Source organism: Oncorhynchus nerka, linkage group LG21 (assembly GCF_034236695.1).
Source record: "Oncorhynchus nerka isolate Pitt River linkage group LG21, Oner_Uvic_2.0, whole genome shotgun sequence".
NCBI classification, from domain to species: domain Eukaryota; kingdom Metazoa; phylum Chordata; class Actinopteri; order Salmoniformes; family Salmonidae; genus Oncorhynchus; species Oncorhynchus nerka.
The window spans coordinates 19,558,306-19,618,701 of NC_088416.1; the positions used below are offsets into that span (position 1 = coordinate 19,558,306).

Here is a 60,396-nt window from a genome sequence, read left to right on the forward strand (position 1 = left end):
CGTTTGACAAACATTTTAGAAATGTTGTACTCTCCGAACAAATCTTTTGAAATATGAGTGTTTACTTTCAAAACAAATTGTCCACAGCCTTATAAGTGGGACAAACTTTAGTATCAAAGCAGGAGATAGTGGATCAGATCGTGGTGCTTTGGTTTCAGTTTGAGAGAAGGAAACAGCTCTTTTCTTGTCCGTAGATACTTGAGCAAAGTAACTTGAGCCACAGAAATGGAGGGGGCACAGATTAATTCCACAAGTTCTTTAAGTAGAATTGTTCGTTGTCATACACAATCTTCTGTATCAGTAATCTTTTTGCCTATTATCACAGGGAGGAGCCTCAATAAAGACTCATGTTACTCTAACCTGGCCACCTAGTTTATTTCCCTTTTCACCAACTTCTGAGGGTGTGGAATTCGCATCAGATCCTTGGTAGCTAAACTGCCTGATCCTGCGGTTAAGCTCTAAGTATGTAAAGAATTGATTTATTTGAACAAAGTACATGATTTAAATGGCTAGGTCATATGCCACTATCCCCTCAAACAAAACATGGCCAATGCATGGTGGGAGGCCTGACTGTAAGACATGAAACTGCTTGAGGGAATGAAATGCAGAGTCAAATTTTAATTCTCTGGATTCTGTCTCATTTCCATCTTGTATTGCTTTCACTGCATCGTTGTAATTTTGAACTATTCTGGCATCAGCAGGGTCATCAAAATCAAACAGTTTACCTCTAGTTGCAAGGCAGTACTGACAGCAGTAGTTGGAAGTACTAACATTTCCTGTGAATCCTCCTATGTTGTGAGACCCCAAATGATCCCCAGTAATGCAAAAGACTGCTGCCTTTAGTGCATGTCCAGATATTTCCAACCCAATTTGTTTCTAAATCTCTGAGATCTGACAGCATTGTTGAAAAAAGGCTTGTCATGGCCAAAGTATTTAAAGTCTCTGTCATTACACAATAACATGAGCTGTGAAGTATCAATGCTGGAGCAATAAAATGGATCAAAGTTTGCAAGCATAAAGTAGACCCCCAGAATCTTATGTTTCTTCTTTGATGATCCAAGATTGTTAACAACAGCAAAAGCATCTTGATACAATACAAGCTTTAGAGTTACACCCGAGTCAATAAATACTACATTAAACAAGAACACAGATCCATCACAAACATCATGTATCACATGGGCAGAAGTACATGTAGTGTCCGTTACTGGCTTTGTACATTCCTGCCAAACAACTGGATCCTTGAGCATAGCTTTCAATGTAGGGATATACTGAGCATATCGTTCCTTTCGGTTTTCATCTGTACCTACATTAAACTTATAGCTTGAGGATGCACATAGGAAAAGTTCCTCTGGAAATACTGCCTTCTCATGTACAGTGGGGCAAAAAAGTATTTAGTCAGCCACCAATTGTGCAAGTTCTACCACTTAAAAAGATGAGAGAGGCCTGTAATTTTCATCATAGGTACACTTCAACTATGACAGACAAAATGAGAGAAAGAAATCCAGAAAATCACATTGTAGGATTTTTAATGAATTTATTTGCAAATTATGGTGGAAAATAAGTATTTGGTCACCTACAAACAAGCAAGTTTTCTGGCTCTCATAGACCTGTATCTTCTTCTTTAAGAGGCTCCTCTGTCCTCCACTCGTTACCTGTATTAATGGCACCTGTTTGAACTTGTTATCAGTATAAAAGACACCTGTCCACAACCTCAAACAGTCACACTACAAACTCCACTATGGCCAAGACCAAAGAGCTGTCAAAGGACACCAGAAACAAAATTGTAGACCTGCACCAGGCTGGGAAGACTGAATCTGCAATAGGTAAGCAGCTTGGTTTGAATAAATCAACTGTGGGAGCAATTATTAGGAAATGGAAGACATACAAGACCACTGATAATCTCCCTCGATCTGGGGCTCCACGCAAGATCTCACCCCGTGGGGTCAAAATGATCACAAGAACGGTGAGCAAAAATCCCAGAACCACACGGGGGGACCTAGTGAATGACCTGCAGAGAGCTGGGACCAAAGTAACAAAGCCTACCATCAGTAACACACTACACCGCCAGGGACTCAAATCCTGCAGTGCCAGACATGTCCCTCTGCTTAAGCCAGTACATGTCCAGGCCCGTCTGAAGTTTGCTAGAGAGCATTTGGATAATCCAGAAGAAGATTGGGAGAATGTCATATGGTCAGATGAAACCAAAATATAACTTTTTGGTAAAAACTCAACTCGTCGTGTTTGGAGGACAAAGAATGCTGAGTTGCATCCAAAGAACACCAAACCTACTGTGAAGCATGGGGGTGGAAACATCATGCTTTGGGGCTGTTTTTCTGCAAAGGGACCAGGACGACTGATCCATGTAAAGGAAATAATGAATGGGGCCATGTATCGTGAGATTTTGAGTGAAAACCTCCTTCCATCAGCAAGGGCATTGAAGATGAAACGTGGCTGGGTCTTTCAGCATGACAATGATACCAAACACACCGCCCAGGCAACGAAGGAGTGGCTTCGTAAGAAGCATTTCAAGGTCCTGGAGTGGCCTAGCCAGTCTCCAGATCTCAACCACATAGAAAATCTTTGGAGGAAGTTGAAAGTCCGTGTTGCACAGCAACAGCCCCAAAACATCCCTGTTCTAGAGGAGATCTGCATGGAGGAATGGGCCAAAATACCAGCAACAGCGTGTGAAAACCTTGTGAAGACCTCTTATTGCCAACAAAGGGTATATAACAAAGTATTGAGAAACTTTTGTTATTGACCAAATACTTATTTTCCACCATAATTTGCAAATAAATTCATTAACAATCCTACAATGTGATTTTCTGGATTTTTTTTCTCATTTTGTCTGTCATAGTTGAAGTGTACCTATGATGAACATTACAGGCCTCTCTCATCTTTTTAAGTGGGAGAACTTGCACAATTGGTGGCTGACTAAATACTTTTTTGCCCCACTGTATTCTGTTGATAAAGGATGCATGCAAATTGGTGTCCTCTAAGGTCTTAAAACACCTTCAATTTCTGACTCTGTCAAGTTAGTATTAGACTGAAGGGCAACCTTGAGTTGACTGATGACTAAGTCCATTAAGACTTTAAATCTCATCAACCAACATTTGTAGCGTTGAGGAGCGAAATACATACTTGGCCTGTAACTTCATGTAAAGCATACAAATAGTTTTTATACATAGACTTTTCATAACAGCTGGGTTCAGTATATCCTCTGACCCTTCATCAATAAGATCTACACCGAACAGACTTTCAGTATCATCATGAGAACTCACTGAATGAGCCAAATAATTGGACACATGCGCAGCTGTAGCATACCAATGCTTCCTTGAAATGTGGGAGGTAAAAGAGGATCTTAATGTAAAGGCCACATTCTCTGAATGGTAGTTCGGCCTTTTCGAAAGAAGATCCTTCAGATCAAGGCATTGTTTCTGACAATGACGATTTTCACATGTAAACGGCCCTTGCAACGTGTCACATTGTGATAGAGCACATAGAACAGACTCTCTATGATACCGCATATTACTTTTAAAAGCATTATATTTTGTAAGCTGAGATTTGCAGCCAACCATGCAGCATATATTGGCCATTTGCTTCATGTCAGTGTAATGACAGATGATCCACATAACCTCGTAATGTTTGAACAGTGAGGCCACAGGAACAACATACTAATTCTTTGGAAAGACCTGACATGTTTCCAATTTCTCTACATTTAACCTACTTCTAACAACAAAGAAAAAAAATAGCTTGTAGATTTTAATCTAGTTTCCAATTAACTACTGAAGTGTATCTTTCTGATTTGTTTGATTACAATGACAATGGATTTCAAAAGGGGACAACAGCAAGTATTTCTTTGTACTTCCATGCTAAGCTACTCAGTTTGATAAACTAAGCTAACAATGAATATTACTTCAGTTTGAGGATTGCAGGGAATTTCCTCAATTTCAATTCAAGTAACTGTTGAAGGAGAAAGAGAGAGAAAAACATACATTATCAGGTGGGATTGGCTTACAGCAAACTACCTGGCTAGCAAGCTTGCAAGATTAGCTTGCGCTAGTTAGCAAGTTAGCACACCAGCTAGGTTATGAAATGCAGCTAGCAATCTAGCTAAATAGCTGAATGTCAATACTTCAAAATTCAGAATTAATAAAACTTTAAATGTCAACATGTGTTATGTTAGGTTTGCGTCAATTCGAATCTGGTATCAGGATAAATATGACATTGAGTCACCGATTGTATACTATGTATTTTTTATTAGCTAAGCAATAAGTGGTAAATGCAATTTTTGTATATACGGGCTCTCTGTCCCACCTCGCAGGGCAAAACAGAGAACTGACTTGTTCTTGACAAAGATATTATAAATATACTCTGACAGAAATAGTTCCTGCTTCCGAGCCGGCCTGTCAGAGTAGAGACTGGGCGTGGTTGAGACTCACCCAGCCTATCGTTGATTGTTGGCGTAGAGCTGGTCCCAGCCCCCGGGCGCTCCAGATGTAACTGATAGATGTAACTGTTGCTGTGAAGAATATCTATGCGCTCATGCTCGATACCGTTATCTTGCACCAGGCTCCTGTTATCAAACAAAAGACCGTTTGTTCTCGCAACACTACGTTCTGAATTTGCCTCTGAATGTGCCCTGTCTTCATGTTATTCTGTATTTTTCCATCATGAGAAAGGCCCATGGCCCTGAAACTGTTAACAATGTTTCAAGTCAGCTATGTTGCATAACACATACATACATCCACACAAGCCAACAGCAGATAATATTCAATCACATCAACAACAGTCACTCACGAAGCATCTTTACCCATCGCTCCACTACTTCAAGGTCTCAGACGTCACCGATTGAAACGCTATTTAGCGCGCACCACTGCTAACTAAGCTAGCCATTTCACATCAGTTACACTACTTTAACTCAATTATTATTATTATTATTTATTTTTTACATTGTTCATAAACTGATATGTGAAACGAATTAATGCCAAAATAACAAGTAAAACAGGAATCAATTTTTTTTTTAAATTAAATGTTGACTTTTTTGTTGTTGTGGTTAAACAGGTGGGGTACGCTCGGAAAACCGGTCTCCACTGGGTGGTTCCAATAGCAAAAGCTCTCGAATAGAGGATAAATTAATCTGAGCAAATTCTACATCACCACAAATAGGATGCATTTCGCTGCCACAAATCACGTATGAAACTGGGAACTTCCAAGCGCCGTTGTGGTGTCATAGGACGCGTTGGCAGCGCACCTGCTGTGGTTGAGTTGAGTGAAAAATATATATATATATATTGTGTGCTCTCCATGAACACAGCGCATGCGCGTGGGAGATCACGCGAGTGGAGGTTCGCGACAACCTGGTGCAGTTCAAGAAATTCCTCGACAGCAGAGTCAAGCCATGAGGAAGAAGAGGTCTGTTGGAGAACCACATAATCATCATTGGAGACATGTGACATGTTTCTGAGCCCGGCTAATAGATTGACAGCTGATATATTTACTGACTGAATTATTTATTTATAAACATTTGTTGACTGACATTTATATGTGATGACTATGTATTTAAATCTTTATAACAAAATCAAATAATTATTAAATACTATTAATTTTTATTCATTCATTTATATATTCAGTCATTCATCCTTTCATTCTTTCATGCATTCATTTGTTTATAGACTGACTTTTTTAAAGGAGCAGTCTGCTGTTCAAACAACATAAAGCGGTCACTGGACCATTATTTTTCCAAATAGCTGAGGATTGGAGTTGGGGAAAAGAAACCACTGCCACAGAGCTAAGGATGAAAGGAATGTCCATCTACGACAGTGGTCACCAAACTCCGGCCCGCGGGCCGGATACGGCCCGTCAGCACATTTGGCCCGGCCCTCTGAACAATACCAGAGACGCTATCGAATTTTTTTCCTATTTGGCCTCCAGAAAAAAAATCCTAGGCCCGGCCCTGTCAAAGAGAGAACGGAATAATGGCGAAAAGGTTAGGTAAGAGAAAAATTGATTCAGAATGCAGGGTATTTAACCTGCAGTGGACAAACGATTTTTTTTTTGTTCAATGCAAAGAAAAGGCTGTTTGTCTCATCTGTCAAGAGACGGTGGCGGTATTCAAAGAATACAATCTTCGCCGACACTATGAATCCCATCACAAAGACAAGTACGATAGCTTGCAAGGCCAAATACGAGCAGACAAACTCTCAAAGCTAAAAAGTGGACTACTATCTCAGCAGAATACATTTGTACGCCAAGCTCAGCTGAACCAGGCATCCGTTCGGGCCAGCTTTCGGGTTGCTAAACTGATAGCAAGAAGCGGTAAGCCTTTCACTGACGGAGAGTTTGTTAAGAAATGTATGGATGCTGTCGCGGAGGAGGTGTGTCCCGAGAAGAAAGATGCATTTAATGCCGTAAGTCTGTCGGCGAGTACAATCACCAGACGCGTTGAAGAAATCGGGAGTAATGTATATGCCCAGCTGCAGCAGAAGATGAAAGAATTTGACTTTTTTTCATTAGCACTGGATGAGAGCACGGACGTGCAAGACACAGCGCAACTGCTCATTTTTATTCGTGGAGTTAGCGCAAACTTTGAGATATGCGAGGAGCTGGCAGCCCTCCAAAGTCTCAAAGGGACTACAACAGGAGAGGATATTTTTGACAAAGTGTGCCAAACCATGGAGAAGTTGGACCTGGACTGGTCAAAGCTAGCTAGCATCACGACTGACGGGGCTCCTAGCATGGTGGGCGAAACTCGCGGTCTAATAGGACGCATGAACCGGGAGTTGGAAAAAATGGGTCTCACCGCCCCGCTACGAGTCCACTGCCTAATTCACCAGCAAGCACTGTGCTGCAAAGTGTTGAAGTGGGATTCTGTAATGAAGGTTGTGGTGTCGTGCATAAACTTCATCAGAGCAAAGGGACTTAAACACAGGCAGTTCCAAGAATTCCTGTCTGAACTGGAGTCTACGCACGGAGATGTGCTGTACTACACAGAGGTCCGATGGCTGAGCCGGGGCAGAGTTTTGAGGCGTTTTACGAGCTGCTACCCGAAATGAACGCATTTCTTCATTTAAAAGACAAAACGGTCCCAGAGCTGATCGACCCAGAATGGAAATGGCACCTCGCATTTTTAACAGACGTGACAGAAATACTTAACAGCCTTAACTTGCAGCTACAAGGCGAGGGGAAACTCATTTGCGACATGTATTCACACATAAAAGCATTTGAGGTGAAATTAGCGCTGCTTTTGGAACAAGTGAAAAAGCGCAACTTCGTCCATCTTCCTGCTACCCAAAACCTGTCGACAGAGAACCCAGCGGTCCCGTTCCCAGCTGAAAAGTGCGTGGAAGCACTGGAAATGCTGAAGGCGGAGTTCGGTGTGCGATTCAGTGAACTACATGTTCATGCAAAAGAAATCCGTCTTTTTCAGAACCCCTTTGTTGCCGACATTGATGAAGCCCAGCCTTCATATCAGTTTGAGTTGGCTGAGTTACAGAACTGTGATGTTCTGAAAGACGCATTCAAGCCCAACAGTCTCATTGACTTCTATGCCGCCCTCCCAAACGACACATATCCAAACATCAAAAAACACGCAATGAAAATGTCCACAGTTTTTGGCAGCACGTATATCTGCGAGAAAACCTTTTCTCGCATGAAACTGCTGAAAACCCCGATGAGATCAAGATTGACAGATGAACATTTGCATCAGTGCTTGAGACTGGCTGTAACTGGCTTTCAACTTCTCACCAGCCAGATGCAGGCCCACAGTTCACACTGATGAACATACATAGGTAAGCTCACTTTTCTGACTTGAATGAGTCATTCTGAGCATAAACAAATATAATCATAATAAAATCTACTGGGATAAAATCCATCTTTACAACCATACTGGTAGTGAAATGTATTGTGCTGTGTAGGTGCTGTATCACTTAGTTCAGTTTCTCAACCTGCTTCTTTTGTGGTTTTCACAGGGAAGTTGATGAGAGAGAGCTGCAAACAGCGGTGTCTACAAGCCTACTGGAACCTACAAAAGGATTATAAGGAAGGAACACAAGAACTTTAAGAGACTGCTCATATGTGTCAGAGAGATTCTGCTCTGACAACTGAGCTGAACTTTTATCTGTTAAGATTGTGCATGGCACGACAGAAAGTTAATGTTCCATGGCTTTTTTTTCTATGAAGAACCCAGAGAGAGTTATTTAGTTATTATTTATTTCCTGTTTTTTCTGTGAAGAACTCAGAGAGGGTTATTTAGTTATTATTTATTTCATTAATAGTGTTATTATTTGTTTCCTGACTTTTTTTCTGTAAAGAACCTGGAAAGGGTTATTTGGTTATGTGTGGCTTTCTGGAAAACAATACATTTTTTAAGCTCCCCTACGATCGTCACACTTTTTCTGTTACAAACTGACACCGGCCCCCCATCAGAGAAGGGAAAAGTTATGTGGCCCTCACAGGAAAAAGTTTGGGGACCCCTGATCTACGAGATTAAATATATGGGCAAGTTTGAACTACATTTGGAAGCTATACAGTGTTTTTTTGTTTGTTTACATTTACATGGTTTCAAACAATGGCATAAACTTTTCTTATTTTGGGTTCTGATGAGTAGGTGAACTAAACTCATGAGGATTTTAAAATTGATTAAACTACGATAATGTTATCACAACACATTGGTTTATTCTCTCCGAACGACGAAATATTCATGCTAGCCTTGAAATGGTTGAGTATCTACCTGACTCTGTTCTGTTCTGCTTATACACAGCAGCATCCTATCTGAGCAGGTGGAATATTTCTCATTATTAAACCTCCATTTATTTTATTTTATGATAGGACGTTTTATGTAAACAAAGGTGGTGTACCCTCGTTCTGCCCCTGAACATGCAGTTAACCCACTGTTCCTAGGCCGTCATTGAACATAAGCATTTGTTCTTAACTGACTTGCCTAGTTAAATAAAGGTTAGAAAAAAAATAAGAGAGGCTTTTGGAATATATGGCCCAATTATTTAACAGCCTAACTCCTGTCACATGGAATAAAGAAACACGGATCCTGTTCAAAAACAGATCACCTAGTTAAGTTAAAAGAAATTGGAGGGATGCGTAAGTATGATCCCTCATGTTGTAACCTAAGTTACATTTGGGGGGCAGACAATAATCTCTGACAGTGGTTACTTTTCTCGAACCCCATCCCTCATCTATTTACCAGAATAGTGGTTGAGTGGTCTTTAATTTGTGATTTAATCGAAGCAATATATTTTTAATGTATTTTCAGTACTTCCTTTAAGACGGAACAAATTCCCTCACCACCATTTAATATTGTCTTCAGGTCGGGTGTGGTATTGGGGCATCCTCTGGAGATGGAGGGTCAGTGACTTCATGCAAAAGGTCTCTGAAAACGTATTTCAACAAGCTGAACACTACCTTGAAACAGAAGGTGGATATAAAATGCACTCGAAAATGGGCTAAATCAATCAGAGGAAGTTCTAGATCACCACAAATTGGATGAATTTCGCTGAAACTTGGAACTTCCAAGGGCCGTTTCTGTGTGTCGTCGGATGTTTTGGCGCAGCACCTGTTGTGGTTGAGTTGACTGAAAAAATGCATGTCTTATATGCGCTCCAGGAACACAGCGCATGAGCATGTGAGACACGGTGGTCAAGCTGTGACGAAGTCGACTGCAGAGTCAAGCGGTGAGGAAGAAGCGATCTGATAGACAACCTCATAACCATCATTGGAGACATGTGACATGTCCTTGAGGCTGGCTAATAGATAGATGGATGCTATTTTTACTGACTGACTGATTACGTGAAGGCTTTGTAATAATTTATTATAACACTATTAAATGACATAATACATGCATCTATTATCATATTGTTTTTTTTCATTCATTTATATATTCAGTCATCCATTTGTTCATCAATTCAGTCTTTCATGCATTCATTTGTTTATAGGCAATCTACAGTTAAATTAAACACCATAGTGGTCACTCAACCACTATTCTGGTAAATGAGGGAAGGGGATTCGAGAAAAGTAACCGCTGTCAGAGAGCTATTGATTCAAGTAATGAACATCCAAGAGATCAACATCATAGTTTCAAATACATTTTCAAGTTACACAGTGTTTGTTTAGATGTATATTGTTTCAAACGATGTCATAAAAAAGTACATTTTGGGTTCTGTTGAGGTAAGACAGGTGAATTGAGCTCATGAGGCCTTTACAAGTTATATATTCTTCAAGAGTCAATAGGTAGCCTGTCTATCATTCATTTAAAAGTCCAAAAGTGGATGTAGAAATCGCAGAAATTGCCCCTTTAACTAAGCATATCCAAGACGGTGAAATGTAGTATTTTTAGGAATTTTTAGGATTTAGGTATTGTTCTACTAAGCCTACTATAATGTAATCACAACACATTAGCACATTGGTTTATTTAGTCTCTAGTAAGTAATAAATACTCAAACGTTATAAAATGTTGGTTGATTTCAATTTAATCATCAATTATTATCAATAGTTGAATTCAAATGTATAAACATGATTGGGATTAAGACAGAAGATTCTAACAGTACGAGATCAATATTAAATCATCATCTCTCACTCCCTCTGTCACATACACACGCACGCACAGAGAGAGAAACAAACAAGCAAATAGCAGTTTTGTGAAGTACAATCATTGTAGTAGGCCTTCCCTTGGCCTTCCCTTTATTAGTTAAAGTGTAAAAATAAATAAAAATAAATGGTTAGGGCAATGTAGAGTAATATTATCCTATGTAGAGATATTATCAAAACAATGTTTATATTTGTTTTCAACCTATATCCTACCTTTTCTTTTAAAACTGCTGCAATGTTCCCAAAGTATGTTTTCAGGCCCTCTGCCCTGATGGGATAATCACTTGTATCCACACATGTCACATGTCTCCAATGATGATTATGTGGTTTTCCAACAGACCTCTTCTTCCTCATGGCTTGACTCTGATGTCGAGGAATTTCTTGAACTGCACCAGGTTGTCGCGAACCTCCACTCGTGTGATCTCCCATGCGCATGCGCTGTGTTCCTGGAGAGCATATAATATATATATATATGTATTTTATGTCTTCACTCAACTCCTATGACACCACAAAGGCGCTTGGAAGTTTCCAGTTTCATATGTGATTTGAGGCAGCGAAATGCATCCTATTTGTGGTGATTTAGAATTTGCTCAGATTAATGTAGCCTCTATTCGAGAGCATTTGATATTGGACCCACCCAGTGGCGACCGGTTTTCCAACCGTACCCCACCTGTTTTGAGCCCCATATGTTTAACTACAACAACAAAAATATTAGCCGTAACAGCAGAAAATGTACATTTGTTTAACTTTTTTTTGTTGTTGCCTGTGTTACTTGTTATTTTGGCATCAATAAGTTTCACATATCAGTTTGTAAACAATGTAGAAAAACAACAATAATGATTGAGTTATTAAAGCTGCATACAAACATGGTCTCTTTTTTGCTTTCTTGAGTAAGACAAGTTATCATCGAATATTTTTAGATCGTTCATTGTCTGCTTATATGCCCCGTTTTTTAATCCTTCGGTTCTGACTTGGTGTACAGGGAAAACACTGTGAAGAAGGTTGAATGATTCCCTTGATAAGCCCCAATTTTCAACGGGTGATTCTTAATTATGCTATTGTGAAATGAATCATGAAAAACGTAAAGATAGTGAACAGTTTTCATACATGTCTATGCAAAGAATTACATTGGAGCAATGCATTTCGTGATAACAGAATACACTGTGCACCTTTCCATTCTATTAGGCGAATATTACTTCTAATACGTTATTGATTGTGGAACACAATTTCATAGATGGGTTGGAACCGTAGAATTAGCAATTCTAATAATGTAATAGTATCTCCATGGTTGGAACGGAAGTTGTATAGGTGCTCAAAGTACACTGTTCAAAACAGGCCAGCCCTGTCCAAAACAGGCCAGCCCTGTCCAGTGATAAAACACACTTAATTGAAAAAAGGCATTTGAATATATCTACATTTTGAGAAGATACATTTGACTTGTTTTAATGGCCTTCCTTTATGGATTAGTAGGCTATAGGACTAATTGTACTGCCATCCGTGCATATGTCCTGAGCGTGTTTAATACAAATCTTAATGTCCGCTATGGGGGTGCCACAAGGTTCAATTCTCGGGCTGACTCTTTTCTATGAATATATCAATGATGTAGCTCTTGCTGCTGATGATTCTCTGATCCACCTCTACGCAGAGGACACCATTCTGTAGACATCTAGCCCTTCTTTGGACACTGTGCTAACAAACCTCCAAACGAGCTTCAACGCCATACAACACTCCTTCCGTGGCCTCCAACTGCTTTTAATTGCTAGTAAAACTAAGTGCATGCTCTTCCATCGATTGCTGCCGCACCCTCTTGCATTAATAGCAACACGACTCTGGACGGTTTTGACTTAGAATATGTGAAACAACTACAAATACCTAGGTGTCTGGTTAGCCTGTAAACTCTCCTTCCAGACTCACATTAAACATCTCCAACCCAAAATGAAATCTAGAATCGGCGTCCTACTTCACAACAAAGCCTCCATCACCCATGCCACCAAACATACCCTCGTAAAACTGACTATCCTACCAATCCTTGACTTCGGGGATGTAAGTTACTTAATATCCTCCTACACTCTACTTAGCAAACTGGATGTAGTCTATCACAGCGCCATCCGTTTTGTCACCAAAGCCCCATATACTACCCACCACTGCGACCTGTATGCTCTCGTTGGCTGGCCCTCAGTACATATTCGTTGCCAAACCCACTGGCTCCAGGTTATCTATATGTTTTTGCTAGGTAAAGTCCCGCCTTATCCCAGATCACTGGTCACCATAGTAATACCCACCCTTAGCACAACCTCCAGCAGGTATATGCAGATATATTTCACTGGTCATCCCCAAAGCCAACATTTGCTTAAGCCGCCATTCCTTCCAGTTCTCTGCTGCCAATGACTGGAATTAATTGCAAAAATCACTGAAGCTGGAGACAAATGTCTCCCTCTCTAACTTTAAGCATCAGCTGTCAGAGCATCTTACCGATCACTGTAGCTGTACACAGCCAATCTGTAAATAGCAAACCAAACTACCTCATCCCCATATTATTACTTACCCTCTTGCTCTTTTGCACCCCAGTATTTCTACTTGCACATCATCATCTGCACGTCTATCACTCCATTGTTAATGCTAAATTGTAATTATTTCGCCTCTATGGCCTGTTTATTGCCTTATCTCCCATACTCTTCTACATTTGCACACACTGCACATAGATTGTTCTATTGTGTTATTGACGGTACGTTTGTTTATGTGTAACTCTGTGTTGTTGTTTTTGTCGCACTGCTTTGCTTTATCTTGGCAGTGTCGCAGTTGTAAATGATAACTTGTTCTCAACTGGCCTACCTGGTTAAATAAAGGTGAAATAGAAAATAACTACATAAAATCACACCTTGGACTTGGATACAGAATGAGCACTCAGATTACCAATATTTTAAAGTATTTTTTATTTTAGTAACTTTAACATTTGATGAAGAGCAACAAAAGGCACGATTTTCAAATAGATAAATAGATTCATAAATAGGCCTACATCAATAAATAACCTTGATAAATAAATAAATAAATATATAAGTAGGCCTACATCAATAAATAACCTTGATAAATAAATAAATACATTTATATAATATTGCTGTTTGACATTGCACATTGCATGATTGTAGAATAGAAGGCTTTAAAAATCAAGCACAATTGTAAAACAAATTAGTAAAAAAAGATCTGCAAGTTCAAATTCATGTTCTGTTGGACCACAGAAGGCTGTCAGAGGTGTGTTTCAGAATGAATTCTAGGGTGTACAGGAGCTCTTTTCGAACCACTTCCCAGGCGCAGTAACTGAAATTCTGTGAAAATAAAAATAAATGGTTAGGGCAATGTAGAGTAATATTATCCTATGTAGAGATATTATCAAAACAATGTTTCTATTTGTTTTCAACCTATATCCTACCTTTTCTTTTAAAACTGCTGCAATGTTCCCAAAGTATGTCTTCAGGCCCTCTGCCCTGATGGGATAATCACTTGTATCCACACTGCTCATCTGCCAGAAAGGAAGAAAGAGGCAGGCGATGAATAATAATTCAAATGCATCTATTATAGTGTATTTGCTTGTACCCTACTTTTTATTTTAGGACAGCCGCGATGTTCCTAAAGTAGGTATTCAGCACCTTTGCCCTGACTAGATAATCACGTTTATCCACACTCTCCATCATCTGACACAAGAATAAAATAATTAAAATGTCACCATACCACACTTAAACAGTTAAGCTATCTGTATTGGCCTAGGTAGGTACTCACACACTCGCTCTCTTCAATCTGACGGTAGATAATGTTCTGAAAATACTCCAACTTCTGTTGGTCCCACATTGTCGGCAGTTCGTCAGTTCCGAACAATGTGTCGATTTTCTTCAATGTCTCATAAATAGCCTTAGCAGCACTGCTGCTCAACTGAAACGGACAACAACAATAATTTCAATTAACATAAATGGCCGTGTAAAGTGTTCTACTTTCTAATCCTAACGGTTGCAAATACTCTTTCATGCTGTAAAGAACTCTTGAATATGCTCGCTTGCCCTTACCTGTGGCGCCCCGGAGGTTGCAAATGAGGTGGCTGGGAATGCCATGAAGACATTCTCCTGCAGGCACTTCAGAGGAAAATGACCCCCCTGAAAGAAAGACAAAACACATTTCTCATGTTGAGCTATTCAGTTAAACATAGTTGGAGAATACATCTCAAAACAAAAGTAATTTAAAAAATGTACCATGTCTCTCAGTAGGTTGTGGGTTGTTCGCACCAGCTGTCCTTGTAGCTGGCAAGGCATGGGCATCGAGAACACTTGCACGAGGCAGAGGAAGGCGCTCATCCAAGTGATAGTCTGAATTGCCATTCTTATGGTAGTTAGATGATCTGCAGCAGATGGTCATTGTTAGTTGAATATAATCCTGAAAATAATTAATTAATTGAAGCCTGAAGCAATGATCAAATGATAGCATGTTGTTGATTTACCTGTTGCCAGTATATTGCAAATATCCTCCAGTCAGAATGTGGTTTGTGTTCTGATCCCATATCTGCGGATTATCTTAAATAGTGAGGATTGAATGGATGTACACAAAGTGAAAGGGTGTCTCGCTAAATTAAGAGTGGAAATGAATGAATGTGGGAAAGTTTTGCCAAGTGAACCGCAAGACCGGATTTCTCTTTTCACTTCCCTCTCATCAGTTTCCTTCATAGGAGGAACATTGTAGGTTAAAAAATGAACTCATCGGCTCAAACGAGAAGGAGAGAGAGAGAGAGAGAGAGAGAGAGAGAGAGAGAATCGAACCCTAAACTTTACAATGCGTGCAGTAGACCTCTTTATGTCTTTATAAACACCAATATTTATCTAATCGCACTTTTATGAACTAAGGGAAGACCTACTACAATGTTTGTTTGTGAATCACAAACCTGCTATTATGCTATTAGCATGTTTGTGTGTTTCTCACTCTGTGACACGCGTTCGTGCGTGTGTATATGACAGAGGGAGTGAGAGATGATGATTTAATATTGATCTCGTTCTGTTTGCATCTTCTGTCTTTAATCCCATTCATGTCGATACATTCGAATGAAACTGTTGATAATAACTGATGATTAAATAGAAATCATCCAGCATTTGATGACGTCTGTATCTGAATAATCAGGCTAACATTACCATTTGACTATTTATTACTTACGAGACACTAAATAAACCAATGTGCTAATGTGTTTTGATAACATTGTCGTGGGTTTAGTAGAAAAATACATAATTCCTAATAACACTATTTTTCATCGTCTTGGATATGCTTAGTTAAAGGGGCAATTTCTGCGAATGCTACATTTAATTTAGGACTTTTAAATTAATGATACACAGGCTACCTATTGACTCTTGGAGAATATATAACTTTTAAAGGCCCAATGAGCTCAGTTCAAGTGTCTTACCTCAACAGAACCCAAAATGTACTTTTTTATTACATTGTTTGAAACAATATACATCTAAACAAACACTGTATAGCTTGAAAATGTATTTGAAACTATGATGTTGATCTCTTGGATGTTCATTACTTGAATCAATAGCTCTCTGACAGCGGTTACTTTTCTCGACCCACATCCCTCATTTACCAGAATAGTGGTTGAGTGACCACTATGGTGTTTAATTTAACTGTAGATTTCCTATAAACAAATGAATGCATGAGACTGAATGGATGAATAAATTGATGCCTGAATATATAAATTAATGGAAAAAAACTATATGATAATAGATGCATGTATTATGTCATTTAATAGTGTTATAATAAATAAATACAAAGCCTTCACATATAAACAAATCAGTCAGTCAGTAAAAACATCATCCATCTATCTATTAGCCAGCCTCAAGGACATGTCACATGTCTCCAATGATGATTATGAGGTTGTCTAACAGACCGCTTCTTCCGCTTGACTCTGCAGTCGACTTCGTCACTGCTTGACCATGGTGTCAAGGAATTTTTAAAACTGCACCAGTTTGTAGCGAAGCTCGTCTCCCACCATCTCACATGCTCATGCGCTGTGTTCCTGGAGCGCATACATGACATGCATTTTTTTCAGTCAACTCAACCACAACAGGTGCTGCGCCAACGCATCCGACGACACACAAAAAAACGGCGCTTGGAAGTTCCAAGTTTCAGCGAAATTCCTCCGATTTGTGGTGATCTATAACTTTTCCTCTGATTAATTTCGCCTATTTTCGAGTGCATTTGATATTGGAAACCTTCTGTTTCAAGATTGTGTTCAGCTTGTTGAAATACGTTTTCAGAGACCCTTTGCCTGAAGTCACTGACCCTCCATCTCCAGAGGATGCCCCAACACCACACCCGACCTGAAGACAATATAAAATGGTTGTGAGTGAATTAGTTCCGTCTTAAGAAAAGTACCACAGAGACGTCCTCGCTCTGTATAATAGAAAACACCGTTTTAGGCATTAGGATGTCTCATAAATTCCAAGTGAAGGCATTGGTTATATAAAACGTCCTATAAAAATAAAATACAATTTGAGGTCTAATAATGAGATATATTGAGCATCAAATTGTACACATCAAATAGTGGACAGGTGTAAAAATAGCGCACTAGCACACTAGTGCATGAATTGCGTCCACCTGCACAGATCGGATGCTGCTGTGTATAAGCAGAACAGAACAGAGTCAGGTAGATACTCAACCATTTCAAATTTTTCGTCGTTCGGAGAGACAAGCAGGCCTGCAAGAATAAACCAATTTACCAATGTGTTGTGATAACATTATCGTAGGTAAAACACGGTACAGCTTCCAAATGTAGTTCAAACTAGCCCATAACTTTAATCTCGTAGATGGACATTCCTTTCATCCTTAGTTATTTGACAATGATTACTTTTCTCCAACCCCAATCCTCAGCTATTTAGAAAAATAGCGGTTCATTGACCGTTTTGGTGTTGTTTGAACAGCAGACTGCTCCTTTAAAAAAGTCAGTCTATAAACAAATGAATGCATGAAAGAATGAAAGGATGAATGACTGAATATATAAATGAATTAATAAAAATGATGAGAGAATAATTATTTGATTTGATTATAAAGGAATAACTTCATAGCCTCCACATATACATGTCAGCCAACCATGTTTATAAATAAATGATTCAGTCAGTAAATATATCAGCTGTCAATCTATTAGCCGGGATCAGAAACATGTCACATGTCTCCAATGATGATTATGTGGTTTTCCAACAGACCTATTCTTCCTCATGGCTTGACTCTGATGTGGAGGAATTTCTTGAACTGCACCAGGTTGTCACGAACCTCCACTCGCGTGATCTCCCATGCGCATGCGTTGTGTTCCTGGAGAGCATATAATATATATATATATATATATATATATATATATATATATATATATATATATGTATTTTATGTCTTCACTCAACTCAACCACAGCAGGTGCGCTGCCAAGGCGTCCTATGACACCACAAAGGCGCTTGGAAGTTCCCAGTTTCATATGTGATTTGAGGCAGCGAAATGCATCCTATTTGTGGTGATTTAGAATTTGCTCAGATTAATGTAGCCTCTATTCGAGAGCATTTGATATTGGACCCACCCAGTGGCGACCGGTTTTCCAACCGTACCCCACCTGTTTTGAGCCCCATATGTTTAACTACAACAACAAAAATATTAGCCGTAACAGCAGAAAATGTACATTTGTTTAACTTTTTTTGTTGTTGTTGCCTGTTTACTTGTTATTTTGGCATCAAGAAGTTTCACATATCAGTTTGTAAACAATGTAGAAAAACAACAATAATGATTGAGTTAATAAAGCTGCATACAAACATGGTCTCTTTTTGCTTTCTTGAGTAAGACAAGTTATCATCGAATATTTTTAGATCGTTCATTGTCTGCTTATATGCCCCGTTTTTAATCTTTCGGTTCTGACTTGGTGTACAGGAAAACACTGTGAAGAAGGTTGAATGATTCCCTTGATAAGCCCCAATTTTCAACGGGTGATTCTTAATTATGCTATTGTGAAATGAATCATGAAAAACGTAAAGATAGTGAACAGTTTTCATACATGTCTATGCAAAGAATTACATTGGAGCAATGCATTTCGTGATAACAGAATACACTGTGCACCTTTCCATTCTATTAGGCGAATATAACTTCTAATACGTTATTGATTGTGGAACACAATTTCATAGATGGGTTGGAACCGTAGAATTAGCTATTCTAATAATGTAATAGTATCTCCATGGTTGGAACGGAAGTTGTATATTCGCTCAAAGTACACTGTTCAAAACAGGCCAGCCCTGTCCAAAACAGGCCAGCCCTGTCCAGTGATAAAACACACTTAATTGAAAAAAGGCATTTGAATATATCTACATTTTGAGAAGATACATTTGACTTGTTTTAATGGCCTTCCTTTATGGATTAGTAGGCTATAGGACTAATTGTACTGCCATCCGTGCATATGTCCTGAGCGTGTTTAATACAAATCTTAATGTCCGCTATGGGGGTGCCACAAGGTTCAATTCTCGGGCTGACTCTTTTCTATGAATATATCAATGATGTAGCTCTTGCTGCTGATGATTCTCTGATCCACCTCTACGCAGAGGACACCATTCTGTAGACATCTAGCCCTTCTTTGGACACTGTGCTAACAAACCTCCAAACGAGCTTCAACGCCATACAACACTCCTTCCGTGGCCTCCAACTGCTTTTAATTGCTAGTAAAACTAAGTGCATGCTCTTCCATCGATTGCTGCCGCACCCTCTTGCATTAATAGCAACACGACTCTGGACGGTTTTGACTTAGAATATGTGAAACAACTACAAATACCTAGGTGTCTGGTTAGCCTGTAAACTCTCCTTCCAGACTCACATTAAACATCTTCAACCCAAAATTAAATCTAGAATCGGCGTCCTACTTCACAACAAAGCCTCCATCACCCATGCCACCAAACATACCCTCGTAAAACTGACTATCCTACCAATCCTTGACTTCGGGGATGTAAGTTACTTAATATCCTCCTACACTCTACTTAGCAAACTGGATGTAGTCTATCACAGCGCCATCCGTTTTGTCACCAAAGCCCCATATACTACCCACCACTGCGACCTGTATGCTCTCGTTGGCTGGCCCTCACTACATATTCGTTGCCAAACCCACTGGCTCCAGGTTATCTATATGTTTTTGCTAGGTAAAGTCCCGCCTTATCCCAGATCACTGGTCACCATAGTAATACCCACCCTTAGCACAACCTCCAGCAGGTATATGCAGATATATTTCACTGGTCATCCCCAAAGCCAACATTTGCTTTAGCCGCCATTCCTTCCAGTTCTCTGCTGCCAATGACTGGAATTAATTGCAAAAATCACTGAAGCTGGAGACAAATGTCTCCCTCTCTAACTTTAAGCATCAGCTGTCAGAGCATCTTACCGATCACTGTAGCTGTACACAGCCAATCTGTAAATAGCAAACCAAACTACCTCATCCCCATATTATTACTTACCCTCTTGCTCTTTTGCACCCCAGTATTTCTACTTGCACATCATCATCTGCACGTCTATCACTCCATTGTTAATGCTAAATTGTAATTATTTCGCCTCTATGGCCTGTTTATTGCCTTATCTCCCATACTCTTCTACATTTGCACACACTGCACATAGATTGTTCTATTGTGTTATTGACGGTACGTTTGTTTATGTGTAACTCTGTGTTGTTGTTTTTGTCGCACTGCTTTGCTTTATCTTGGCAGTGTCGCAGTTGTAAATGATAACTTGTTCTCAACTGGCCTACCTGGTTAAATAAAGGTGAAATAGAAAATAACTACATAAAATCACACCTTGGACTTGGATACAGAATGAGCACTCAGATTACCAATATTTTAAAGTATTTTTATTTTAGTAACTTTAACATTTGATGAAGAGCAACAAAAGGCACGATTTTCAAATAGATAAATAGATTCATAAATAGGCCTACATCAATAAATAACCTTGATAAATAAATAAATAAATATATAAGTAGGCCTACATCAATAAATAACCTTGATAAATAAATAAATACATTTATATAATATTGCTGTTTGACATTGCACATTGCATGATTGTAGAATAGAAGGCTTTAAAATCAAGCACAATTGTAAAACAAATTAGTAAAAAAAGATCTGCAAGTTCAAATTCATGTTCTGTTGGACCACAGAAGGCTGTCAGAGGTGTGTTTCAGAATGAATTCTAGGGTGTACAGGAGCTCTTTTCGAACCACTTCCCAGGCGCAGTAACTGAAATTCTGTGAAAATAAAAATAAATGGTTAGGGCAATGTAGAGTAATATTATCCTATGTAGAGATATTATCAAAACAATGTTTCTATTTGTTTTCAACCTATATCCTACCTTTTCTTTTAAAACTGCTGCAATGTTCCCAAAGTATGTTTTCAGGCCCTCTGCCCTGATGGGATAATCACTTGTATCCACACTGCTCATCTGCCAGAAAGGAAGAAAGAGGCAGGCGATGAATAATAATTCAAATGCATCTATTATAGTGTATTTGCTTGTACCCTACTTTTTTATTTTAGGACAGCCGCGATGTTCCTAAAGTAGGTATTCAGCACCTTTGCCCTGACTAGATAATCACGTTTATCCACACTCTCCATCATCTGACACAAGAATAAAATAATTCAAATGTCACCATACCACACTTAAACAGTTAAGCTATCTGTATTGGCCTAGGTAGGTACTCACACACTCGCTCTCTTCAATCTGACGGTAGATAATGTTCTGAAAATACTCCAACTTCTGTTGGTCCCACATTGTCGGCAGTTCGTCAGTTCCGAACAATGTGTCGATGTTCTTCAATGTCTCATAAATAGCCTTAGCAGCACTGCTGCTCAACTGAAACGGACAACAACAATAATTTCAATTAACATAAATGGCCGTGTAAAGTGTTCTACTTTCTAATCCTAACGGTTGCAAATACTCTTTCATGCTGTAAAGAACTCTTGAATATGCTCGCTTGCCCTTACCTGTGGCGCCCCGGAGGTTGCAAATGAGGTGGCTGGGAATGCCATGAAGACATTCTCCTGCAGGCACTCCAGAGGAAAATGACCCCCCTGAAAGAAAGACAAAACACATTTCTCATGTTGAGCTATTCAGTTAAACATAGTTGGAGAATACATCTCAAAACAAAAGTAATTTAAAAAATGTACCATGTCTCTCAGTAGGTTGTGGGTTGTTCGCACCAGCTGTCCTTGTAGCTGGCAAGGCATGGGCATCGAGAACACTTGCACGAGGCAGAGGAAGGCGCTCATCCAAGTGATAGTCTGAATTGCCATTCTTATGGTAGATAGATGATCTGCAGCAGATGGTCATTGTTAGTTGAATATAATCCTAAAAATAATTAATTAATTGAAGCCTGAAGCAATGATCAAATGATAGCATGTTGTTGATTTACCTGTTGCCAGTATATTGCAAATTTCCTCCAGTCAGAATGTGGTTTGTGTTCTGATCCCATATCTGCGGATTATCTTAAATAGTGAGGATTGAATGGATGTACACAAAGTGAAAGGGTGTCTCTGCTAAATTAAGAGTGGAAATGAATGAATGTGGGAAAGTTTTGCCTCGTGAACCGCAAGACCGGATTTCTCTTTTCGTGTGCTCCACTTCCATCTCATCATGTTTCGAGTTTTCCTTCATAGGAGGAACATTGTCCTAAGTATGTTAAAAAAATGAACTCATAGGCTCAAAGGAGAAGGAGGAGAGAGAGAGGGAGAGGGGAGAGAGAGAGAGAATCGACCCCTTAACTTTACAATGAATGCAGTAGACCTCTATATGTTTTTATAAACACGATTATTAAACTAATAGCACTTTTATGGACTAAGGGAAGGCCTTCTACCATGTTTGTTTGTTAATCACAAAACTGCTATTTGATTGTTTGTTTGTTTCTCTCTGATCTCGTTCTGTTTGCATCTTCTGTCTCTAATCCCATTCATGTCGATACATTTCAATTAAACTGTTGATAATAACTGATGATCAAATACAAATCAACCAGCATTTTATGACGTCTGTATCTGAAGAATCAGGCTAACATTACCATTTGACTATGTATTACCCTACGAGAGACTATATAAACTAATGTGCTCTGTTGTGGTAACATTATCGTAAGATTAGTAGAAAAATACCTAAATCCTAATTCCTAACAACACTTAGTTTCATCGTCTTGGATATGCTGAGTTAAAGGGGCAATTTCTGCGATTTCTACATCCAATTTTGGACTTTTAAATGAATGATAGACAGGCTACCTATTGACTCTTGGAGAATAAATAACTTTTAAAGGCCTAATGTGCCCAGTTTACCTCTCTTACCTCAAAATAACCCAAAATGTACTTTTTTATGACATTTTTGAAACAATATACATCTAAACAAACACTGTGTAACTTGAAAATTTATTTGAAACTATAATGTTGATCTCTTGGATGGTCATTACTTGAATCAATAGCTCTCTGACAGCGGTTACTTTTCTCGAATCCCCTTCCCTCATTTACCAGAATAGTGGTTGAGTGACCACTATGGTGTTTAATTTAACTGTAGATTGCCTATAAGAAACTGAATGCATGAAAGCCTGAATGGATGAATAAATGGATGACTGAATATATAAATGAATGGAAAAAAAACAATATGATAATAGATGCATGTATTTTCTCAATTAATAGTGTTATAATAACAAAAATATTACAAAGCCTTCACAAATAAATAAATCAGTCAGTCAGTAAAAATATCATCCATCTATCTATTAGCCAGCCTCAAGGACATCCAATCTCCAATGAAGATTATGAGGTTGTCCATCAGATCGCTTCTTCCTCACTTTTTCAGTCAACTCAACCACAACAGGTGCTGCGCCAACGCATCCGACGACACACAAAAAAACGGCGCTTGGAAGTTCCAAGTTTCAGTGAAATTCCTCTGATTTGTGGTGATCTAGAACTTTTCCTCTGATTAATTTCGCCTATTTTCGAGTGCATTTGATATTGGAAACCTTCTGTTTCAAGATTGTGTTCAGCTTGTTGAAATACGTTTTCAGAGACCCTTTGCCTGAAGTCACTGACCCTCCATCTCCAGAGGATGCCCCAACACCACACCCGACCTGAAGACAATATAAAATGGTTGTGAGTGAATTAGTTCCGTCTTAAGAAAAGTACCACAGAGACGTCCTCGCTCTGTATAATAGAAAACACCGTTTTAGGCATTAGGATGTCTCATAAATTCCATGGTTAAACTTCCAATTGATCATTTTGAAATTGAAAAACATCAAACTCTCTAGTTTATTCTATCCAATTCTTGCTACATGATACACTTCAGTATCTTACCTGTGGTTTCTTGTAAACATGCTCTGGAAACATGCGCTCGACTTTTCTTTACGGAAACAGACCTGGGAATTGTCCACCCTGAAATGAAGTCATATCAATATCAAAAAGTGAACTGTATTGGAATAGTATCCACAAATGAAACATTGTGGTACAGAGAGTGAAGGCATTGGTTATATAAAACGTCCTATAAAAATAAAAATAAAATTTGAGGTCTAATAATGACATATATTTAGCATCAAATTGTACACATCAAATAGTGGACAGGTGTAAAAATAGCGCACTAGCACACTAGTGCATGAATTGCGTCCACCTGCACAGATCGGATGCTGCTGTGTATAAGCAGAACAGAACAGAGTCAGGTAGATACTCAACCATTTCAAGGCTAGCATGAATATTTGAATTTTTCGTCGTGCGGAGAGACAAGCAGGCCTGCAAGAATAAACCAATTTACCAATGTGTTGTGATAACATTATCGTAGGTAAAACACGTAGGTAAAACACCGTACAGCTTCCAAATGTAGTTCAAACTAGCCCATAACTTTAATCTCGTAGATGGACATTCCTTTCATCCTTAGTTATTTGACAATGATGACTTTTCTCCAACCCCAATCCTCAGCTATTTAGAAAAATAGCGGTTCATTGACCGTTTTGGTGTTGTTTGAACAGCAGACTGCTCCTTTAAAAAAGTCAGTCTATAAACAAATGAATGCATGAAAGAATGAAAGGATGAATGACTGAATATATAAATGAATTAATAAAAATGATGAGAGAATAATTATTTGATTTGATTATAAAGGAATAACTTCATAGCCTCCACATATACATGTCAGTCAACCATGTTTATGAATAAATGATTCAGTCAGTAAATATATCAGCTGTCAATCTATTAGCCGGGATCAGAAACATGTCACATGTCTCCAATGATGATTATGTGGTTTTCCAACAGACCTCTTCTTCCTCATGGCTTGACTCTGATGTCGAGGAATTTCTTGAACTGCACCAGGTTGTCGCGAACCTCCACTCGTGTGATCTCCCATGCGCATGCGCTGTGTTCCTGGAGAGCATATAATATATATATATATATGTATTTTATGTCTTCACTCAACTCAACCACAGCAGGTGCGCTGCCAAGGCGTCCTATGACACCACAAAGGCGCTTGGAAGTTTCCAGTTTCATATGTGATTTGAGGCAGCGAAATGCATCCTATTTGTGGTGATTTAGAATTTGCTCAGATTAATGTAGCCTCTATTCGAGAGCATTTGATATTGGACCCACCCAGTGGCGACCGGTTTTCCAACCGTACCCCACCTGTTTTGAGCCCCATATGTTTAACTACAACAACAAAAATATTAGCCGTAACAGCAGAAAATGTACATTTGTTTAACTTTTTTGTTGTTGCCTGTGTTACTTGTTATTTTGGCATCAATAAGTTTCACATATCAGTTTGTAAACAATGTAGAAAAACAACAATAATGATTGAGTTATTAAAGCTGCATACAAACATGGTCTCTTTTTGCTTTCTTGAGTAAGACAAGTTATCATCGAATATTTTTAGATCGTTCATTGTCTGCTTATATGCCCCGTTTTTTAATCCTTCGGTTCTGACTTGGTGTACAGGAAAACACTGTGAAGAAGGTTGAATGATTCCCTTGATAAGCCCCAATTTTCAACGGGTGATTCTTAATTATGCTATTGTGAAATGAATCATGAAAAACGTAAAGATAGTGAACAGTTTTCATACATGTCTATGCAAAGAATTACATTGGAGCAATGCATTTCGTGATAACAGAATACACTGTGCACCTTTCCATTCTATTAGGCGAATATAACTTCTAATACGTTATTGATTGTGGAACACAATTTCATAGATGGGTTGGAACCGTAGAATTAGCTATTCTAATAATGTAATAGTATCTCCATGGTTGGAACGGAAGTTGTATAGGTGCTCAAAGTACACTGTTCAAAACAGGCCAGCCCTGTCCAAAACAGGCCAGCCCTGTCCAGTGATAAAACACACTTAATTGAAAAAGGCATTTGAATATATCTACATTTTGAGAAGATACATTTGACTTGTTTTAATGGCCTTCCTTTATGGATTAGTAGGCTATAGGACTAATTGTACTGCCATCCGTGCATATGTCCTGAGCGTGTTTAATACAAATCTTAATGTCCGCTATGGGGTGCCACAAGGTTCAATTCTCGGGCTGACTCTTTTCTATGAATATATCAATGATGTAGCTCTTGCTGCTGATGATTCTCTGATCCACCTCTACGCAGAGGACACCATTCTGTAGACATCTAGCCCTTCTTTGGACACTGTGCTAACAAACCTCCAAACGAGCTTCAACGCCATACAACACTCCTTCCGTGGCCTCCAACTGCTTTTAATTGCTAGTAAAACTAAGTGCATGCTCTTCCATCGATTGCTGCCGCACCCTCTTGCATTAATAGCAACACGACTCTGGACGGTTTTGACTTAGAATATGTGAAACAACTACAAATACCTAGGTGTCTGGTTAGCCTGTAAACTCTCCTTCCAGACTCACATTAAACATCTTCAACCCAAAATTAAATCTAGAATCGGCGTCCTACTTCACAACAAAGCCTCCATCACCCATGCCACCAAACATACCCTCGTAAAACTGACTATCCTACCAATCCTTGACTTCGGGGATGTAAGTTACTTAATATCCTCCTACACTCTACTTAGCAAACTGGATGTAGTCTATCACAGCGCCATCCGTTTTGTCACCAAAGCCCCATATACTACCCACCACTGCGACCTGTATGCTCTCGTTGGCTGGCCCTCACTACATATTCGTTGCCAAACCCACTGGCTCCAGGTTATCTATATGTTTTTGCTAGGTAAAGTCCCGCCTTATCCCAGATCACTGGTCACCATAGTAATACCCACCCTTAGCACAACCTCCAGCAGGTATATGCAGATATATTTCACTGGTCATCCCCAAAGCCAACATTTGCTTTAGCCGCCATTCCTTCCAGTTCTCTGCTGCCAATGACTGGAATTAATTGCAAAAATCACTGAAGCTGGAGACAAATGTCTCCCTCTCTAACTTTAAGCATCAGCTGTCAGAGCATCTTACCGATCACTGTAGCTGTACACAGCCAATCTGTAAATAGCAAACCAAACTACCTCATCCCCATATTATTACTTACCCTCTTGCTCTTTTGCACCCCAGTATTTCTACTTGCACATCATCATCTGCACGTCTATCACTCCATTGTTAATGCTAAATTGTAATTATTTCGCCTCTATGGCCTGTTTATTGCCTTATCTCCCATACTCTTCTACATTTGCACACACTGCACATAGATTGTTCTATTGTGTTATTGACGGTACGTTTGTTTATGTGTAACTCTGTGTTGTTGTTTTTGTCGCACTGCTTTGTTTTATCTTGGCAGTGTCGCAGTTGTAAATGATAACTTGTTCTCAACTGGCCTACCTGGTTAAATAAAGGTGAAATAGAAAATAACTACATAAAATCACACCTTGGACTTGGATACAGAACGAGCACTCAGATTACCAATATTTTAAAGTATTTTTTATTTTAGTAACTTTAACATTTGATGAAGAGCAACAAAAGGCACGATTTTCAAATAGATAAATATATTCATAAATAGGCCTACATCAATAAATAACCTTGATAAATAAATAAATAAATATATAAGTAGGCCTACATCAATAAATAACCTTGATAAATAAATAAATAAATTTATAATATTGCTGTTTGACATTGCACATTGCATGATTGTAGAATAGAAGGCTTTAAAAATCAAGCACAATTGTAAAACAAATGAGTAAAAAAAGATCTGCAAATTCAAATTCATGTTCTGTTGGACCACAGAAGGCTGTCAGAGGTGTGTTTCAGAATGAATTCTAGGGTGTACAGGAGCTCTTTTCGAACCACTTCCCAGGCGCAGTAACTGAAATTCTGTGAAAATAAAAATAAATGGTTAGGGCAATGTAGAGTAATATTATCCTATGTAGAGATATTATCAAAACAATGTTTCTATTTGTTTTCAACCTATATCCTACCTTTTCTTTTAAAACTGCTGCAATGTTCCCAAAGTATGTTTTCAGGCCCTCTGCCCTGATGGGATAATCACTTGTATCCACACTGCTCATCTGCCAGAAAGGAAGAAAGAGGCAGGCGATGAATAATAATTCAAATGCATCTATTATAGTGTATTTGCTTGTACCCTACTTTTTATTTTAGGACAGCCGCGATGTTCCTAAAGTAGGTATTCAGCACCTTTGCCCTGACTAGATAATCACGTTTATCCACACTCTCCATCATCTGACACAAGAATAAAATAATTCAAATGTCACCATACCACACTTAAACAGTTAAGCTATCTGTATTGGCCTAGGTAGGTACTCACACACTCGCTCTCTTCAATCTGACGGTAGATAATGTTCTGAAAATACTCCAACTTCTGTTGGTCCCACATTGTCGGCAGTTCGTCAGTTCCGAACAATGTGTCGATGTTCTTCAATGTCTCATAAATAGCCTTAGCAGCACTGCTGCTCAACTGAAACGGACAACAACAATAATTTCAATTAACATAAATGGCCGTGTAAAGTGTTCTACTTTCTAATCCTAACGGTTGCAAATACTCTTTCATGCTGTAAAGAACTCTTGAATATGCTCGCTTGCCCTTACCTGTGGCGCCCCGGAGGTTGCAAATGAGGTGGCTGGGAATGCCATGAAGACATTCTCCTGCAGGCACTCCAGAGGAAAATGACCCCCCTGAAAGAAAGACAAAACACATTTCTCATGTTGAGCTATTCAGTTAAACATAGTTGGAGAATACATCTCAAAACAAAAGTAATTTAAAAAATGTACCATGTCTCTCAGTAGGTTGTGGGTTGTTCGCACCAGCTGTCCTTGTAGCTGGCAAGGCATGGGCATCGAGAACACTTGCACGAGGCAGAGGAAGGCGCTCATCCAAGTGATAGTCTGAATTGCCATTCTTATGGTAGATAGATGATCTGCAGCAGATGGTCATTGTTAGTTGAATATAATCCTAAAAATAATTAATTAATTGAAGCCTGAAGCAATGATCAAATGATAGCATGTTGTTGATTTACCTGTTGCCAGTATATTGCAAATTTCCTCCAGTCAGAATGTGGTTTGTGTTCTGATCCCATATCTGCGGATTATCTTAAATAGTGAGGATTGAATGGATGTACACAAAGTGAAAGGGTGTCTCGCTAAATTAAGAGTGGAAATGAATGAATGTGGGAAAGTTTTGCCTCGTGAACCGCAAGACCGGATTTCTCTTTTCGTGTGCTCCACTTCCATCTCATCATGTTTCGAGTTTTCCTTCATAGGAGGAACATTGTCCTAAGTATGTTAAAAAAATGAACTCATAGGCTCAAAGGAGAAGGAGGAGAGAGAGAGGGAGAGGGGGAGAGAGAGAGAGAATCGACCCCTTAACATTACAATGAATGCAGTAGACCTCTATATGTTTTTATAAACACGATTATTAAACTAATAGCACTTTTATGGACTAAGGGAAGGCCTTCTACCATGTTTGTTTGTTAATCACAAAACTGCTATTTGATTGTTTGTTTGTTTCTCTCTGATCTCGTTCTGTTTGCATCTTCTGTCTCTAATCCCATTCATGTCGATACATTTCAATTAAACTGTTGATAATAACTGATGATCAAATACAAATCAACCAGCATTTTATGACGTCTGTATCTGAAGAATCAGGCTAACATTACCATTTGACTATGTATTACCCTACGAGAGACTATATAAACTAATGTGCTCTGTTGTGGTAACATTATCGTAAGATTAGTAGAAAAATACCTAAATCCTAATTCCTAACAACACTTAGTTTCATCGTCTTGGATATGCTGAGTTAAAGGGGCAATTTCTGCGATTTCTACATCCAATTTTGGACTTTTAAATGAATGATAGACAGGCTACCTATTGACTCTTGGAGAATAAATAACTTTTAAAGGCCTAATGTGCCCAGTTTACCTCTCTTACCTCAAAATAACCCAAAATGTACTTTTTTTATGACATTTTTTGAAACAATATACATCTAAACAAACACTGTGTAACTTGAAAATTTATTTGAAACTATAATGTTGATCTCTTGGATGGTCATTACTTGAATCAATAGCTCTCTGACAGCGGTTACTTTTCTCGAATCCCCTTCCCTCATTTACCAGAATAGTGGTTGAGTGACCACTATGGTGTTTAATTTAACTGTAGATTGCCTATAAGAAACTGAATGCATGAAAGCCTGAATGGATGAATAAATGGATGACTGAATATATAAATGAATGGAAAAAAAACAATATGATAATAGATGCATGTATTTTCTCAATTAATAGTGTTATAATAACAAAAATATTACAAAGCCTTCACAAATAAATAAATCAGTCAGTCAGTAAAAATATCATCCATCTATCTATTAGCCAGCCTCAAGGACATCCAATCTCCAATGAAGATTATGAGGTTGTCCATCAGATCGCTTCTTCCTCACTTTTTCAGTCAACTCAACCACAACAGGTGCTGCGCCAACGCATCCGACGACACACAAAAAAACGGCGCTTGGAAGTTCCAAGTTTCAGTGAAATTCCTCTGATTTGTGGTGATCTAGAACTTTTCCTCTGATTAATTTCGCCTATTTTCGAGTGCATTTGATATTGGAAACCTTCTGTTTCAAGATTGTGTTCAGCTTGTTGAAATACGTTTTCAGAGACCCTTTGCCTGAAGTCACTGACCCTCCATCTCCAGAGGATGCCCCAACACCACACCCGACCTGAAGACAATATAAAATGGTTGTGAGTGAATTAGTTCCGACTTAAGAAAAGTACCACAGAGACGTCCTCGCTCTGTATAATAGAAAACACCGTTTTAGGCATTAGGATGTCTCATAAATTCCATGGTTAAACTTCCAATTGATCATTTTGAAATTGAAAAACATCAAACTCTCTAGTTTATTCTATCCAATTCTTGCTACATGATACACTTCAGTATCTTACATGTGGTTTCTTGTAAACATGCTCTGGAAACATGCGCTCGACTTTTCTTTACGGAAACAGACCTGGGAATTGTCCACCCTGAAATGAAGTCATATCAATATCAAAAAGTGAACTGTATTGGAATAGTATCCACAAATTAAACATTGTGGTACAGAGAGTGAAGGCATTGGTTATATAAAACGTCCTATAAAAATAAAAATAAAATTTGAGGTCTAATAATGACATATATTTAGCATCAAATTGTACACATCAAATAGTGGACAGGTGTAAAAATAGCGCACTAGCACACTAGTGCATGAATTGCGTCCACCTGCACAGATCGGATGCTGCTGTGTATAAGCAGAACAGAACAGAGTCAGGTAGATACTCAACCATTTCAAGGCTAGCATGAATATTTGAATTTTTCGTCGTGCGGAGAGACAAGCAGGCCTGCAAGAATAAACCAATTTACCAATGTGTTGTGATAACATTATCGTAGGTAAAACACGTAGGTAAAACACCGTACAGCTTCCAAATGTAGTTCAAACTAGCCCATAACTTTAATCTCGTAGATGGACATTCCTTTCATCCTTAGTTATTTGACAATGATGACTTTTCTCCAACCCCAATCCTCAGCTATTTAGAAAAATAGCGGTTCATTGACCGTTTTGGTGTTGTTTGAACAGCAGACTGCTCCTTTAAAAAGTCAGTCTATAAACAAATGAATGCATGAAAGAATGAAAGGATGAATGACTGAATATATAAACGAATTAATAAAAATGATGAGAGAATAATTATTTGATTTGATTATAAAGGAATAACTTCATAGCCTCCACATATACATGTCAGTCAACCATGTTTATGAATAAATGATTCAGTCAGTAAATATATCAGCTGTCAATCTATTAGCCGGGATCAGAAACATGTCACATGTCTCCAATGATGATTATGTGGTTTTCCAACAGACCTCTTCTTCCTCATGGCTTGACTCTGATGTGGAGGAATTTCTTGAACTGCACCAGGTTGTCACGAACCTCCACTCGCGTGATCTCCCATGCGCATGCGTTGTGTTCCTGGAGAGCATATAATATATATATATATGTATTTTATGTCTTCACTCAACTCAACCACAGCAGGTGCGCTGCCAAGGCGTCCTATGACACCACAAAGGCGCTTGGAAGTTTCCAGTTTCATATGTGATTTGAGGCAGCGAAATGCATCCTATTTGTGGTGATTTAGAATTTGCTCAGATTAATGTAGCCTCTATTCGAGAGCATTTGATATTGGACCCACCCAGTGGCGACCGGTTTTCCAACCGTACCCCACCTGTTTTGAGCCCCATATGTTTAACTACAACAACAAAAATATTAGCCGTAACAGCAGAAAATGTACATTTGTTTAACTTTTTTTTGTTGTTGCCTGTGTTACTTGTTATTTTGGCATCAATAAGTTTCACATATCAGTTTGTAAACAATGTAGAAAAACAACAATAATGATTGAGTTATTAAAGCTGCATACAAACATGGTCTCTTTTTTGCTTTCTTGAGTAAGACAAGTTATCATCGAATATTTTTAGATCGTTCATTGTCTGCTTATATGCCCCGTTTTTAATCCTTCGGTTCTGACTTGGTGTACAGGGAAAACACTGTGAAGAAGGTTGAATGATTCCCTTGATAAGCCCCAATTTTCAACGGGTGATTCTTAATTATGCTATTGTGAAATGAATCATGAAAAACGTAAAGATAGTGAACAGTTTTCATACATGTCTATGCAAAGAATTACATTGGAGCAATGCATTTCGTGATAACAGAATACACTGTGCACCTTTCCATTCTATTAGGCGAATATTACTTCTAATACGTTATTGATTGTGGAACACAATTTCATAGATGGGTTGGAACCGTAGAATTAGCAATTCTAATAATGTAATAGTATCTCCATGGTTGGAACGGAAGTTGTATAGGTGCTCAAAGTACACTGTTCAAAACAGGCCAGCCCTGTCCAAAACAGGCCAGCCCTGTCCAGTGATAAAACACACTTAATTGAAAAAGGCATTTGAATATATTTACATTTTGAGAAGATACATTTGACTTGTTTTAATGGCCTTCCTTTATGGATTAGTAGGCTATAGGACTAATTGTACTGCCATCCGTGCATATGTCCTGAGCGTGTTTAATACAAATCTTAATGTCCGCTATGGGGTGCCACAAGGTTCAATTCTCGGGCTGACTCTTTTCTATGAATATATCAATGATGTAGCTCTTGCTGCTGATGATTCTCTGATCCACCTCTACGCAGAGGACACCATTCTGTAGACATCTAGCCCTTCTTTGGACACTGTGCTAACAAACCTCCAAACGAGCTTCAACGCCATACAACACTCCTTCCGTGGCCTCCAACTGCTTTTAATTGCTAGTAAAACTAAGTGCATGCTATTCCATCGATTGCTGCCGCACCCTCTTGCATTAATAGCAACACGACTCTGGACGGTTTTGACTTAGAATATGTGAAACAACTACAAATACCTAGGTGTCTGGTTAGCCTGTAAACTCTCCTTCCAGACTCACATTAAACATCTCAACCCAAAATTAAATCTAGAATCGGCGTCCTACTTCACAACAAAGCCTCCATCACCCATGCCACCAAACATACCCTCGTAAAACTGACTATCCTACCAATCCTTGACTTCGGGATGTAAGTTACTTAATATCCTCCTACACTCTACTTAGCAAACTGGATGTAGTCTATCACAGCGCCATCCGTTTTGTCACCAAAGCCCCATATACTACCCACCACTGCGACCTGTATGCTCTCGTTGGCTGGCCCTCACTACATATTCGTTGCCAAACCCACTGGCTCCAGGTTATCTATATGTTTTTGCTAGGTAAAGTCCCGCCTTATCCCAGATCACTGGTCACCATAGTAATACCCACCCTTAGCACAACCTCCAGCAGGTATATGCAGATATATTTCACTGGTCATCCCCAAAGCCAACATTTGCTTTAGCCGCCATTCCTTCCAGTTCTCTGCTGCCAATGACTGGAATTAATTGCAAAAATCACTGAAGCTGGAGACAAATGTCTCCCTCTCTAACTTTAAGCATCAGCTGTCAGAGCATCTTACCGATCACTGTAGCTGTACACAGCCAATCTGTAAATAGCAAACCAAACTACCTCATCCCCATATTATTACTTACCCTCTTGCTCTTTTGCACCCCAGTATTTCTACTTGCACATCATCATCTGCACGTCTATCACTCCATTGTTAATGCTAAATTGTAATTATTTCGCCTCTATGGCCTGTTTATTGCCTTATCTCCCATACTCTTCTACATTTGCACACACTGCACATAGATTGTTCTATTGTGTTATTGACGGTACGTTTGTTTATGTGTAACTCTGTGTTGTTGTTTTTGTCGCACTGCTTTGTTTTATCTTGGCAGTGTCGCAGTTGTAAATGATAACTTGTTCTCAACTGGCCTACCTGGTTAAATAAAGGTGAAATAGAAAATAACTACATAAAATCACACCTTGGACTTGGATACAGAACGAGCACTCAGATTACCAATATTTTAAAGTATTTTTATTTTAGTAACTTTAACATTTGATGAAGAGCAACAAAAGGCACGATTTTCAAATAGATAAATAGATTCATAAATAGGCCTACATCAATAAATAACCTTGATAAATAAATAAATAAATATATAAGTAGGCCTACATCAATAAATAACCTTGATAAATAAATAAATACATTTATATAATATTGCTGTTTGACATTGCACATTGCATGATTGTAGAATAGAAGGCTTTAAAAATCAAGCACAATTGTAAAACAAATGAGTAAAAAAAGATCTGCAAGTTCAAATTCATGTTCTGTTGGACCACAGAAGGCTGTCAGAGGTGTGTTTCAGAATGAATTCTAGGGTGTACAGGAGCTCTTTTCGAACCACTTCCCAGGCGCAGTAACTGAAATTCTGTGAAAATAAAAATAAATGGTTAGGGCAATGTAGAGTAATATTATCCTATGTAGAGATATTATCAAAACAATGTTTCTATTTGTTTTCAACCTATATCCTACCTTTTCTTTTAAAACTGCTGCAATGTTCCCAAAGTATGTTTTCAGGCCCTCTGCCCTGATGGGATAATCACTTGTATCCACACTGCTCATCTGCCAGAAAGGAAGAAAGAGGCAGGCGATGAATAATAATTCAAATGCATCTATTATAGTGTATTTGCTTGTACCCTACTTTTTATTTTAGGACAGCCGCGATGTTCCTAAAGTAGGTATTCAGCACCTTTGCCCTGACTAGATAATCACGTTTATCCACACTCTCCATCATCTGACACAAGAATAAAATAATTCAAATGTCACCATACCACACTTAAACAGTTAAGCTATCTGTATTGGCCTTAGGTAGGTACTCACACACTCGCTCTCTTCAATCTGACGGTAGATAATGTTCTGAAAATACTCCAACTTCTGTTGGTCCCACATTGTCGGCAGTTCGTCAGTTCCGAACAATGTGTCGATGTTCTTCAATGTCTCATAAATAGCCTTAGCAGCACTGCTGCTCAACTGAAACGGACAACAACAATAATTTCAATTAACATAAATGGCCGTGTAAAGTGTTCTACTTTCTAATCCTATCGGTTGCAAATACTCTTTCATGCTGTAAAGAACTCTTGAATATGCTCGCTTGCCCTTACCTGTGGCGCCCCGGAGGTTGCAAATGAGGTGGCTGGGAATGCCATGAAGACATTCTCCTGCAGGCACTCCAGAGGAAAATGACCCCCCTGAAAGAAAGACAAAACACATTTCTCATGTTGAGCTATTCAGTTAAACATAGTTGGAGAATACATCTCAAAACAAAAGTAATTTAAAAATGTACCATGTCTCTCAGTAGGTTGTGGGTTGTTCGCACCAGCTGTCCTTGTAGCTGGCAAGGCATGGGCATCGAGAACACTTGCACGAGGCAGAGGAAGGCGCTCATCCAAGTGATAGTCTGAATTGCCATTCTTATGGTAGATAGATGATCTGCAGCAGATGGTCATTGTTAGTTGAATATAATCCTAAAAATAATTAATTAATTGAAGCCTGAAGCAATGATCAAATGATAGCATGTTGTTGATTTACCTGTTGCCAGTATATTGCAAATTTCCTCCAGTCAGAATGTGGTTTGTGTTCTGATCCCATATCTGCGGATTATCTTAAATAGTGAGGATTGAATGGATGTACACAAAGTGAAAGGGTGTCTCGCTAAATTAAGAGTGGAAATGAATGAATGTGGGAAAGTTTTGCCTCGTGAACCGCAAGACCGGATTTCTCTTTTCGTGTGCTCCACTTCCATCTCATCATGTTTCGAGTTTTCCTTCATAGGAGGAACATTGTCCTAAGTATGTTAAAAAAATGAACTCATAGGCTCAAAGGAGAAGGAGGAGAGAGAGAGGGAGAGGGGGAGAGAGAGAGAGAAATCGACCCCTTAACTTTACAATGAATGCAGTAGACCTCTATATGTTTTTATAAACACGATTATTAAACTAATAGCACTTTTATGGACTAAGGGAAGGCCTTCTACCATGTTTGTTTGTTAATCACAAAACTGCTATTTGATTGTTTGTTTGTTTCTCTCTGATCTCGTTCTGTTTGCATCTTCTGTCTCTAATCCCATTCATGTCGATACATTTCAATTAAACTGTTGATAATAACTGATGATCAAATACAAATCAACCAGCATTTTATGACGTCTGTATCTGAAGAATCAGGCTAACATTACCATTTGACTATGTATTACCCTACGAGAGACTATATAAACTAATGTGCTCTGTTGTGGTAACATTATCGTAAGATTAGTAGAAAAATACCTAAATCCTAATTCCTAACAACACTTAGTTTCATCGTCTTGGATATGCTGAGTTAAAGGGGCAATTTCTGCGATTTCTACATCCAATTTTGGACTTTTAAATGAATGATAGACAGGCTACCTATTGACTCTTGGAGAATAAATAACTTTTAAAGGCCTAATGTGCCCAGTTTACCTCTCTTACCTCAAAATAACCCAAAATGTACTTTTTTTATGACATTTTTTGAAACAATATACATCTAAACAAACACTGTGTAACTTGAAAATTTATTTGAAACTATAATGTTGATCTCTTGGATGGTCATTACTTGAATCAATAGCTCTCTGACAGCGGTTACTTTTCTCGAATCCCCTTCCCTCATTTACCAGAATAGTGGTTGAGTGACCACTATGGTGTTTAATTTAACTGTAGATTGCCTATAAGAAACTGAATGCATGAAAGCCTGAATGGATGAATAAATGGATGACTGAATATATAAATGAATGGAAAAAACAATATGATAATAGATGCATGTATTTTCTCAATTAATAGTGTTATAATAACAAAAATATTACAAAGCCTTCACAAATAAATAAATCAGTCAGTCAGTAAAAATATCATCCATCTATCTATTAGCCAGCCTCAAGGACATCCAATCTCCAATGAAGATTATGAGGTTGTCCATCAGATCGCTTCTTCCTCACTTTTTCAGTCAACTCAACCACAACAGGTGCTGCGCCAACGCATCCGACGACACACAAAAAAACGGCGCTTGGAAGTTCCAAGTTTCAGTGAAATTCCTCTGATTTGTGGTGATCTAGAACTTTTCCTCTGATTAATTTCGCCTATTTTCGAGTGCATTTGATATTGGAAACCTTCTGTTTCAAGATTGTGTTCAGCTTGTTGAAATACGTTTTCAGAGACCCTTTGCCTGAAGTCACTGACCCTCCATCTCCAGAGGATGCCCCAACACCACACCCGACCTGAAGACAATATAAAATGGTTGTGAGTGAATTAGTTCCGACTTAAGAAAAGTACCACAGAGACGTCCTCGCTCTGTATAATAGAAAACACCGTTTTAGGCATTAGGATGTCTCATAAATTCCATGGTTAAACTTCCAATTGATCATTTTGAAATTGAAAAACATCAAACTCTCTAGTTTATTCTATCCAATTCTTGCTACATGATACACTTCAGTATCTTACCTGTGGTTTCTTGTAAACATGCTCTGGAAACATGCGCTCGACTTTTCTTTACGGAAACAGACCTGGGAATTGTCCACCCTGAAATGAAGTCATATCAATATCAAAAAGTGAACTGTATTGGAATAGTATCCTGAATAAACCAATTTACCAATGTGTTGTGATAACATTATCGTAGGTAAAACACGTAGGTAAAACACGGTACAGCTTCCAAATGTAGTTCAAACTAGCCCATAACTTTAATCTCGTAGATGGACATTCCTTTCATCCTTAGTTATTTGACAATGATTACTTTTCTCCAACCCCAATCCTCAGCTATTTAGAAAAATAGCGGTTCATTGACCGTTTTGGTGTTGTTTGAACAGCAGACTGCTCCTTTAAAAAAGTCAGTCTATAAACAAATGAATGCATGAAAGAATGAAAGGATGAATGACTGAATATATAAATGAATTAATAAAAATGATGAGAGAATAATTATTTGATTTGATTATAAAGGAATAACTTCATAGCCTCCACATATACATGTCAGCCAACCATGTTTATAAATAAATGATTCAGTCAGTAAATATATCAGCTGTCAATCTATTAGCCGGGATCAGAAACATGTCACATGTCTCCAATGATGATTATGTGGTTTTCCAACAGACCTATTCTTCCTCATGGCTTGACTCTGATGTGGAGGAATTTCTTGAACTGCACCAGGTTGTCACGAACCTCCACTCGCGTGATCTCCCATGCGCATGCGTTGTGTTCCTGGAGAGCATATAATATATATATATATATATATATATGTATTTTATGTCTTCACTCAACTCAACCACAGCAGGTGCGCTGCCAAGGCGTCCTATGACACCACAAAGGCGCTTGGAAGTTCCCAGTTTCATATGTGATTTGAGGCAGCGAAATGCATCCTATTTGTGGTGATTTAGAATTTGCTCAGATTAATGTAGCCTCTATTCGAGAGCATTTGATATTGGACCCACCCAGTGGCGACCGGTTTTCCAACCGTACCCCACCTGTTTTGAGCCCCATATGTTTAACTACAACAACAAAAAGATTAGCCGTAACAGCAGAAAATGTACATTTGTTTAACTTTTTTGTTGTTGTTGCCTGTTTTACTTGTTATTTTGGCATCAAGAAGTTTCACATATCAGTTTGTAAACAATGTAGAAAAACAACAATAATGATTGAGTTAATAAAGCTGCATACAAACATGGTCTCTTTTTTGCTTTCTTGAGTAAGACAAGTTATCATCGAATATTTTTAGATCGTTCATTGTCTGCTTATATGCCCCGTTTTTTAATCTTTCGGTTCTGACTTGGTGTACAGGGAAAACACTGTGAAGAAGGTTGAATGATTCCCTTGATAAGCCCCAATTTTCAACGGGTGATTCTTAATTATGCTATTGTGAAATGAATCATGAAAAACGTAAAGATAGTGAACAGTTTTCATACATGTCTATGCAAAGAATTACATTGGAGCAATGCATTTCGTGATAACAGAATACACTGTGCACCTTTCCATTCTATTAGGCGAATATTACTTCTAATACGTTATTGATTGTGGAACACAATTTCATAGATGGGTTGGAACCGTAGAATTAGCAATTCTAATAATGTAATAGTATCTCCATGGTTGGAACGGAAGTTGTATATTCGCTCAAAGTACACTGTTCAAAACAGGCCAGCCCTGTCCAAAACAGGCCAGCCCTGTCCAGTGATAAAACACACTTAATTGAAAAAAGGCATTTGAATATATCTACATTTTGAGAAGATACATTTGACTTGTTTTAATGGCCTTCCTTTATGGATTAGTAGGCTATAGGACTAATTGTACTGCCATCCGTGCATATGTCCTGAGCGTGTTTAATACAAATCTTAATGTCCGCTATGGGGGTGCCACAAGGTTCAATTCTCGGGCTGACTCTTTTCTATGAATATATCAATGATGTAGCTCTTGCTGCTGATGATTCTCTGATCCACCTCTACGCAGAGGACACCATTCTGTAGACATCTAGCCCTTCTTTGGACACTGTGCTAACAAACCTCCAAACGAGCTTCAACGCCATACAACACTCCTTCCGTGGCCTCCAACTGCTTTTAATTGCTAGTAAAACTAAGTGCATGCTCTTCCATCGATTGCTGCCGCACCTCTTGCATTAATAGCAACACGACTCTGGACGGTTTTGACTTAGAATATGTGAAACAACTACAAATACCTAGGTGTCTGGTTAGCCTGTAAACTCTCCTTCCAGACTCACATGAAACATCTCCAACCCAAAATTAAATCTAGAATCGGCGTCCTACTTCACAACAAAGCCTCCATCACCCATGCCACCAAACATACCCTCGTAAAACTGACTATCCTACCAATCCTTGACTTCGGGGATGTAAGTTACTTAATATCCTCCTACACTCTACTTAGCAAACTGGATGTAGTCTATCACAGCGCCATCCGTTTTGTCACCAAAGCCCCATATACTACCCACCACTGCGACCTGTATGCTCTCGTTGGCTGGCCCTCACTACATATTCGTTGCCAAACCCACTGGCTCCAGGTTATCTATATGTTTTTGCTAGGTAAAGTCCCGCCTTATCCCAGATCACTGGTCACCATAGTAATACCCACCCTTAGCACAACCTCCAGCAGGTATATGCAGATATATTTCACTGGTCATCCCCAAAGCCAACATTTGCTTTAGCCGCCATTCCTTCCAGTTCTCTGCTGCCAATGACTGGAATTAATTGCAAAAATCACTGAAGCTGGAGACAAATGTCTCCCTCTCTAACTTTAAGCATCAGCTGTCAGAGCATCTTACCGATCACTGTAGCTGTACACAGCCAATCTGTAAATAGCAAACCAAACTACCTCATCCCCATATTATTACTTACCCTCTTGCTCTTTTGCACCCCAGTATTTCTACTTGCACATCATCATCTGCACGTCTATCACTCCATTGTTAATGCTAAATTGTAATTATTTCGCCTCTATGGCCTGTTTATTGCCTTATCTCCCATACTCTTCTACATTTGCACACACTGCACATAGATTGTTCTATTGTGTTATTGACGGTACGTTTGTTTATGTGTAACTCTGTGTTGTTGTTTTTGTCGCACTGCTTTGTTTTATCTTGGCAGTGTCGCAGTTGTAAATGATAACTTGTTCTCAACTGGCCTACCTGGTTAAATAAAGGTGAAATAGAAAATAACTACATAAAATCACACCTTGGACTTGGATACAGAACGAGCACTCAGATTACCAATATTTTAAAGTATTTTTTATTTTAGTAACTTTAACATTTGATGAAGAGCAACAAAAGGCACGATTTTCAAATAGATAAATAGATTCATAAATAGGCCTACATCAATAAATAACCTTGATAAATAAATAAATAAATATATAAGTAGGCCTACATCAATAAATAACCTTGATAAATAAATAAATACATTTATATAATATTGCTGTTTGACATTGCACATTGCATGATTGTAGAATAGAAGGCTTTAAAAATCAAGCACAATTGTAAAACAAATTAGTAAAAAAAGATCTGCAAGTTCAAATTCATGTTCTGTTGGACCACAGAAGGCTGTCAGAGGTGTGTTTCAGAATGAATTCTAGGGTGTACAGGAGCTCTTTTCGAACCACTTCCCAGGCGCAGTAACTGAAATTCTGTGAAAATAAAAATAAATGGTTAGGGCAATGTAGAGTAATATTATCCTATGTAGAGATATTATCAAAACAATGTTTCTATTTGTTTTCAACCTATATCCTACCTTTTCTTTTAAAACTGCTGCAATGTTCCCAAAGTATGTTTTCAGGCCCTCTGCCCTGATGGGATAATCACTTGTATCCACACTGCTCATCTGCCAGAAAGGAAGAAAGAGGCAGGCGATGAATAATAATTCAAATGCATCTATTATAGTGTATTTGCTTGTACCCTACTTTTTATTTTAGGACAGCCGCGATGTTCCTAAAGTAGGTATTCAGCACCTTTGCCCTGACTAGATAATCACGTTTATCCACACTCTCCATCATCTGACACAAGAATAAAATAATTCAAATGTCACCATACCACACTTAAACAGTTAAGCTATCTGTATTGGCCTAGGTAGGTACTCACACACTCGCTCTCTTCAATCTGACGGTAGATAATGTTCTGAAAATACTCCAACTTCTGTTGGTCCCACATTGTCGGCAGTTCGTCAGTTCCGAACAATGTGTCGATGTTCTTCAATGTCTCATAAATAGCCTTAGCAGCACTGCTGCTCAACTGAAACGGACAACAACAATAATTTCAATTAACATAAATGGCAGTGTAAAGTGTTCTACTTTCTAATCCTAACGGTTGCAAATACTCTTTCATGCTGTAAAGAACTCTTGAATATGCTCGCTTGCCCTTACCTGTGGCGCCCCGGAGGTTGCAAATGAGGTGGCTGGGAATGCCATGAAGACATTCTCCTGAAGGCACTCCAGAGGAAAATGACCCCCCTGAAAGAAAGACAAAACACATTTCTCATGTTGAGCTATTCAGTTAAACATAGTTGGAGAATACATCTCAAAACAAAAGTAATTTAAAAAATGTACCATGTCTCTCAGTAGGTTGTGGGTTGTTCGCACCAGCTGTCCTTGTAGCTGGCAAGGCATGGGCATCGAGAACACTTGCACGAGGCAGAGGAAGGCGCTCATCCAAGTGATAGTCTGAATTGCCATTCTTATGGTAGATAGATGATCTGCAGCAGATGGTCATTGTTAGTTGAATATAATCCTAAAAATAATTAATTAATTGAAGCCTGAAGCAATGATCAAATGATAGCATGTTGTTGATTTACCTGTTGCCAGTATATTGCAAATTTCCTCCAGTCAGAATGTGGTTTGTGTTCTGATCCCATATCTGCGGATTATCTTAAATAGTGAGGATTGAATGGATGTACACAAAGTGAAAGGGTGTCTCGCTAAATTAAGAGTGGAAATGAATGAATGTGGGAAAGTTTTGCCTCGTGAACCGCAAGACCGGATTTCTCTTTTCGTGTGCTCCACTTCCATCTCATCATGTTTCGAGTTTTCCTTCATAGGAGGAACATTGTCCTAAGTATGTTAAAAAATGAACTCATAGGCTCAAAGGAGAAGGAGGAGAGAGAGAGGGAGAGGGGGAGAGAGAGAGAGAATCGACCCCTTAACTTTACAATGAATGCAGTAGACCTCTATATGTTTTTATAAACACGATTATTAAACTAATAGCACTTTTATGGACTAAGGGAAGGCCTTCTACCATGTTTGTTTGTTAATCACAAAACTGCTATTTGATTGTTTGTTTGTTTCTCTCTGATCTCGTTCTGTTTGCATCTTCTGTCTCTAATCCCATTCATGTCGATACATTTCAATTAAACTGTTGATAATAACTGATGATCAAATACAAATCAACCAGCATTTTATGACGTCTGTATCTGAAGAATCAGGCTAACATTACCATTTGACTATGTATTACCCTACGAGAGACTATATAAACTAATGTGCTCTGTTGTGGTAACATTATCGTAAGATTAGTAGAAAAATACCTAAATCCTAATTCCTAACAACACTTAGTTTCATCGTCTTGGATATGCTGAGTTAAAGGGGCAATTTCTGCGATTTCTACATCCAATTTTGGACGTTTAAATGAATGATAGACAGGCTACCTATTGACTCTTGGAGAATAAATAACTTTTAAAGGCCTAATGTGCCCAGTTTACCTCTCTTACCTCAAAATAACCCAAAATGTACTTTTTTTATGACATTTTTTTGAAACAATATACATCTAAACAAACACTGTGTAACTTGAAAATTTATTTGAAACTATAATGTTGATCTCTTGGATGGTCATTACTTGAATCAATAGCTCTCTGACAGCGGTTACTTTTCTCGAATCCCCTTCCCTCATTTACCAGAATAGTGGTTGAGTGACCACTATGGTGTTTAATTTAACTGTAGATTGCCTATAAGAAACTGAATGCACGAAAGCCTGAATGGATGAATAAATGGATGACTGAATATATAAATGAATGGAAAAAAAACAATATGATAATAGATGCATGTATTTTCTCAATTAATAGTGTTATAATAACAAAAATATTACAAAGCCTTCACAAATAAATAAATCAGTCAGTCAGTAAAAATATCATCCATCTATCTATTATAGCCAGCCTCAAGGACATCCAATCTCCAATGAAGATTATGAGGTTGTCCATCAGATCGCTTCTTCCTCACTTTTTCAGTCAACTCAACCACAACAGGTGCTGCGCCAACGCATCCGACGACACACAAAAAAACGGCGCTTGGAAGTTCCAAGTTTCAGTGAAATTCCTCTGATTTGTGGTGATCTAGAACTTTTCCTCTGATTAATTTCGCCTATTTTCGAGTGCATTTGATATTGGAAACCTTCTGTTTCAAGATTGTGTTCAGCTTGTTGAAATACGTTTTCAGAGACCCTTTGCCTGAAGTCACTGACCCTCCATCTCCAGAGGATGCCCCAACACCACACCCGACCTGAAGACAATATAAAATGGTTGTGAGTGAATTAGTTCCGACTTAAGAAAAGTACCACAGAGACGTCCTCGCTCTGTATAATAGAAAACACCGTTTTAGGCATTAGGATGTCTCATAAATTCCATGGTTAAACTTCCAATTGATCATTTTGAAATTGAAAAACATCAAACTCTCTAGTTTATTCTATCCAATTCTTGCTACATGATACACTTCAGTATCTTACATGTGGTTTCTTGTAAACATGCTCTGGAAACATGCGCTCGACTTTTCTTTACGGAAACAGACCTGGGAATTGTCCACCCTGAAATGAAGTCATATCAATATCAAAAAGTGAACTGTATTGGAATAGTATCCACAAATGAAACATTGTGGTACAGAGAGTGAAGGCATTGGTTATATAAAACGTCCTATAAAAATAAAAATAAAATTTGAGGTCTAATAATGACATATATTTAGCATCAAATTGTACACATCAAATAGTGGACAGGTGTAAAAATAGCGCACTAGCACACTAGTGCATGAATTGCGTCCACCTGCACAGATCTGATGCTGCTGTGTATAAGCAGAACAGAACAGAGTCAGGTAGATACTCAACCATTTCAAGGCTAGCATGACTATTTGAATTTTTCGTCGTGCGGAGAGACAAGCAGGCCTGCAAGAATAAACCAATTTACCAATGTGTTGTGATAACATTATCGTAGGTAAAACACGTAGGTAAAACACCGTACAGCTTCCAAATGTAGTTCAAACTAGCCCATAACTTTAATCTCGTAGATGGACATTCCTTTCATCCTTAGTTATTTGACAATGATGACTTTTCTCCAACCCCAATCCTCAGCTATTTAGAAAAATAGCGGTTCATTGACCGTTTTGGTGTTGTTTGAACAGCAGACTGCTCCTTTAAAAAAGTCAGTCTATAAACAAATGAATGCATGAAAGAATGAAAGGATGAATGACTGAATATATAAACGAATTAATAAAAATGATGAGAGAATAATTATTTGATTTGATTATAAAGGAATAACTTCATAGCCTCCACATATACATGTCAGTCAACCATGTTTATGAATAAATGATTCAGTCAGTAAATATATCAGCTGTCAATCTATTAGCCGGGATCAGAAACATGTCACATGTCTCCAATGATGATTATGTGGTTTTCCAACAGACCTCTTCTTCCTCATGGCTTGACTCTGATGTGGAGGAATTTCTTGAACTGCACCAGGTTGTCACGAACCTCCACTCGCGTGATCTCCCATGCGCATGCGTTGTGTTCCTGGAGAGCATATAATATATATATATATATATATATATATATATATATGTATTTTATGTCTTCACTCAACTCAACCACAGCAGGTGCGCTGCCAAGGCGTCCTATGACACCACAAAGGCGCTTGGAAGTTCCCAGTTTCATATGTGATTTGAGGCAGCGAAATGCATCCTATTTGTGGTGATTTAGAATTTGCTCAGATTAATGTAGCCTCTATTCGAGAGCATTTGATATTGGACCCACCCAGTGGCGACCGGTTTTCCAACCGTACCCCACCTGTTTTGAGCCCCATATGTTTAACTACAACAACAAAAAGATTAGCCGTAACAGCAGAAAATGTACATTTGTTTAACTTTTTTGTTGTTGTTGCCTGTTTTACTTGTTATTTTGGCATCAATAAGTTTCACATATCAGTTTGTAAACAATGTAGAAAAACAACAATAATGATTGAGTTAATAAAGCTGCATACAAACATGGTCTCTTTTTTGCTTTCTTGAGTAAGACAAGTTATCATCGAATATTTTTAGATCGTTCATTGTCTGCTTATATGCCCCGTTTTTTAATCTTTCGGTTCTGACTTGGTGTACAGGGAAAACACTGTGAAGAAGGTTGAATGATTCCCTTGATAAGCCCCAATTTTCAACGGGTGATTCTTAATTATGCTATTGTGAAATGAATCATGAAAAACGTAAAGATAGTGAACAGTTTTCATACATGTCTATGCAAAGAATTACATTGGAGCAATGCATTTCGTGATAACAGAATACACTGTGCACCTTTCCATTCTATTAGGCGAATATTACTTCTAATACGTTATTGATTGTGGAACACAATTTCATAGATGGGTTGGAACCGTAGAATTAGCAATTCTAATAATGTAATAGTATCTCCATGGTTGGAACGGAAGTTGTATAGGTGCTCAAAGTACACTGTTCAAAACAGGCCAGCCCTGTCCAAAACAGGCCAGCCCTGTCCAGTGATAAAACACACTTAATTGAAAAAGGCATTTGAATATATCTACATTTTGAGAAGATACATTTGACTTGTTTTAATGGCCTTCCTTTATGGATTAGTAGGCTATAGGACTAATTGTACTGCCATCCGTGCATATGTCCTGAGCGTGTTTAATACAAATCTTAATGTCCGCTATGGGGGTGCCACAAGGTTCAATTCTCGGGCTGACTCTTTTCTATGAATATATCAATGATGTAGCTCTTGCTGCTGATGATTCTCTGATCCACCTCTACGCAGAGGACACCATTCTGTAGACATCTAGCCCTTCTTTGGACACTGTGCTAACAAACCTCCAAACGAGCTTCAACGCCATACAACACTCCTTCCGTGGCCTCCAACTGCTTTTAATTGCTAGTAAAACTAAGTAATGCATGCTCTTCCATCGATTGCTGCCGCACCTCTTGCATTAATAGCAACACGACTCTGGACGGTTTTGACTTAGAATATGTGAAACAACTACAAATACCTAGGTGTCTGGTTAGCCTGTAAACTCTCCTTCCAGACTCACATGAAACATCTCCAACCCAAAATTAAATCTAGAATCGGCGTCCTACTTCACAACAAAGCCTCCATCACCCATGCCACCAAACATACCCTCGTAAAACTGACTATCCTACCAATCCTTGACTTCGGGGATGTAAGTTACTTAATATCCTCCTACACTCTACTTAGCAAACTGGATGTAGTCTATCACAGCGCCATCCGTTTTGTCACCAAAGCCCCATATACTACCCACCACTGCGACCTGTATGCTCTCGTTGGCTGGCCCTCACTACATATTCGTTGCCAAACCCACTGGCTCCAGGTTATCTATATGTTTTTGCTAGGTAAAGTCCCGCCTTATCCCAGATCACTGGTCACCATAGTAATACCCACCCTTAGCACAACCTCCAGCAGGTATATGCAGATATATTTCACTGGTCATCCCCAAAGCCAACATTTGCTTTAGCCGCCATTCCTTCCAGTTCTCTGCTGCCAATGACTGGAATTAATTGCAAAAATCACTGAAGCTGGAGACAAATGTCTCCCTCTCTAACTTTAAGCATCAGCTGTCAGAGCATCTTACCGATCACTGTAGCTGTACACAGCCAATCTGTAAATAGCAAACCAAACTACCTCATCCCCATATTATTACTTACCCTCTTGCTCTTTTGCACCCCAGTATTTCTACTTGCACATCATCATCTGCACGTCTATCACTCCATTGTTAATGCTAAATTGTAATTATTTCGCCTCTATGGCCTGTTTATTGCCTTATCTCCCATACTCTTCTACATTTGCACACACTGCACATAGATTGTTCTATTGTGTTATTGACGGTACGTTTGTTTATGTGTAACTCTGTGTTGTTGTTTTTGTCGCACTGCTTTGTTTTATCTTGGCAGTGTCGCAGTTGTAAATGATAACTTGTTCTCAACTGGCCTACCTGGTTAAATAAAGGTGAAATAGAAAATAACTACATAAAATCACACCTTGGACTTGGATACAGAACGAGCACTCAGATTACCAATATTTTAAAGTATTTTTTATTTTAGTAACTTTAACATTTGATGAAGAGCAACAAAAGGCACGATTTTCAAATAGATAAATAGATTCATAAATAGGCCTACATCAATAAATAACCTTGATAAATAAATAAATAAATATATAAGTAGGCCTACATCAATAAATAACCTTGATAAATAAATAAATACATTTATATAATATTGCTGTTTGACATTGCACATTGCATGATTGTAGAATAGAAGGCTTTAAAAATCAAGCACAATTGTAAAACAAATTAGTAAAAAAGATCTGCAAGTTCAAATTCATGTTCTGTTGGACCACAGAAGGCTGTCAGAGGTGTGTTTCAGAATGAATTCTAGGGTGTACAGGAGCTCTTTTCGAACCACTTCCCAGGCGCAGTAACTGAAATTCTGTGAAAATAAAAATAAATGGTTAGGGCAATGTAGAGTAATATTATCCTATGTAGAGATATTATCAAAACAATGTTTCTATTTGTTTTCAACCTATATCCTACCTTTTCTTTTAAAACTGCTGCAATGTTCCCAAAGTATGTCTTCAGGCCCTCTGCCCTGATGGGATAATCACTTGTATCCACACTGCTCATCTGCCAGAAAGGAAGAAAGAGGCAGGCGATGAATAATAATTCAAATGCATCCATTATAGTGTATTTGCTTGTACCCTACTTTTTATTTTAGGACAGCCGCGATGTTCCTAAAGTAGGTATTCAGCACCTTTGCCCTGACTAGATAATCACGTTTATCCACACTCTCCATCATCTGACACAAGAATAAAATAATTAAAATGTCACCATACCACACTTAAACAGTTAAGCTATCTGTATTGGCCTAGGTAGGTACTCACACACTCGCTCTCTTCAATCTGACGGTAGATAATGTTCTGAAAATACTCCAACTTCTGTTGGTCCCACATTGTCGGCAGTTCGTCAGTTCCGAACAATGTGTCGATTTTCTTCAATGTCTCATAAATAGCCTTAGCAGCACTGCTGCTCAACTGAAACGGACAACAACAATAATTTCAATTAACATAAATGGCCGTGTAAAGTGTTCTACTTTCTAATCCTAACGGTTGCAAATACTCTTTCATGCTGTAAAGAACTCTTGAATATGCTCGCTTGCCCTTACCTGTGGCGCCCCGGAGGTTGCAAATGAGGTGGCTGGGAATGCAATGAAGACATTCTCCTGCAGGCACTTCAGAGGAAAATGACCCCCCTGAAAGAAAGACAAAACACATTTCTCATGTTGAGCTATTCAGTTAAACATAGTTGGAGAATACATCTCAAAACAAAAGTAATTTAAAAAATGTACCATGTCTCTCAGTAGGTTGTGGGTTGTTCGCACCAGCTGTCCTTGTAGCTGGCAAGGCATGGGCATCGAGAACACTTGCACGAGGCAGAGGAAGGCGCTCATCCAAGTGATAGTCTGAATTGCCATTCTTATGGTAGTTAGATGATCTGCAGCAGATGGTCATTGTTAGTTGAATATAATCCTGAAAATAATTAATTAATTGAAGCCTGAAGCAATGATCAAATGATAGCATGTTGTTGATTTACCTGTTGCCAGTATATTGCAAATTTCCTCCAGTCAGAATGTGGTTTGTGTTCTGATCCCATATCTGCGGATTATCTTAAATAGTGAGGATTGAATGGATGTACACAAAGTGAAAGGGTGTCTCGCTAAATTAAGAGTGGAAATGAATGAATGTGGGAAAGTTTTGCCTCGTGAACCGCAAGACCGGATTTCTCTTTTCGTGTGCTCCACTTCCATCTCATCATGTTTCGAGTTTTCCTTCATAGGAGGAACATTGTCCTAAGTATGTTAAAAAATGAACTCATAGGCTCAAAGGAGAAGGAGGAGAGAGAGAGGGAGAGGGGGAGAGAGAGAGAATCGACCCTTAACTTTACAATGAATGCAGTAGACCTCTATATGTTTTTATAAACACGATTATTAAACTAATAGCACTTTTATGGACTAAGGGAAGGCCTTCTACCATGTTTGTTTGTTAATCACAAAACTGCTATTTGATTGTTTGTTTGTTTCTCTCTGATCTCGTTCTGTTTGCATCTTCTGTCTCTAATCCCATTCATGTCGATACATTTCAATTAAACTGTTGATAATAACTGATGATCAAATACAAATCAACCAGCATTTTATGACGTCTGTATCTGAAGAATCAGGCTAACATTACCATTTGACTATGTATTACCCTACGAGAGACTATATAAACTAATGTGCTCTGTTGTGGTAACATTATCGTAAGATTAGTAGAAAAATACCTAAATCCTAATTCCTAACAACACTTAGTTTCATCGTCTTGGATATGCTGAGTTAAAGGGGCAATTTCTGCGATTTCTACATCCAATTTTGGACTTTTAAATGAATGATAGACAGGCTACCTATTGACTCTTGGAGAATAAATAACTTTTAAAGGCCTAATGTGCCCAGTTTACCTCTCTTACCTCAAAATAACCCAAAATGTACTTTTTTTATGACATTTTTTGAAACAATATACATCTAAACAAACACTGTGTAACTTGAAAATTTATTTGAAACTATAATGTTGATCTCTTGGATGGTCATTACTTGAATCAATAGCTCTCTGACAGCGGTTACTTTTCTCGAATCCCCTTCCCTCATTTACCAGAATAGTGGTTGAGTGACCACTATGGTGTTTAATTTAACTGTAGATTGCCTATAAGAAACTGAATGCATGAAAGCCTGAATGGATGAATAAATGGATGACTGAATATATAAATGAATGGAAAAAAAACAATATGATAATAGATGCATGTATTTTCTCAATTAATAGTGTTATAATAACAAAAATATTACAAAGCCTTCACAAATAAATAAATCAGTCAGTCAGTAAAAATATCATCCATCTATCTATTAGCCAGCCTCAAGGACATCCAATCTCCAATGAAGATTATGAGGTTGTCCATCAGATCGCTTCTTCCTCACTTTTTCAGTCAACTCAACCACAACAGGTGCTGCGCCAACGCATCCGACGACACACAAAAAACGGCGCTTGGAAGTTCCAAGTTTCAGTGAAATTCCTCTGATTTGTGGTGATCTAGAACTTTTCCTCTGATTAATTTCGCCTATTTTCGAGTGCATTTGATATTGGAAACCTTCTGTTTCAAGATTGTGTTCAGCTTGTTGAAATACGTTTTCAGAGACCCTTTGCCTGAAGTCACTGACCCTCCATCTCCAGAGGATGCCCCAACACCACACCCGACCTGAAGACAATATAAAATGGTTGTGAGTGAATTAGTTCCGTCTTAAGAAAAGTACCACAGAGACGTCCTCGCTCTGTATAATAGAAAACACCGTTTTAGGCATTAGGATGTCTCATAAATTCCATGGTTAAACTTCCAATTGATCATTTTGAAATTGAAAAACATCAAACTCTCTAGTTTATTCTATCCAATTCTTGCTACATGATACACTTCAGTATCTTACCTGTGGTTTCTTGTAAACATGCTCTGGAAACATGCGCTCGACTTTTCTTTACGGAAACAGACCTGGGAATTGTCCACCCTGAAATGAAGTCATATCAATATCAAAAAGTGAACTGTATTGGAATAGTATCCACAAATGAAACATTGTGGTACAGAGAGTGAAGGCATTGGTTATATAAAACGTCCTATAAAAATAAAAATAAAATTTGAGGTCTAATAATGACATATATTTAGCATCAAATTGTACACATCAAATAGTGGACAGGTGTAAAAATAGCGCACTAGCACACTAGTGCATGAATTGCGTCCACCTGCACAGATCGGATGCTGCTGTGTATAAGCAGAACAGAACAGAGTCAGGTAGATACTCAACCATTTCAAATTTTTCGTCGTTCGGAGAGACAAGCAGGCCTGCAAGAATAAACCAATTTACCAATGTGTTGTGATAACATTATCGTAGGTAAAACACGGTACAGCTTCCAAATGTAGTTCAAACTAGCCCATAACTTTAATCTCGTAGATGGACATTCCTTTCATCCTTAGTTATTTGACAATGATTACTTTTCTCCAACCCCAATCCTCAGCTATTTAGAAAAATAGCGGTTCATTGACCGTTTTGGTGTTGTTTGAACAGCAGACTGCTCCTTTAAAAAGTCAGTCTATAAACAAATGAATGCATGAAAGAATGAAAGGATGAATGACTGAATATATAAATGAATTAATAAAAATGATGAGAGAATAATTATTTGATTTGATTATAAAGGAATAACTTCATAGCCTCCACATATACATGTCAGCCAACCATGTTTATAAATAAATGATTCAGTCAGTAAATATATCAGCTGTCAATCTATTAGCCGGGATCAGAAACATGTCACATGTCTCCAATGATGATTATGTGGTTTTCCAACAGACCTCTTCTTCCTCATGGCTTGACTCTGATGTGGAGGAATTTCTTGAACTGCACCAGGTTGTCACGAACCTCCACTCGCGTGATCTCCCATGCGCATGCGTTGTGTTCCTGGAGAGCATATAATATATATATATATATATATATATATATATATGTATTTTATGTCTTCACTCAACTCAACCACAGCAGGTGCGCTGCCAAGGCGTCCTATGACACCACAAAGGCGCTTGGAAGTTCCCAGTTTCATATGTGATTTGAGGCAGCGAAATGCATCCTATTTGTGGTGATTTAGAATTTGCTCAGATTAATGTAGCCTCTATTCGAGAGCATTTGATATTGGACCCACCCAGTGGCGACCGGTTTTCCAACCGTACCCCACCTGTTTTGAGCCCCATATGTTTAACTACAACAACAAAAAGATTAGCCGTAACAGCAGAAAATGTACATTTGTTTAACTTTTTTGTTGTTGTTGCCTGTTTTACTTGTTATTTTGGCATCAATAGGTTTCACATATCAGTTTGTAAACAATGTAGAAAAACAACAATAATGATTGAGTTAATAAAGCTGCATACAAACATGGTCTCTTTTTTGCTTTCTTGAGTAAGACAAGTTATCATCGAATATTTTTAGATCGTTCATTGTCTGCTTATATGCCCCGTTTTTTAATCTTTCGGTTCTGACTTGGTGTACAGGAAAACACTGTGAAGAAGGTTGAATGATTCCCTTGATAAGCCCCAATTTTCAACGGGTGATTCTTAATTATGCTATTGTGAAATGAATCATGAAAAACGTAAAGATAGTGAACAGTTTTCATACATGTCTATGCAAAGAATTACATTGGAGCAATGCATTTCGTGATAACAGAATACACTGTGCACCTTTCCATTCTATTAGGCGAATATTACTTCTAATACGTTATTGATTGTGGAACACAATTTCATAGATGGGTTGGAACCGTAGAATTAGCAATTCTAATAATGTAATAGTATCTCCATGGTTGGAACGGAAGTTGTATAGGTGCTCAAAGTACACTGTTCAAAACAGGCCAGCCCTGTCCAAAACAGGCCAGCCCTGTCCAGTGATAAAACACACTTAATTGAAAAAAGGCATTTGAATATATCTACATTTTGAGAAGATACATTTGACTTGTTTTAATGGCCTTCCTTTATGGATTAGTAGGCTATAGGACTAATTGTACTGCCATCCGTGCATATGTCCTGAGCGTGTTTAATACAAATCTTAATGTCCGCTATGGGGGTGCCACAAGGTTCAATTCTCGGGCTGACTCTTTTCTATGAATATATCAATGATGTAGCTCTTGCTGCTGATGATTCTCTGATCCACCTCTACGCAGAGGACACCATTCTGTAGACATCTAGCCCTTCTTTGGACACTGTGCTAACAAACCTCCAAACGAGCTTCAACGCCATACAACACTCCTTCCGTGGCCTCCAACTGCTTTTAATTGCTAGTAAAACTAAGTGCATGCTCTTCCATCGATTGCTGCCGCACCCTCTTGCATTAATAGCAACACGACTCTGGACGGTTTTGACTTAGAATATGTGAAACAACTACAAATACCTAGGTGTCTGGTTAGCCTGTAAACTCTCCTTCCAGACTCACATGAAACATCTCCAACCCAAAATTAAATCTAGAATCGGCGTCCTACTTCACAACAAAGCCTCCATCACCCATGCCACCAAACATACCCTCGTAAAACTGACTATCCTACCAATCCTTGACTTCGGGGATGTAAGTTACTTAATATCCTCCTACACTCTACTTAGCAAACTGGATGTAGTCTATCACAGCGCCATCCGTTTTGTCACCAAAGCCCCATATACTACCCACCACTGCGACCTGTATGCTCTCGTTGGCTGGCCCTCACTACATATTCGTTGCCAAACCCACTGGCTCCAGGTTATCTATATGTTTTTGCTAGGTAAAGTCCCGCCTTATCCCAGATCACTGGTCACCATAGTAATACCCACCCTTAGCACAACCTCCAGCAGGTATATGCAGATATATTTCACTGGTCATCCCCAAAGCCAACATTTGCTTTAGCCGCCATTCCTTCCAGTTCTCTGCTGCCAATGACTGGAATTAATTGCAAAAATCACTGAAGCTGGAGACAAATGTCTCCCTCTCTAACTTTAAGCATCAGCTGTCAGAGCATCTTACCGATCACTGTAGCTGTACACAGCCAATCTGTAAATAGCAAACCAAACTACCTCATCCCCATATTATTACTTACCCTCTTGCTCTTTTGCACCCCAGTATTTCTACTTGCACATCATCATCTGCACGTCTATCACTCCATTGTTAATGCTAAATTGTAATTATTTCGCCTCTATGGCCTGTTTATTGCCTTATCTCCCATACTCTTCTACATTTGCACACACTGCACATAGATTGTTCTATTGTGTTATTGACGGTACGTTTGTTTATGTGTAACTCTGTGTTGTTGTTTTTGTCGCACTGCTTTGTTTTATCTTGGCAGTGTCGCAGTTGTAAATGATAACTTGTTCTCAACTGGCCTACCTGGTTAAATAAAGGTGAAATAGAAAATAACTACATAAAATCACACCTTGGACTTGGATACAGAACGAGCACTCAGATTACCAATATTTTAAAGTATTTTTATTTTAGTAACTTTAACATTTGATGAAGAGCAACAAAAGGCACGATTTTCAAATAGATAAATAGATTCATAAATAGGCCTACATCAATAAATAACCTTGATAAATAAATAAATAAATATATAAGTAGGCCTACATCAATAAATAACCTTGATAAATAAATAAATACATTTATATAATATTGCTGTTTGACATTGCACATTGCATGATTGTAGAATAGAAGGCTTTAAAAATCAAGCACAATTGTAAAACAAATTAGTAAAAAAAGATCTGCAAGTTCAAATTCATGTTCTGTTGGACCACAGAAGGCTGTCAGAGGTGTGTTTCAGAATGAATTCTAGGGTGTACAGGAGCTCTTTTCGAACCACTTCCCAGGCGCAGTAACTGAAATTCTGTGAAAATAAAAATAAATGGTTAGGGCAATGTAGAGTAATATTATCCTATGTAGAGATATTATCAAAACAATGTTTCTATTTGTTTTCAACCTATATCCTACCTTTTCTTTTAAAACTGCTGCAATGTTCCCAAAGTATGTCTTCAGGCCCTCTGCCCTGATGGGATAATCACTTGTATCCACACTGCTCATCTGCCAGAAAGGAAGAAAGAGGCAGGCGATGAATAATAATTCAAATGCATCCATTATAGTGTATTTGCTTGTACCCTACTTTTTATTTTAGGACAGCCGCGATGTTCCTAAAGTAGGTATTCAGCACCTTTGCCCTGACTAGATAATCACGTTTATCCACACTCTCCATCATCTGACACAAGAATAAAATAATTCAAATGTCACCATACCACACTTAAACAGTTAAGCTATCTGTATTGGCCTAGGTAGGTACTCACACACTCGCTCTCTTCAATCTGACGGTAGATAATGTTCTGAAAATACTCCAACTTCTGTTGGTCCCACATTGTCGGCAGTTCGTCAGTTCCGAACAATGTGTCGATGTTCTTCAATGTCTCATAAATAGCCTTAGCAGCACTGCTGCTCAACTGAAACGGACAACAACAATAATTTCAATTAACATAAATGGCCGTGTAAAGTGTTCTACTTTCTAATCCTAACGGTTGCAAATACTCTTTCATGCTGTAAAGAACTCTTGAATATGCTCGCTTGCCCTTACCTGTGGCGCCCCGGAGGTTGCAAATGAGGTGGCTGGGAATGCCATGAAGACATTCTCCTGCAGGCACTCCAGAGGAAAATGACCCCCCTGAAAGAAAGACAAAACACATTTCTCATGTTGAGCTATTCAGTTAAACATAGTTGGAGAATACATCTCAAAACAAAAGTAATTTAAAAAATGTACCATGTCTCTCAGTAGGTTGTGGGTTGTTCGCACCAGCTGTCCTTGTAGCTGGCAAGGCATGGGCATCGAGAACACTTGCACGAGGCAGAGGAAGGCGCTCATCCAAGTGATAGTCTGAATTGCCATTCTTATGGTAGTTAGATGATCTGCAGCAGATGGTCATTGTTAGTTGAATATAATCCTAAAAATAATTAATTAATTGAAGCCTGAAGCAATGATCAAATGATAGCATGTTGTTGACTTACCTGTTGCCAGTATATTGCAAATTTCCTCCAGTCAGAATGTGGTTTGTGTTCTGATCCCATATCTGCGGATTATCTTAAATAGTGAGGATTGAATGGATGTACACAAAGTGAAAGGGTGTCTCGCTAAATTAAGAGTGGAAATGAATGAATGTGGGAAAGTTTTGCCTCGTGAACCGCAAGACCGGATTTCTCTTTTCGTGTGCTCCACTTCCCTCTCATCATGTTTCGAGTTTTCCTTCATAGGAGGAACATTGTCCTAAGTATGTTAAAAAAATGAACTCATAGGCTCAAAGGAGAAGGAGGAGAGAGAGAGGGAGAGCGGGAGAGAGAGAGAGAGAGAATCGACCCCTTAACTTTACAATGAATGCAGTAGACCTCTATATGTTTTTATAAACAAGATTATTAAACTAATAGCACTTTTATGGACTAAGGGAAGGCCTTCTACCATGTTTGTTTGTTAATCACAAAACTGCTATTTGATTGTTTGTTTGTTGTTTCGATACATTTCAATTAAACTGTTGATAATAACTGATGATCAAATACAAATCAACCAGCATTTTATGACGTCTGTATCTGAAGAATCAGGCTAACATTACCATTTGACTATGTATTACCCTACGAGAGACTATATAAACTAATGTGCTCTGTTGTGGTAACATTATCGTAAGATTAGTAGAAAAATACCTAAATCCTAATTCCTAACAACACTTAGTTTCATCGTCTTGGATATGCTGAGTTAAAGGGGCAATTTCTGCGATTTCTACATCCAATTTTGGACTTTTAAATGAATGATAGACAGGCTACCTATTGACTCTTGGAGAATAAATAACTTTTAAAGGCCTAATGTGCCCAGTTTACCTCTCTTACCTCAAAATAACCCAAAATGTACTTTTTTTATGACATTTTTTGAAACAATATACATCTAAACAAACACTGTGTAACTTGAAAATTTATTTGAAACTATAATGTTGATCTCTTGGATGGTCATTACTTGAATCAATAGCTCTCTGACAGCGGTTACTTTTCTCGAATCCCCTTCCCTCATTTACCAGAATAGTGGTTGAGTGACCACTATGGTGTTTAATTTAACTGTAGATTGCCTATAAGAAACTGAATGCATGAAAGCCTGAATGGATGAATAAATGGATGACTGAATATATAAATGAATGGAAAAAAACAATATGATAATAGATGCATGTATTTTCTCAATTAATAGTGTTATAATAACAAAAATATTACAAAGCCTTCACAAATAAATAAATCAGCCAGTCAGTAAAAATATAATCCATCTATCTATTAGCCAGCCTCAAGGACATCCAATCTCCAATGAAGATTATGAGGTTGTCCATAAGATCGCTTCTTCCTCACTTTTTCAGTCAACTCAACCACAACAGGTGCTGCGCCAACGCATCCGACGACACACAAAAAAACGGCGCTTGGAAGTTCCAAGTTTCAGTGAAATTCCTCTGATTTGTGGTGATCTAGAACTTTTCCTCTGATTAATTTCGCCTATTTTCGAGTGCATTTGATATTGGAAACCTTCTGTTTCAAGATTGTGTTCAGCTTGTTGAAATACGTTTTCAGAGACCCTTTGCCTGAAGTCACTGACCCTCCATCTCCAGAGGATGCCCCAACACCACACCCGACCTGAAGACAGTATAAAATGGTTGTGAGTGAATTAGTTCCGTCTTAAGAAAAGTACAGAAAAAAAATATATCGCTTAGATTAAATCACAAAATAAAGACCTATGCCAATTATTGTCTGCCCCCCAAATATAACTTAGGCTACAACTTACGCATCCCTCCAATTTCTTAACTTAACAAGGCCATCTGTTTTTGAACAGGTTCAGTGTTTCTTTGTTCCATGTGAAAGGAGTCAGGCTGTTAAATAATTGGGTCATATATTCCAAAGACTCTAATGCAACCACAGAGACGTCCCCGCTCTGTATAATAGAAAACACCGTTTTAGACATTAGGATGTCTCATAAATTCCATGGTTAAACTTCCAATTGATCATTTTGAAATTGAAAAACATCAAACTCTGTAGTTTATTCTATCCAAATCTTGCTACATGATACACTTCAGTATCTTACCTGTGGTTTCTTGTAAACATGCTCTGGAAACATGCTCTCGACTTTTCTTTACGGAAACAGAACTGGGAATTGTCCACCCTGAAATAAAGTCATATCAATATCAAAAAGTGAACTGTATTGGAATAGTATCCACGAATGAAACATTGTGGTACAGAGAGTGAAGGCATTGGTTATATAAAACGTCCTATAATAAAATACAATAAATTGAGGTCTAATAATGAGATATATTGAGCATCAAATTGTACACATCAAATAGTGGACAGGTGCAAAAATGTGTGTGCTAGTGCATGATTTGCGTCCACATGCACAGTTCAGATGCTGCGGTGTATAAGCAGAACAGAACAGAGTCAGGTAGATACTCAACCATTTCAAGGCTAGCATGAATATTTGAAATTTTCGTCGCTCGGAGAGACTAGCAGGCCTGCAAGAATAAACCAATTGACCAATGTGTTGTGATAACATTATCGTAGGTTAATCATTTTTGAAATCCTCATGAGTTTAGTTCAACTACTCTCTTACCTCATCAGAAGCCAAAATAAGAAATGTTCATGACATTGTTTGAAACCATGTAAATGTTTCAAAAAACCACACAAAAAACACGGTACAACTTCCAAATGTAGTTCAAACTAGCCCGTAGCTTTAATCTCGTAGATGGACATTCCTTTCATCCTTAGTTCTTTGACAATGATTACTTTTCTCCAACCCTAATCCTCAGCTATTGAGAAAAATAGTGGTTCATTGACCGTTTTGGTGTTGTTTGAACAGCAGCCTGCTCCTTTAAAAAAGTCAGTCTATAAACAAATGAATGCATGAAAGAATGAAAGGATGAATGACTGCATATATAAATGAATGAATAAAAATGATAATTATTTGATTTTGTTATAAAGGTTTAAATACATAGTCTGCACATATTGATGTCAGTCAACCAATGTTTATGAATAAATAATTCAGTCAGTAAATATATCAGCTGTCAATCTATTAGCCGGGCTCAGAAACATGTCACATGTCTCCAATTGTCACGTTCCTTTGTTTTGTCGTATGGTCAGGGCGTGAGTTGGGTGGGCAGTCTACATTTGTTTTTCTATGTTTTGGGGTATTTCTATGTTTCGGCCTAGTATGGTTCTCAATCAGATGCAGGTGTCATTAGTTGTCTCTGATTGAGAATCATACTTAGGTAGCCTGGGTTTCACTGTGTGTGAGAGAGTAATAGGATACGGCATGTGTCAAAATTGATTGATTGCTGACAGGTGTCAAAAATGATTGATTGCTGACCTTATGACCTGATGACGTGTACTGAATATGTGCCCCCGCCCCGCCCCCCCCTGTTCGTGTGGTCATGTGTTAGAGGGTGTTTGAACTTTTGGGGCCCATGCCCCCCCTCCACCCCCCAGTTTTATCTCCCTTATGGTTGTTATC

The 60,396-nt window shown here is 38.4% G+C and overlaps 6 protein-coding genes across 6 annotated transcripts; all 6 read right to left on the reverse strand.

The window, feature by feature from the left end:
- Positions 1-13,512: 13,512 nt before the first annotated feature.
- On the reverse strand, positions 13,513-15,120 carry LOC135563676 (interferon beta-like). The gene is made up of 6 exons (XM_065006766.1): positions 15,080-15,120; positions 14,835-14,980; positions 14,652-14,738; positions 14,371-14,520; positions 14,024-14,113; positions 13,513-13,919 (listed from the first exon to the last, which is right to left on the reverse strand). Exons 2-6 carry the CDS (start codon positions 14,958-14,960, stop codon positions 13,812-13,814), a joined length of 561 nt encoding a protein of 186 aa, XP_064862838.1. The 5' UTR covers positions 14,961-14,980; positions 15,080-15,120; the 3' UTR covers positions 13,513-13,811.
- Positions 15,121-20,519: 5,399 nt separating this feature from the next.
- Positions 20,520-22,114, reverse strand: LOC135563677 (interferon beta-like). The gene is made up of 6 exons (XM_065006767.1): positions 22,031-22,114; positions 21,786-21,931; positions 21,603-21,689; positions 21,322-21,471; positions 20,974-21,063; positions 20,520-20,869 (listed from the first exon to the last, which is right to left on the reverse strand). The coding sequence occupies exons 2-6, from the start codon at positions 21,909-21,911 to the stop codon at positions 20,762-20,764; spliced, it is 561 nt and encodes a 186-aa protein (XP_064862839.1). The 5' UTR covers positions 21,912-21,931; positions 22,031-22,114; the 3' UTR covers positions 20,520-20,761.
- Positions 22,115-27,490: 5,376 nt separating this feature from the next.
- LOC115103591 (uncharacterized) lies at positions 27,491-36,165 on the reverse strand. The gene is made up of 11 exons (XM_065006721.1): positions 36,082-36,165; positions 35,837-35,982; positions 35,655-35,741; positions 35,374-35,523; positions 35,026-35,115; positions 34,819-34,921; positions 28,811-28,956; positions 28,628-28,714; positions 28,347-28,496; positions 28,000-28,089; positions 27,491-27,895 (listed from the first exon to the last, which is right to left on the reverse strand). The coding sequence occupies exons 2-11, from the start codon at positions 35,960-35,962 to the stop codon at positions 27,788-27,790; spliced, it is 1,137 nt and encodes a 378-aa protein (XP_064862793.1). The 5' UTR covers positions 35,963-35,982; positions 36,082-36,165; the 3' UTR covers positions 27,491-27,787.
- Positions 36,166-41,253: 5,088 nt separating this feature from the next.
- Positions 41,254-42,904, reverse strand: LOC135563678 (interferon beta-like). Its single transcript, XM_065006768.1, has 6 exons — positions 42,821-42,904; positions 42,576-42,721; positions 42,393-42,479; positions 42,112-42,261; positions 41,765-41,854; positions 41,254-41,660 (listed from the first exon to the last, which is right to left on the reverse strand). The coding sequence occupies exons 2-6, from the start codon at positions 42,699-42,701 to the stop codon at positions 41,553-41,555; spliced, it is 561 nt and encodes a 186-aa protein (XP_064862840.1). The 5' UTR covers positions 42,702-42,721; positions 42,821-42,904; the 3' UTR covers positions 41,254-41,552.
- Positions 42,905-48,310: 5,406 nt separating this feature from the next.
- Positions 48,311-49,956, reverse strand: LOC135563679 (interferon beta-like). Its single transcript, XM_065006769.1, has 6 exons — positions 49,877-49,956; positions 49,632-49,777; positions 49,449-49,535; positions 49,168-49,317; positions 48,821-48,910; positions 48,311-48,716 (listed from the first exon to the last, which is right to left on the reverse strand). Exons 2-6 carry the CDS (start codon positions 49,755-49,757, stop codon positions 48,609-48,611), a joined length of 561 nt encoding a protein of 186 aa, XP_064862841.1. The 5' UTR covers positions 49,758-49,777; positions 49,877-49,956; the 3' UTR covers positions 48,311-48,608.
- A 5,410-nt stretch (positions 49,957-55,366) lies between these two features.
- On the reverse strand, positions 55,367-56,968 carry LOC135563680 (interferon beta-like). The gene is made up of 6 exons (XM_065006770.1): positions 56,889-56,968; positions 56,644-56,789; positions 56,461-56,547; positions 56,180-56,329; positions 55,833-55,922; positions 55,367-55,728 (listed from the first exon to the last, which is right to left on the reverse strand). The coding sequence occupies exons 2-6, from the start codon at positions 56,767-56,769 to the stop codon at positions 55,621-55,623; spliced, it is 561 nt and encodes a 186-aa protein (XP_064862842.1). The 5' UTR covers positions 56,770-56,789; positions 56,889-56,968; the 3' UTR covers positions 55,367-55,620.
- Between the last annotated feature and the right edge of the window lie 3,428 nt (positions 56,969-60,396).

Coding starts and splice junctions, on each gene's coding strand:
- LOC135563676 (XM_065006766.1), bottom strand. CDS start 14,960: ATGGCAATTCAGACTATCACTTGGATGAGCGCCTTCCTCTGCCTCGTG. Junction 14,739..14,834: donor ACAACCTACTGAGAGACATG/GTACATTTTTTA, acceptor TCTTTCTTTCAG/GGGGGTCATTTTCCTCTGAA. Junction 14,521..14,651: donor CAACCTCCGGGGCGCCACAG/GTAAGGGCAAGC, acceptor TGTCCGTTTCAG/TTGAGCAGCAGTGCTGCTAA.
- LOC135563677 (XM_065006767.1), bottom strand. CDS start 21,911: ATGGCAATTCAGACTATCACTTGGATGAGCGCCTTCCTCTGCCTCGTG. Junction 21,472..21,602: donor CAACCTCCGGGGCGCCACAG/GTAAGGGCAAGC, acceptor TGTCCGTTTCAG/TTGAGCAGCAGTGCTGCTAA. Junction 21,064..21,321: donor AGATTGAAGAGAGCGAGTGT/GTGAGTACCTAC, acceptor CCTTTCTGGCAG/ATGAGCAGTGTGGATACAAG.
- LOC115103591 (XM_065006721.1), bottom strand. CDS start 35,962: ATGGCAATTCAGACTATCACTTGGATGAGCGCCTTCCTCTGCCTCGTG. Junction 28,957..34,818: donor CCTTCTGTGGTCCAACAGAA/CATGAATTTGAA, acceptor CATCTGCTGCAG/ATCATCTATCTACCATAAGA. Junction 28,715..28,810: donor ACAACCTACTGAGAGACATG/GTACATTTTTTA, acceptor TCTTTCTTTCAG/GGGGGTCATTTTCCTCTGGA.
- LOC135563678 (XM_065006768.1), bottom strand. CDS start 42,701: ATGGCAATTCAGACTATCACTTGGATGAGCGCCTTCCTCTGCCTCGTG. Junction 41,855..42,111: donor AGATTGAAGAGAGCGAGTGT/GTGAGTACCTAC, acceptor CCTTTCTGGCAG/ATGAGCAGTGTGGATACAAG. Junction 41,661..41,764: donor CAGCAGTTTTAAAAGAAAAG/GTAGGATATAGG, acceptor TTATTTTCACAG/AATTTCAGTTACTGCGCCTG.
- LOC135563679 (XM_065006769.1), bottom strand. CDS start 49,757: ATGGCAATTCAGACTATCACTTGGATGAGCGCCTTCCTCTGCCTCGTG. Junction 49,536..49,631: donor ACAACCTACTGAGAGACATG/GTACATTTTTTA, acceptor TCTTTCTTTCAG/GGGGGTCATTTTCCTCTGAA. Junction 49,318..49,448: donor CAACCTCCGGGGCGCCACAG/GTAAGGGCAAGC, acceptor TGTCCGTTTCAG/TTGAGCAGCAGTGCTGCTAA.
- LOC135563680 (XM_065006770.1), bottom strand. CDS start 56,769: ATGGCAATTCAGACTATCACTTGGATGAGCGCCTTCCTCTGCCTCGTG. Junction 56,330..56,460: donor CAACCTCCGGGGCGCCACAG/GTAAGGGCAAGC, acceptor TGTCCGTTTCAG/TTGAGCAGCAGTGCTGCTAA. Junction 55,923..56,179: donor AGATTGAAGAGAGCGAGTGT/GTGAGTACCTAC, acceptor CCTTTCTGGCAG/ATGAGCAGTGTGGATACAAG.